This window comes from Phaseolus vulgaris, chromosome 3 (assembly GCF_000499845.2).
Source record: "Phaseolus vulgaris cultivar G19833 chromosome 3, P. vulgaris v2.0, whole genome shotgun sequence".
In the NCBI taxonomy this organism is placed as follows: Eukaryota; Viridiplantae; Streptophyta; class Magnoliopsida; order Fabales; family Fabaceae; genus Phaseolus; species Phaseolus vulgaris.
Window position 1 is genome coordinate 29,752,661 of NC_023757.2, and position 71,727 is coordinate 29,824,387.

At 35.9% G+C, this 71,727-nt stretch overlaps 9 protein-coding genes across 9 annotated transcripts; 4 read left to right on the top strand and 5 right to left on the bottom strand.

Moving 5' to 3' along the window:
- The first annotated feature begins 10,468 nt into the window (after positions 1-10,468).
- On the top strand, positions 10,469-15,482 carry LOC137805525 (uncharacterized). The gene is made up of 5 exons (XM_068605467.1): positions 10,469-13,650; positions 13,818-13,995; positions 14,081-14,287; positions 14,357-14,617; positions 14,718-15,482. The coding sequence occupies exons 1-5, from the start codon at positions 10,469-10,471 to the stop codon at positions 15,480-15,482; spliced, it is 4,593 nt and encodes a 1,530-aa protein (XP_068461568.1).
- On the top strand, positions 14,651-16,706 carry LOC137805861 (uncharacterized). The gene is made up of 5 exons (XM_068605761.1): positions 14,651-15,721; positions 15,794-15,961; positions 16,038-16,142; positions 16,226-16,301; positions 16,377-16,706. The coding sequence occupies exons 1-5, from the start codon at positions 15,651-15,653 to the stop codon at positions 16,506-16,508; spliced, it is 552 nt and encodes a 183-aa protein (XP_068461862.1). The 5' UTR covers positions 14,651-15,650; the 3' UTR covers positions 16,509-16,706.
- Positions 16,707-23,697: 6,991 nt separating this feature from the next.
- LOC137807033 (uncharacterized) lies at positions 23,698-26,806 on the top strand. Its single transcript, XM_068607450.1, has 4 exons — positions 23,698-24,049; positions 24,235-24,936; positions 26,110-26,254; positions 26,364-26,806. The coding sequence occupies exons 2-4, from the start codon at positions 24,417-24,419 to the stop codon at positions 26,425-26,427; spliced, it is 729 nt and encodes a 242-aa protein (XP_068463551.1). The 5' UTR covers positions 23,698-24,049; positions 24,235-24,416; the 3' UTR covers positions 26,428-26,806.
- Positions 26,807-28,085: 1,279 nt separating this feature from the next.
- On the bottom strand, positions 28,086-28,900 carry LOC137807034 (cell wall / vacuolar inhibitor of fructosidase 1-like). Its single transcript, XM_068607451.1, has one exon. It carries the CDS (start codon positions 28,821-28,823, stop codon positions 28,257-28,259), a length of 567 nt encoding a protein of 188 aa, XP_068463552.1. The 5' UTR covers positions 28,824-28,900; the 3' UTR covers positions 28,086-28,256.
- Positions 28,901-32,979: 4,079 nt separating this feature from the next.
- Positions 32,980-34,640, top strand: LOC137807035 (peroxidase 40). The gene is made up of 4 exons (XM_068607452.1): positions 32,980-33,349; positions 33,433-33,624; positions 33,806-33,971; positions 34,081-34,640. Exons 1-4 carry the CDS (start codon positions 33,116-33,118, stop codon positions 34,464-34,466), a joined length of 978 nt encoding a protein of 325 aa, XP_068463553.1. The 5' UTR covers positions 32,980-33,115; the 3' UTR covers positions 34,467-34,640.
- Positions 34,641-34,900: 260 nt separating this feature from the next.
- Positions 34,901-36,121, bottom strand: LOC137807037 (cell wall / vacuolar inhibitor of fructosidase 1-like). Its single transcript, XM_068607454.1, has one exon. The coding sequence runs from the start codon at positions 35,655-35,657 to the stop codon at positions 35,124-35,126; it is 534 nt and encodes a 177-aa protein (XP_068463555.1). The 5' UTR covers positions 35,658-36,121; the 3' UTR covers positions 34,901-35,123.
- Positions 36,122-36,942: 821 nt separating this feature from the next.
- On the bottom strand, positions 36,943-37,702 carry LOC137807036 (cell wall / vacuolar inhibitor of fructosidase 1-like). The gene has a single exon (XM_068607453.1). The coding sequence runs from the start codon at positions 37,679-37,681 to the stop codon at positions 37,088-37,090; it is 594 nt and encodes a 197-aa protein (XP_068463554.1). The 5' UTR covers positions 37,682-37,702; the 3' UTR covers positions 36,943-37,087.
- Positions 37,703-47,966: 10,264 nt separating this feature from the next.
- On the bottom strand, positions 47,967-48,673 carry LOC137805862 (cell wall / vacuolar inhibitor of fructosidase 1-like). Its single transcript, XM_068605762.1, has one exon. It carries the CDS (start codon positions 48,631-48,633, stop codon positions 48,091-48,093), a length of 543 nt encoding a protein of 180 aa, XP_068461863.1. The 5' UTR covers positions 48,634-48,673; the 3' UTR covers positions 47,967-48,090.
- Positions 48,674-68,231: 19,558 nt separating this feature from the next.
- LOC137807038 (cell wall / vacuolar inhibitor of fructosidase 1-like) lies at positions 68,232-69,020 on the bottom strand. The gene has a single exon (XM_068607455.1). The coding sequence runs from the start codon at positions 68,976-68,978 to the stop codon at positions 68,436-68,438; it is 543 nt and encodes a 180-aa protein (XP_068463556.1). The 5' UTR covers positions 68,979-69,020; the 3' UTR covers positions 68,232-68,435.
- Positions 69,021-71,727: the final 2,707 nt, after the last annotated feature.

Below are 71,727 nucleotides of genomic sequence, written 5' to 3' on the forward strand. Positions count from 1 at the left end.
GACTCTAATAAAGAAAGGTATGGCAACAAGAAAACTAGTGATTTTAATGCTAACAATTATACTTGTTATGGTTGTGGAGAGCAGGGGCACATAAAGGCTGAATGCCCAAATAAAGAGAAGAAGTCAAGCAAGAAGGAAAAGAAAGCAAAATTAAAAAGAGCCTACATTGTTTGGGATGAAAATGATGTCTCTTCATCTAGCTCCTCATCAAGTGAAGATGAAGAAGCTAATCTGTGTTTGATGGCCAAGGAAGAGGATGATGCAAGTAGTGTAAGTTCTTGTACTTCTTTAAATGCTGAAAATTATAGTCAACTTCTTCAAGCTTTTAAAGAAACACATGAGGAAGCTAATCGTTTGACACTCTTAAACAACCGATTGAAAGGGTTGAATATCTGGCTTGAAAACAGAGTCAAGGCACTCGAAAAAGAGTTGGAGAATTCAAAAACTGATTTTGAAAATCTAGAAATGCTTTACAAGAACTCTTCTTACAAGTGTGACTCTCTTGTTTGTGAAAATTGTGAATCTCTTGAAAAGAAGGTTCACTATCTTGTGAAAATTGTGTATAGGCTTTCAAAGGGTAAATCCAACTTTGAGAATTTCTTGGCATCTCAAAATTGTGTTTTTGGAAAAGCAGGTTTAGGTTTTAATCCACAGAGCAAGAAAAATGAGTTTTCAAAGTCTTTTTCAAAACTGCCAAAAAAAACAACCGATTGAAAAATCGAAACAACCGGTTGTTACATGCTTTTATTGCATGAAGAGAGGCTACTCTGTTAGATTCTGCAATATTAGGAAATATTCTGTTCCTAAAGGTGTTATGAGATGGTTTCCCAAGAATTCTGAGGTTCCTCGTGATAAAGTTAATGTCAAAGGACCCACATTCATAAGGGGACCAAATCTTGTTTCTTGAATTTCTCTTTTGTAGGTGAGCTTGATGGAAAACATGGAGATGTGGTACCTGGACAGTGGTTGTTACAAACACATGACTGGAGATAAATCTAAGTTTGTGAACATCAATTTCAAGCAAGAAGGTCATGTGACTTATGGAGACAACAATAAAGGAAAGATTCTTGGAAGAGGAACCATTGGAGACAAGAATAACTTATTGGTTCATGATGTCCTTTATGTGGAAGGTCTCAAGCACAGTCTTCTTAGCATTAGCCAACTATGTGACAAGGGTTATCAAGTAACCTTCAAGCCAAACTCTTGTGAGATATGCCTACCCAATTCAAAGGAAGTAGTGTTGATTGGTAAAAGGATCAACAATGTTTATCTTTTATATATCTCTTCTCCTACATCTATTGGTTATGTTCTTTCCAAACATGATGAATTATGGCTATGACATAGAAGAATAGCTCATATTCACATGCATCATTTGAATAAATTGATATCTAAAGATCTTTTAATAGGGTTACCCAAACTCAAGTTTGAGAAAGACCACTTATGTGAAGCATGCCAAAAGGGGAAACAAATCAAGCATTCTTTCAAATTGAAAAATGTTGTTTCCACTTCAAAACCCCTTGAGCTGCTGCACATGGATCTATTTGGTTCTTCAAGAACCATGAGTCTCGGTGGAAACTACTATGCACTTGTTGTTGTTGTTGTTGATGACTTTTCTAGGTATACGTGGACGTTGTTCTTGGAGATAAAGAGTGAGGCGTTCTCCACATTCAAGAAGCTTGCCAAAAGATTGCAAAACTCTTGTTGCAGCAACATCATTGCAATTAGAAGTGATCATGGAGGGGAGTTCCAAAATGAAAAATTCAGCACCTTTTGTGAAAAGCTAGGAATTTTTCACAACTTTTCTGCACCTAGAACTCCTCAACAGAATGGGGTAGAGGAGAGGAAGAACATGTCTCTTGAAGAAATAGCAAGAATCATGCTAACTGAATCTTCCTTACCCAAGTATTTTTGGGTTGATGCAATGAACACTATTTGTTATGTGATGAATTGAGTGCTTATAAGGCCAATCTTGAAGAAAACCCCATATGAGCTTTTCAATGGAAGGAAGCCAAACATTAGTCACCTAAAAGTGTTTGGATGCAGATGTTTCATTCTGAATAATGGGAAAGAAAATTTGGGCAAGTTTGATGAAAAAGCTGACAATGACATCTTCATTGGTTATTCTTCAACTAGCCATGCCTATAGAGTCTACAACAAGAGACTCATGATTGTGGAGGAGTCTGTTCATGTGGTGTTCGATGAAATCATTCATAATGATCAGAGTTCTACAAAGGATTATGCAAAAGAAGATAAGCAAAACATCATTACGCATAAGCTGGAATCCTGCCCAGAAAAACAACCAATTGATTCTGCGAAACAACCGTTTGAAATTCTGCAACAGGAAGAGCTGCCAAAAGAGTGGAGAATTCCAAGGGATCTTTTAATGGAGAACATCATTGGCCAAATCCAGAAGGGTGTTTCTACACGTAGTGTTGTCTCTAACTACTGCAAACATATGACTTTTGTCTCCCAAGTTGAACATAAGTCAATTGAAGAAGCTCAAAAGGATGATAAATGGGTTGCTGCCATGCATGAGGAACTGCATCAATTCACAAGAAATGATTTTTGGTTTTTTGTTCCAAGGTTTGACCAGATGAACATCATTGGATGCAAATTGGTTTTCAGAAACAAGCTGGATGAATCTGGAGTAATTACTAGGAATGAGGCAAGGCTTGTGGCTAAAGGTTATAATCAAGAAGAAGGCATAGATTATGGTGAAACCTTTGCTCCAGTTGCAAGATTAGAAGCTGTAAGGTTGTTGTTGGCCTTTGCTTGTACGAGTGGATTTAAACTGTTTCAAATGGATATTAAGAGTGCTTTCCTCAATGGAATCATCAATGAGGAAGTCTATGTTGAACAACCACCGGACTTTGAAGATCATCAACATCCTAACCATGTATACAAGTTGAAAAAGGCTTTGTATGGGCTTAAGCAAGCTCCAAGGCAGTGGTATGAAAGGCTTAAGAACTTTCTTTTATCCAATGGCTATGAGAGAGGGATGATTGACAAGACTCTCTTTATCAAGAAGTCAAATTCTGAAATTATCTTGGTCCAAATCTATGTTGATGACATCATTTTTGGTACTACCAAAGATAATTTATGTGAAGAGTTTGTGGTTGCCATGCAAGGTGAGATTGAAATGTCAATGATGGTGGAGCTTTCATTCTTTCTTGGGCTGCAGGTCAAGCAATCCAAAGATGGAATTTTCCTAAGTCAATCAAAGTATTGCAAAGAAATTCTCAAGAAGTTTGAAATGGAAAGTTGCAAAGAAGTTAGCACACCTATGCCATCAAGTTGTTATATGGATGCTGATGTGGCTGGAAAAGAGGTAGATCAAACCAAATATGGAGAGTTGATTGGTTCCTTACTCTATCTCACAGCAAGTAGATTGGATATCATGTTTACCGTGTGTCTTTCTACAAGATTCCAAGCAAATCCAAAAAATCTCATCTCAAGGCTACAAAACGAATTCTCACATATCTCAATGGGACAACCAATGTTGGTCTGTGGTATCCTTCTCACTCTCCTATACACTTAATTGGATATTCTGATTCTGATTTTGCAAGGTGTAAGCTGGACCGGAAAAGCACAAGTGGCACTTGTCATCTTCTTGGATCAAGTCTTATTTCTTGGCATAGCAAGAAACAAGCTTGTGTGGCTCTTTCCACTGTAGAGGCTGAATACATTGTTCTTGGAAGTTTTTGTGCACAAATTCTTTGGCTCAAACAAAAAATAGAAGATTTTGGCATAAAGATTAACAAGGTGCCTTTGCTTTTTGACAACACAAGTGCTATAAATCTCACAAAAAATCAGATTGAGCACTCAAGAACAAAGCACATTGAGATCCGTCATCACTAAATAAGGGATCATGTGAACAATGGAGATTGTGAGATGAAATTCATTGAGACAAGATTGCAGCTTGCTAATATATTCAAAAAACCTTTGCCAAAGGACAAATTTTTCTTTTTAAAAAATGAGTTAGGTATTCTTAATTCACAAACTCTTTCTTAAATCTGTTTTTATCCCTTTCTTCATTCTATTTGTGAAGAAAAATAAGGGTAGAAGGTGTTGGTTTATGTGTTGTGTATGTTGCTACTACAAACTCTGATTTGAAGTTTTTATTTTGCTACATTGTTGTTGCTACACTCATTGTTTTTGGCACTTTTTAGACTGGTTTTTCTACTGTTTTGATTATGCAGAAAACTAGTGAGTGTGCCTTGATAACCTGCTACTATATATGCTCTGTGTTTGTATAGTTTCTGTTTTGCAGGTACTGGTTCAGATTCAAACAGATCAACACAAGCAACCAAGGATTTGTCTTCCTCAAATAGGGGGAGATTGTTGAACAAGGATGATCTTGAAGCTTTGATGACTCCAAATCCATGGTGTTTGATGGAAAGCTGGAGTTGTTGTGTGGGTGGGTGGGTTTTGGGTAGAATGATGTGTAATCCACTCTTGTTTGAATCTAAAACAGTTTGGAATCAAAACCTTTTTGAAAAATATTGTTTTATGAAGAAGTGGAAAGACAAAAATCAATCGGTTGTTTATCACTTAGAGTTTTTTTGAAAAGGGTTTGAAGCTGTTTGACTTGGTTGACTTTGCTGTCAAACCAATTCAATCAGTTGTTTCAAGAATTCAACCGATTGTTTGTTGAAAATCCATAACAGAATTTATGTTATGTTTGCTAACTGAATAGGCTTTTGCTTTAAATGTTTTTAACAACTTTTGGAGTATTTAAAAGAGGTTGTTATACTCTCTTAAAGTTTGATAACATTTTGAGACATTTGTGAAAGTGTGAAAACAAATTTGAGTTTTCAAGATTTGCATTCAAGCTTTTGGGTTTTCTCAAAGAAGTGGAATAGGATTGTTGTAATCTTTTGATTTGATCTTCATCAGGTGTAATCCTTTTTGAATTTATTGTGTTTATAAATACTGGTATGTAAGTGCAGAATCAGAGGGTGTTCTGATTTTTGTGGTGTTTGTGTGCCAAAGAAAGTGTGTGTCTTGAGGTGTTCAAGGTCACTTCTTTGGTGGTGTGTTTGTAATCTAGATTTTGATTGCATAGTAGATACCCAGTGGTTTCTGGGGACTGGATGTAGCTCTTGGGATAAGAGTGAACCAGTATAAATTGCTTGTGTGCTTTTCTCTTACTTTGAACTCATTTAAATTCTGATTTTAAGTTGTTTTCAATTTTGCTGATATAAACAATCGGTTGAATCGAAAAAACAACCGGTTGATTTTCTATTAATCAACTTAAACAGTTTTAATTGATTGCTTTATGGATTTCTATATCTGTGATTTTGCTTTGAACTTCATTATACCTTTAAAGTTTGCGGAAATATTTCATAAACAATTCACGTCTCCTCTTGTTTAAGACCATATATTCTAACAAAGAGAAGGTAGAATATACTTGTGAACGGTAAAGATCATCTCTCCCAAAACAACAAGAAAGTCAGGAAAAGTCAGTTTATCACTGAGATTTTTCTAATTTTACTTTTTTTACAAGTAATTATTATATAAATTTAACTAACAATTTTTTTTTAATAAAATAAAATAATAATTAATTAATTAAATTAATAATAAGATAACATTTTAACACAAAAATACTTATTTATAATAAAGAAATTATATAATAATTATTATTATAAATATAATAATATTATTTTCATTTAATTGCTGATAAAGTTTTCTCACAATAATACTGTCACAAATATCACATCACTCATAAATTTCAATAAAGTTTTCTCACAATAATACTCTCACAAATATCACATCACTCATAAATTTTAATAAAATTTTCTCACGAATCCACTCTAACTACCCAATCCAAACAAATTTATTTTTTTTCACATTTTCCTCTCAAATCTTGTCAGACTCACTCTCTCCCTTCCTCACATTTTTTTTTCTAAAAACAATCTAACGTAATGTTGATTTGCAATGAGAGAAAAGCAAGTGAATGGATGAAAACATTCCTCATACATTACATTAAGATGGATGGATTTCTTTTATTACATTTTTATAGCTATTCTATATCAGTATAAAAAATGTCCAAATATATAATATAATATAAATAAAATAATATTAAATATTAAATAAATTTATATTATTAAATATTTAATAATAGGATTAATATAAATAATTAATAATTAATAAAAAATAAATTTATATAAGAATATTATTATTTAATAAAAATATAAATATAAATAATATTATTTTTTATATCTATATATATTATGAATTAATTTTGTTTTAATATATTAAAACTGTTTTCTAACTTTTAATGATTATGAATATTACAACTTTTTTATTTGAATAGAAAAATTAACTAAAATCTACACAAAATTATATCTTGTTTCATTTTTAATTATTCAGATAAAAATAAATTTATAAATTCATATTTTTAACATTTAAATTTTTTTTAATCTATCATATCATTCACAAACTACATTTTAGAATGAATTTTTTTTATAAATCCACTTTATATACTTAATCCAAATAATTTTATTTTCTTTACATTTTTTAAAAATAATGTAATATTAATGAATCATAATTAAATTTATAAAAAAATTTAATATAAGATAATATATTTAAGGTAATTTCTCTTTATATACTCGTTTCTTTATCTATATTCACTTAATATGTGAATCAAACATACAGTTAACTCTACTTGGAGTGGCTTCACAGCACCGCAAAATCCACGTGCCAACGTGATTCCTTCGGAGAATAACAATCTTGACAACAGAAAACGCGTTGAATATTTTGCGGTCTCCATAAAGGACTTACCTCGCCGCATTCCTTCTTCATTTTTTCAATTCTATACTCATAGAACAATCACGTTATAAAATAATATTCTCAAATCCAATTATTTATTTCCAAAAATTAATATTATATAACGTCCTCAAATGCTAAACAATAATTTCAAATTTAAGATATTATTATTATTATTATGGCATCAGAAACAGATAAGCCTGACAAATCTTGAAATATCAGAACCCACGTGCTCTTGTACCTTACTTATTGGACGTGGGTTCAAACTCCACGTGCTTCTGCAAAAGCACTTATCACAACTTATTCAATCCATCTTTAACTATACACGTCAAAACTATTGATTCTCTCAATAAAATATCCCAAAAATATCTTCGCCATACATTTTTTCATGTTTCTATGTTCAGGTGAAATTTCTCACTCACTTCTTCATTTCTTATTATTTTTCCATTCATTTTTAAATTTAATCAGTGATCTTAAGTTTATATTTTTTTTTTCTTCACATGGTTCTCTCATCTTATTATATTTTTTTATTTGAATTTTATTTATGCATGGGGCACGTACTAATTAATGTTCAAAGGTCCACTCACTTATTAAAGAGATCCTAAACTCACTCACTATTATTTATGGTTGCTTTTAGCTTTTTTGAAAATTGCTACAAATCCACCAATCATTCTTCATTCTTACCACTGCTTTTAGAAGAAAACAGTGCCAATCTATAAAAGTTTCTATTTTCTGTTGAGTTGGAAAATTTCTGAATTTGGTGATGACGGTGCCTCAATAAAAAAACTAAAATAAGCCTGCAATTTAAAATATACATGTACTTTTATTTTTATAATCATAAATTTATCAGTACTTTTTTTATTTTGTCTGTTTTCTCACTAGCAACTTAATAATTTCAATTCCTTTTATCCTATCTTAAAAATAAATATTATTTTACTAAAAAATCATAAAATAAAAACTAATTTTAGAAAAAAAAAAAATTAGTTACTATAATAATTAAATTAAAAACTATTTTAAATATTAAAAAAGTTTTTAATTTCTAAATTAGTTTTTATAATTGTTAAATGGTTTTTAAATTAGTATCTAATTAACAACCAAAGTTTTTGCTATCAAATTTAGAATTTAGAATCTAAATAATTGGTAGTTAAAACCTTGGTAACTAAGACATCAATTTAAAAATCAATTAACAATAATACAAACTAATTTAGAAACCAATTTTTTTTGTTAGTTTCTAAAATAATCTTTAATTTAGTCACTATTTCAACTATTTTTTTTTTCTAAAATTGATTTCTATTTCATAATTTTCTTGTAATATTTATTAACTCTATTAAAAATTTTGTTACACTCCTTATCAAGTATTAACGAATTATGATTATAATTTCTTAAATTAACCTTATTTTAAGAAAGAATGAATGAAGTTAAAAGTTAAAACTAAACAAAACCAGCATAAAAAGTATAGATTAAAGTGAAAATAAAAGTGTATAATTAAACTAACGAGAGTTTGAAAATAAGAAAAGACTTGTCTTTTTTTATAAATTAAACAAAAGAAATTAATCCTAAAATATGTATTCAAAATTAGTAAATAAAAACAATTTCAATTCAATTTGCTGTGTTAGCTACATAGAAAAACGAAACCATTCTTCTATTCGTGTCTTCTTCTTTCAACAACACTATTAAAAAAATATTTTTTATTTATTTATGCCTTTTTCTTTGAACGTCTTCTTTCATCATGTTCATCATCATCTTTCCCTAAGTTGATAAGATTTTTTTTAGCTTAATTAAGAGTGGATGACGAAAAATGAATGACAAACTATATGAAAAAAATTCACCTTTGATTTTTTTGCTCTCTCAATCTTCACAATATTAGTGGTTTATTGAATTTCAGTTTTATTTTTTATGCATATAATTTACCAATATTCTTAGATTTTGCTTCACTAATATGTTGTTATATTAGGAGAACAATAAATTTTATCTGTTTAGGATTTAAGGTTTAATTAAAACATTGTTTAAAGATAATTAAGTATGTTTTATGAATGTAAATCCTTCAAGAAAAATGGATGTTTTGACTCTTTTTTTCATCAGATTTACACAGTGAGAGAACATACAAAATAATCAACTTTTTTTCCTTTTATGTATCTACGAAAGAGACATATAACTCCTTTCAGGTGTTACCATTTGGGTTTTTTTTTTCCTTGTAGAGGCACGTGGTTTCATTCTGATTTAAATATATTTTTATCTAAAAGAATAAGTAAATTTTAATTTTAGTCATTACAAACTTTGCCTTTGTTTTTGTTTCTTTAAAAATTGAAAAATATCGCTTTCGATTGTTGGTATTATATGATCTTTATTAATTACTAATGCGTTCAAAGAAAATACTAAATGATAATTTCAAGTGACTTATTCTACTGTAGTATTATAATGTTCATATACATCACATAAAAAGAACTCTTAAAACATGTAAGATAAATACTATTCATTCTCTTAAAAGAAATATTAGGGACTAACAATGACTAAATTTTTTGAAGGATGAAAATTAAATAAAATTTAGAGACTAAAACCAAAATTTTCAATTTTAAAGGAAAAAAAATCACTAGTACAAAAAACTTCATTAATGACTCCCTTTAAAGACGGTTAGAAAAGAACCATCGTAATAAGCGAGGCGGTGGCAGTTTCGTAAATATATTGAATTTTGTTTGGCTTTTTAACGACGGTTATAGCTTGAACCGTCGTTAAATGTGGATGAGGAGGTTTTAACGACGGTTCCCTACTGAACCGTCGTTAAAAGTGAGTTGTTTTTTTAATTTTTCCCTTACCAGCGCGCCTTCCCTCTCTTCATTTTCACATTCCAGTTTCCCTCTTTCTCTCATTCTCACCCGCACCCAGTACCTTCACGCCACCGCCAGTGTCGCCGCTCCACCGCCCGCGCGACCTAGCTCTCCACCCTAGACCTCGCGCTCACACCGACAACCACCGCGCCGCCCCTGCTACTCGCGCGCCCCTACTACTCGCGCGCCCCTGTGCGCTCGGTGCCGGCCCAGCTCCCCGCGCCGCCCCAGCTCCCCGCGCCGCCCCAGCTCCCCGCGCCGCCCTAGACTCGCGTGCGCCCTAGACTCGCGTGCGCCCTAGCCTCGCGCGTGCCCTGCCGCGATTAGCACTCACCCGCGCCGCCTAGCCTCGCACGCGCCTTGCTTTGCCGCGACTAGAGCTCACCCGCGGCCCCCTGTGACCAGCGTGGCCTCACGCTGCCACAACCCTGCAACCAGCGCCGCCCCGCTCCACACCAGCGCCATCTTGCTCTACCCCTGCGACCAGTGTTTATATTTTGAGGTTAGTATATGTTTATTTATTATTTAATTATGTATTAAATTTTGATTTATTATATTTTGAGAGTGTTTGTTCTGATTTAGATATTGATTTTATATATTGAATGTACTAAGTCTGAGTCCGAGGGTGTCCGACCTTCGGCAATCTGAATTTAGTTTTTCATGATTAGATATTGATTGCATATATTGAACGAATTTATTCTGAGTCCAGAGGTGTCCGACCTTCGGCAGTTTTGATTTAATTTTCAATGATTATATATTGTTTTGACATATTGAACGCATTGGTTCTGAGTCCGGAGGTGTCCGACCTTCGGCATTTTTGTTTTATTTTTTCATGATTACATATTGAAAGTATTGGTTCTTAGTTTAACAGTTCTATGGATCGGAGTTGGATTAATACATCACGAATAAGTGATACTTACGAAAAAGGGGTGGAAGAGTTCATACAATTCGCAGAACATAATGCCGTTAGTTATAATAATGGAGTAAGGATAAGGTGCCCTTGTATCAATTGTTTAAATGGAAGGATATTGACTGTTTCTGAAATTAGAGAACATCTTTTGTGTGATGGATTTTTGAAAAGTTATACGACATGGACGTGGCATGGTGAATTGTTAGACTTGCCAAGTGTGCACGGAGGTTCGGAGGAAGTTCATTTCTCAATGGATGATAGATTAGAAGACATGATTCGTGACGTGGGAGCAGAATCATTTGCTAATGTAGTTTTTGAAAATATGTCTAATGATGCAGAGACTCCTTTGTATCCTGGTTCAACTAACTTCACACGATTATCAGCAGTGTTAAGGTTGATGAATTTGAAGGCAATGAATGGATGGACCGACAAAAGTTTTACAGAATTGCTTCAATTGCTTAAGGACATGCTTCCAGAAGGAAATACCTTGCCCAATCGAAATTATGAGGCGAAAAAAATACTTTGTCCAATGGGTATGGAGTATAGAAAAATACATTCATGTCCTAACGATTGTATTTTATACAGAAATGAGTATGAAGATTTAAGAAGATGTCCCAGGTGTGGTTTGTCACGCTATAAGGTTAAGGTTGGTCAGAATGATGAAATTGATGAATTGACAAAGGAAGGTCCTCCTGCTAAGGTTGTTTGGTATCTTCCGATAATTCCAAGGCTTAAGCGTTTGTTTGCAAATGCAGATGACGCTAAAAACCTTAGGTGGCATGCAGATAATAGAAAATGTGATGGATTACTTCGTCATCCTGCTGATTCTTTGCAGTGGAAGAATATTGATAAAGAATTTCCTGAATTTGGAAAAGAATCAAGAAACTTAAGACTTGGATTGGCAACTGATGGAATGAATCCCTTTGGAAATTTAAGTAGTAATCATAGTTCATGGCCCGTTTTGTTAGTGATTTACAACTTACCTCCTGCGTTGTGTATGAAGCGCAAATACATGATGTTATCTATGATGATCTCTGGTCCAAAACAACCTGGAAATGACATAGATGTTTATCTTAATCCATTGATTGAAGATTTGAAATTATTGTGGAATGAAGGGGTTGATGTGTTTGACGCGTTTAAAAATGAATCTTTCCGATTGCATGCGATGTTGTTTTGTACTATCAATGACTTCCCTGCATATGGGAACTTGTCAGGTTATAGTGTGAAAGGCCATAGAGCATGTCCAATATGTCAAGACAAGACATCTTATGAGCAGTTGAAACATGGAAGAAAAACCGTGTATCTTGGGCATCGTAGATTTCTAAAGAAATATCATCCGTATCGTCGATTGAAAAAAGCTTTTAACGGATACCAAGAACATGACATTTTTCCCACTCCCTTAAGTGGTGTTGAAATTTATGAAAAAATCAAAAATGTTAATGTGACTTTTGGAAAAATGAAGAAGAAGCAAACGGTGAGTGAAATATGGAAGAAGAGATCAATCTTTTTTGATCTTCCGTATTGGTGTAAGTTGGATGTTAGACACTGTCTAGATGTAATGCACGTAGAGAAGAATGTGTGTGACAGTCTAATAGGAACACTTCTGAACATTAAAGGCAAAACAAAGGATGGTGTGAATGCACGTCTGGATTTGATTGAAATGAATATACGAGAGGAATTGGCACCGAGAGAAGTTGGTAAACGTACATACTTGCCTGCAGCGTGTTACACTTTGTCAAAGAAAGAGAAAACAAGTTTTTGTGAATGTCTTAAAGGTGTTAAGGTACCACAAGGCTACTCTTCAAATGTGAAGAGTCTTGTATCTATGAATGATTTGAAACTAATTGGCTTAAAGTCACATGATTGTCACGTTCTGATGCAACAATTATTACCAGTGGCTATTCGTGGAATCTTGCCCAAAAATGTTAGGCATACAATCACTCGACTATGTTCATTTTTCAATTCCATATGTAGTAAAGAGATTGACTCTCAGAAGTTGGATGAACTTGAAGAAGAAATAATTGTTATCTTGTGTCAACTCGAGATGTTTTTTCCTCCATCTTTTTTTGATATTATGGTACACTTGGTTGTTCATCTTGTAAGAGAAATCAGATTGTGTGGGCCAGTTTATATGCGATGGATGTATCCAGTTGAACGATACATGAAGATTTTGAAGGGATATGTGAAGAATCAATGTCGTCCAGAAGCTTCCATTATTGAAAGATACATTTCAGAAGAATCTATTGAGTTTTGTTCCGAGTACATGTCAAAAGCCAAATGTATAGGAGTTCCTGAAAAAGCTTGGCACTCTCGTAGATTCATAAGTAAATCTTCAAGAGGTGTACATGTCATAAGCAAATCTAGAGAAGAGGTTCTGCAAGCACACTTGTATATCTTGAATAACACTGATGAGGTGTTACCATACTTAGATACACACAAAGACATTGTCAAATATAAAAATCCAAGACAATCAGAAAAATGGGTGTTAATTGAGCATAACAAAACTTTCATGTCATGGTTTAAGCAACAAATAATGAATGATCCATCAGCATCTGAAACATTAACATGGCTTGCAAACGGTCTCAAATTTGATGTTTTATGTTGTTCTGGCTATGAAGTAAATGGTTGTTTGTTTTACACAAAGTCTCGAGATGATAGGAGTACAGTGCAAAATAGCGGAGTCACCTTGGAGGCAGAGTCTATGCAGTTTTCAACTGCAAAGGATCAAAATCCTGTTGTGGGATCAATGCCTTATTATGGTGTCATAGTAGAGATTTGGGAAGTTAATTATACCAAGTTTACTGTACCTGTTTTCAAATGCAAGTGGGTTGACAATAAGACTGGTGTCAAAGTTGATGAATCAGGAATGACTTTGGTTGACTTTCGAAAGATAGGTTATCATGACGAACCATTTATAATGGCACATCAAGCTTCCCAAGTTTTCTATATCCAAGATCCTACGTCTGACCACTGGTCTGTTGTGCTACATGGAAAAAAACAACATAATGACCCAGAAGATACAAACAATGACATTTGTGAGATTGAATCACTTACAAGAACGACCATCAATAAAGAGTACGAGGATGTTGCTGATGTTGTACATGCAACTCGAAATGATCATGATGAAGGAATATATATTTGTATGTACATGTGATTCATGTTTAGTTTTACAATATATTTCATTTTTATTATATTTCATATTCTTGATGCTTATTATATTTTTTTGATAACAGGAACATGGCAGATGATAAAGTTTCCCATTCAAAAACTGGTAGAGGACCTACAAGATTGAAGAATATGTTTAAGAAGATTAGTAAAGATGACAAAATACCTTTGTCTATTGATATCCACACTGGTGTGCCCACTGGGCAACATGCAAAGAAATATAGGAGTTATCTCGGAGTACTTTCTCGTGAAAGGATCTCTATCTTAACTCAGTCTTGGGATCACGTGACTGACCACGAGAAAAACATGATTTGGCAAGATATTCTGGTATGTAACTGTTTTTACTTTGCTAAATCTAAAGTTCTTTTATACTTTGTTTTTGTTTATGAACTAATTCTTTCAAACAATGTAGACACATTACAACATCCCGAATGTGGAAACCTTGAAAGCGAAGGTTCTTTCAGATGTGGGTGTCAAGTTTCGTCAGTTTAAATCAAAATTGACAACAGATTATATATATGGGAAAAGGAAAGAAGAAAATCCTTGTGCAAAATATGCATCCATTGATGAAGAAACTTGGCAGCAGTTTGTCAATATTCGACAAACTGAAAAATGGCAGGTTAGTATCACTTTTATATTTGAATATAGTTTATATTAACGTATTACTAAATTTTGAGTGTTATGATAGGAGGTTCGAAACAAAGCAAAAGCCAATCAGGCACATAATGATACCCCACACCTATTGTCTCGTGGTGGTTATAAGTTGCTAGAGCAGAGGATGCTTGAAGAAAAGATTAAAGCACGTTCTACTTCCATTGAGGAAATGAATAGTGTAGATTCTTTAAGACCTCCATCCCCACCACTCCGACATGAGATGTGGAAGGGTGCCCGTATAAACACATTAGGGACATGGAGTTCTAAGTCTACAGAAGAAACAATTGAACGCATTGTAAGTTTGACAATTTCTTTTCAATGTGTTATTTTAAATTCTATGTGTTATTTTAAATTCAATGTGTTGAAGTTTGTCAATTTCTTTTCATTTGTTTTAGGATTCTCTTAATGAGCAATCAACACAGGGGACTTTTAAACCATGTGGTCGCAATGATATTCTTAATGTTGCTCTCGGACGACCTGAACACCCTGGACGTGTTCGTGTAGCTGGATATGGGGTTGGGATTCGGTCATACTTTGGACCTCCATCACACAGCAAGGAACAATTGTCCAATGAACCTAGCCAAGAGTATTTACTACAACTACGTGAGCAGTTAAAGGCTGAGGTAACTCAAGAGCTTAAAGAAAGCTTCATGGAGGAGTTTAGTGCGCGAATGGAAATGGAGTTCAAAAAGCGGTTGGAGGGTTTAGGACACTCACAGCAACCACCTACTATGGTAGAAGATGAACCACCTCCGCCTCCTATTAAGAAAGTCAGCACTAAAGGGAGTTGTTCGGCAGTTGATCTATCAGGGGATGACTTTGGCTCAACTAGCCAATGCGAATTATATGTTGAGTGTAATTCCTCAACCCGATTCGTTGCCTTGGGTAAGTGTTATGAAGGGGTCACAATGTTACACAATGTGCCTCTTTCTTCTAATTTGATGAAGGTCACGGTGGAGAAGGTCCTTTATGGTGATCTTGCAGTTCCTGTGCCGACATCAGAGGTGACAATTGTGGCAGAGGCATTACATACTTTCGTTGCCTGGCCTAGACATCTCGTCAGACCTATAGACTCTATGGTATATATTTGCACTAATACTAATACAATTATGATATATTACATTCTAACTAATTTAAGTATTTTTTGTTTTGATGAGTAGCAGGAACCTAAGACAAATTTGCCTCTGGGAAAGAAGAAAATAGTCTCCATTGATGATCCTCTGGCGGCATTGGTGGAAGTTGCTACAGCTTTAGATACAACCGTCTTAGAGGTTCCATGGGATGCCAATGTTTTTGGAAGGCATAGTAATCTACCGTTGTACGTTCACATGTCTGATTTGTTGGACCTTGCATCCGGAGATCAAGAGATTAACATAACAGTTCTGCAATTATGGATGATGTAAGTTCAAATTTTAAATTCTTTATACTTTTGATTTATTAAATATACTAGTACTAACTTATTGAAATTTAGGTATCTTTCTGGATTATGCTTTGATGAGGGGAAACATAATATATATGGGTTTTTAGACCCTCAAATCACTCAATCAATTGGAAACAAGAAGTCGGAAACACAAACATACATCACCACTGCCTTAAAGAATGGTGGAAAACACATTTATTTTGCTCCGTACATCCATGAGTAAGTTCTTATTTATTAAATAAGTTTTAATAAATTATTGAAATAAGAGAAACTAATTAACTGATTTGTTATACAGGCGTCATTGGCAACTATTGATCATATCTGTTCAAGATCATACCGCTGCATGGTTTTGCTCCTTGCATAAAAAACCTCCTGCCTATTTTAAAAACATTATAGATAGGTACGACAGTTTCATTTAACATTTATTATTACTTATATATTATATAATGTTATGTATTCTAACATGAAATCTTATTATTTTAGTGCTTACTCTGGATATAATATGTTGTGTGGGAGGAGAACTTCAAACGCACAAAAACTCACTTGGATGTACCTTAAGGTATTTAAAGTATATTTGTTCACTTAATTTAATGTGTTTCACTCATTCATTTAATACATTTATTTTCACATGCAGTCCAACAGGCAACCTCAAAATTATGAGTGCGGTTATTATGTTATGCAGTGGATGTTGACTATTTTGCAAGCTGAAATTATGAAAGGTTGGGATAAGGTAATACCTCAATACAATAAACACTTTAAAATTTGAGATTTATTAATCATGCACTAATTCAAAATATTTCAAATGTCACAGTTGTTCAACGACCAACACCCGCTAAATTTAGAAGCATTGGAGTATGTGAGAACAACATGGTCAAAGTATTTTGTAACCATGTATAACACTCTAGTATAGATAAATCATTACAATGACAAATTTTTTCATATATTACCAAACTTTTTTGTATTATGTTATAATTTGTTGTATGTAATTTTTATATTTAAATTATGATTTGAAATGTTTTTATTTTCTGGAATTGAAAACTTTATGCAGGTTATTTGAGATTTTTTAAAAAATAAAATTTTTTATTTTTTTTTAAACAGTACATATAACGACGGTTCCACTTGGAACCGTCTTTAAAAGGGACACTTATAACGACGGTTCCTAGAGGAACCGTCTTTGAAAGTCACGTAATTTTTTTTTTGAAAAAATAGAAACCACTTTTAACTACGGTTTTCACAACCGTCGTTATAAGTCCATACCTTTTAACGACGGTTCCCAGAACCGTCGTTAAAAATCATATCTTTTAACGACGCCTGTAATAACGACGGTTCTGGAACCGTCTTTAAATGTCGATTTTAACCGTCGTTAATTTACCTTTTTGTACTAGTGAATAGTGATTTCAGATTTTATAGAATGAAAAATAAATAAAAAAAACTATAAGAAGCAAAATCAATTCACTTTTTACGTGAAGTAAAAGCATATTTAAACAAGAAATCATTGATAAAAATGTAAAAATGTAAATTGTAATGTCAAAAGAGAAAGACGTGTCACATTAGTCGTAAAAGTATATAAAACTTATATACAAAAACCAGGAACACGAAGTCCCTCCTTAAAAGAATATAATATGCTTATGTTGTTATGTGTAATATGATATTTTCATGTAATAAATATGATCATAACATAATTATATTATATATAGTATATGAGGATGACAAACATTAAAAAAATCCATCTAATAAAAATTAATTAGAGACAAAAAAATAATTAATTGTTATATTGGTTAAATTAGATATTATAAAAATTATTGATATCTAAATTAGTTTCTGTTATTGATAAATAGTTTTTAAATTGATATTTAATAACTATTAAGATTTAACTACCAATTATTTAAATTCTAAAATTGATAGCTAAAAAACATCTTACTAGTTAATTCGATTTGGAAACTATTTATCAATTATAAAAAATAATTTAGATACTAATAATTTTTTTTAGTCTTAATTTAGCTAACATGACAATTAATTATTTTTTGTCTCTAAAATTGATTTCTATTTAATAATTTTCTTGTAGTTAAATTATTTATAAACAACCACAAAACATGATATATAATGTAACATATACAAATATTATAGTCAGATGCACATTCTTATTTATATAAAATATCATAATAAATTACACATTAATCACTTTTATCAAATAATACAGGAATTTTCAACTACATAATGTAAAATAACTTGTTGCACTAAACACATTTTTAAATGTTCATATTATACAAGTCATACCAGATACTAATATCTTAACCGATATTAAAAACTCTTCATTGTGTGATGAGGGATACCTATAATTGTATTATGGTCTCAAAGGTCATAATATTAAATATGAAACTCATCATAACTTTTTATGTCAAGATAAATTGTTGCATATACTCTATAATAATCAAATACACATACCTCATTTCACTTCTCATTTTAATTTTTCTGACTTATATCATCAATGAAGTTGAAATATTTCATTTTTGTATAATGAGTTTCATATTTAATACTATGACCTTTGAGATCATAATACAATTATAGGTATTCCTCATCACACCCATAACTAGTCATAATAACACTAAGTATCACATACACAATCATATTAGGTCATAACATCTTCATATACCTATTTATTATTGATATATTGTATCATTATATATATTTCATCATTTTCATATATATATATATATATATATATATTCAATAACATTACATTTCATGTCTTTATTTTAGTTTATTTTTAAACATAAACTAAATTATACTATTAGAACTCTCAAAGTTAAAATTCTTACATTAACAACATTTTCCTTTCATTTGAGTCAAAGAAAAGGAGAAAAAAAAGAGTTGAATCATCTATTATATACTATTATCATTAATCTCTTTAAACTAGCTTGATACACTAATTAATACTTCCTTATTATCAACAACTCATTTATCAAGTCTTATTTTTTTTATAGAAAATTTAGAGAATAAAAATTTCAAATAAAGTAAAAATAAATATTATATTTATTTATAAGAATAAGTTTTTTTATTCATTATAAAATTATATTTTTAATTTTTTTTTTAGACAAGTACATGGTTCAAATAAAAAAGAGAGTAAATGTAACGTTTTTTTTATCAACAAATGTAATGTGATTACTATCTTTGCTAATAAGTCATCTTTTTTTTTTGGTTTATGTAAGGTCTCTTGAAGAATTTAGGGACTATGTATTGAGTGGTTGATGATTTCTTCAGTATTATATTGTGATTCACAAATGCACTTTAAAATGTTTAAACCTATAAGTTTGAAACATGTTATTGCTAGGTGCTGGGGTATTTAAGTAGGTGTTATAGGTGAAATTTGGAATCATAGAAATAGAGTGGTTTTTAAGAACGAGTGTGTTGATCTAGTTGAGGTTTTTACTATGGTACAAAATAAAATTTGGTCTTGGATTACGGTAAAGAAAATATTGGTTGATTTCTCTTACTCGGATTTGTGTTTGAAACCCCTTTGTTGTATGAAATATTTGAGAGGTTGATGTTTGGTAATTTATGTTTAACGTTTTGTCTAGGTTTGGAAGTTGTGATGTATTTTGTGCAGGTTTTCTTAGCTTTTGTTTCTTCCTGGTAGGGTCAGTTTGATGATTTTGGTATTGGGTTACGGTAAAGGAAAGATTGGTTGATTTATTCTACTTAGATTGGTGTTTTGAACCTTTATGTTATATGAGATATTTGAGAGACTGATATTTGGTGATTTTTGTTTAACGATTTGTCCAAATTTGGAATACATGGTGTGTTTTGTGCAGGTTTTTTTGGCTTTTATATTCTCATCGCAGAGTCAATTTGATGGATTTGGTGCTTAAGTGTTTGATTTATTTCTGTTTGTTGGCAAATACTGAGTTTAGTTGTTGGACGTTTGTGTCTTGTCTTGAGAATGTGTTCATTTGAAGGGTTGATGTAATTGTATATTGATGTGCTCTTGTATCTTGTTATGATATCTTAATATGATGTGTTGTAATGTCTGTTGGATCTCCAGTTAGTTGGTTGATCTTGTGTTAAGATTATTTATATAAGGGTTGAGACACTCCTAAAATGTCTCATTTTATTACCTTTGTTTTTTTTTATATTTTAGATAAATTCATTTTTTTTCAGAAAATATACTTCGATAGAATTATGTTCAACACATGATCAAATACTTAATACCATGTTATGAAAGGATTCGACATGAATTATTTGATTATTTGTATTTTACATCATGAACCCTTGATATTTAATATAAAGCTCTCCTTTAGTCAACGCCATTCTTGGTCTTTAGGTTATCATAACAAAGCACTTTTTTTTTTCAGTTCTTCTCTCTTTCCTTTTTTTGAGATACCAAACATTAACATGTCTCTCACTTATTTTGGTGCACTGCTCCTACCCACATCCCATTTCTTCATGCCGTTTTTGGTTCTGGATTCAGCTGAACCCAATTTCTTCACAATGAAAATTATAGAAAAAAATAATTGGGTACACATTATTCAAATTTTAAACTATTTTACTAAACAGATCATCTTCATCATCCACGGAAATAGTTTTCAACTGTTCATATTCATATTGAAATGAGAAAGACAAGGTTTCACGTTTCAAGTTAAAACTACGGATGAATTATGGTAATTAGGTCATTCATGAATAAATATTTATTTCGTTTCTGATAATAATTTTATTTTAATTATGGAATAAATTATGCTACAAGATAGAGTACTTATGCATATGCTAATTAATAATTATTTTTCATAATAAATAATATAACATATCGCTGTTTTATTTATATTTGTATTATTTTTTTAATAAAATTACATATTTTATTATGTATTATACATATATGTATATAAAATTAGAGTATTGGTATCTTCACACTAAAAATAATAACTGCGAAATATTTTAAAAATAATTTTCAAATTTATATTATAAAATATGAAGCAAAATATGTTTTTTTTTTATAATTATTTAAATATAAATATATGCAAAATGAATTTGCTATTAGTTGATTCCTTATTAAAAAATTTAACACAATACTAATATATAATTAACCAAACACAGAAAAATGTCTCTTCAAAATGTAAATTTTATTCATCAAGAATGTTATCATGATCATTACAATTATCATCAACAATAAAAATAAAAGAAAATTCTAAAACACTTCCACGGATTCTCCTTAGTTTAATGCGTGTGTTGATCGCAGCAATAACTGTATGCATGTGTTAGCTGCTGCAGCAACAGAAACAATATGCGTTAAAAATAAAAATAAGAACAATAGCAGTAGGATGTGCCTTAAAAAAACAAGTAGAATTAGAGACACCATTAATGGTGTGCATTAACAACAGTAATGGTGTGTTTTAATAACACTATTTGTATACATTAAGAATATAGACACACACATTAAAAAGAATAATTTATTTTTTACTATATCCAAGCTATATAATAATCTTATTTAAGATATCACATGATTTCCTTTTAAAATAAAATCCTAATACACTCAAATGTATCTATAATAATTTACTATATCAAAATAAAAAAATAAGGTATATTTCATACCTAGTAAAATAAAATTCTAGTGCACTCAAATATATCTATAATGATTTACTATATAAAAACAAAAAATAAGATTTCACATTATAGTAAAATAAAATCCTAAGACACTCAACATATCGTATTTATAATTTACTATATCAAAGTTGAAATATGTTTATTTTATTCAAGGACAACCATATAAACATATTGTCAAAATATCTCTTCTACTTAAAAAAAATTAACAATATTTTATTTTCTCTAAATCAAACCATAATTATGATTAAAATTAATGATGATGATAAAAGATATTCTCTTATATTTCACATCAATAAAAAAAAGACTCATCACATGCTTTCAAATTATTTTTCTCCTTCAAAGAGTTTTTTTATTCTTTTTCTCTCATTCTAATAACAATATAAAGTAATTATAATAAAAATAATAAATAAGAGAAAGGATTTTTATTCTCCTCCATATATATATTTTAATAATATTTTTTTTAATGTGATGACAAATTATTATTGTTATTTAAGGTGTTAGCTAGATGTGAAGTTGGATATTGATACCTAAACATCTAAACATGAAAGTTTTTATAAGAAAAAAAAATTCTATTCAACCTGCTGTTAAGAAAACTACAGTTTTATTAATATTTTTTTTTCTTAATCATTATTAATGAGTAATCATGATAATTTAAATTCTTTTTCAATTTACATTAGTAAAGCAAAACTGCTCATCTATCAACTTTATTCTTAGATCTATATTTTTTCTAATATATATTTACTTTTCATTTTTTAACTAAAAGTAACTTACTAATTAAAACAAAGGTTACAGAGAAATAATAAACTATATATTTATATAAATTTAATTTACATAATTATACGTTTTATAAATAATGTATTCCTCAATCAAGATTAATTATTTTTACTATTTCATAAAGTTGCATTCCTGATAACGCGATATGTAATCAAACATTTAAAATTTAAATACATGTAGTTTAAATATTAGTTGATATTATAAACTAAAAAGTTTCAAAACCATATAATAATTTTTCTGTGTAGAAGTTTATTACTTACTTTTTCCAGATAAAATTTAAGTGTATCACCTTAAATTCTTTCGACATTATTTAATTAAAATTATATTATTACCTTAAATACAACTCCAATTTAAATCATGAAATTTTAAAAATTCACGAAGCAATCTTTTTCCAAATGAAAACCTTCCCATTTTAAAATTAAGTGAATATATCAAATATAGAAGGTTTATTATTGTCAGTGTTTTTTCTACACATTGAAGTTTATTATGGCCTACTTTTGACATTATTCAATTAAAAATTAAAGTGTCACATGAAATATCTTGCTACAGAACAGATTTTCTTTTTATTGTACTTATTCTCGGTTTGTTTTTCTTTTTTTATTTTCTCATATCTTCGATTTTTTGGATATAGGTATTTTTAATTATACTTTCATCCTTAAGTTAGTTTGAATTCGAATAAAAAGTATAAATTTAAATCAGAATTTTATTACATTTTCATCTAAAAATATTCACTTATTTATAATGATTGTGTTGGAATAATGCTATATTTATGATGTTTGGTAATAATATTTTTAAGTCTTTTACGCAGTTTAGGAAGACGACACGATACGGAATACGGTCTTGGTTTTCGAATTTTGACAGTGAAAAATACAACTCATTTTTTAATTAAGAAAATTTTAAAAATAATAAATTTATTTATTTTCAAATGAAAACTTTTCCATTTTAAAATTAAACTCGTAATCAAATAAGGAAGGTTTATTATTGTGAGTGCGTTTTCTACACAAAATCTAACTGTCACTAATAAATTTAATATTTTTTAAGAATTTAGATCAATAAATAAATAAATAACCTAAAAGAAGTGTCGGTGAAGAATATCCACAAAACCGAGTACAACTGTGTCTAAAGTAGCATTAGGTAACAAAAACGTGTAAAAAGACATATCCACAGAACAACGTTTGAAGAGAAAATAAAAATTACGGTACTAATTCATATTTTATTATTCTAATTTCTTTATATGTACGCGTCACTTTTTCTTATTTTTTTTGTTTCTATCTTCTTTGCTCGCGTGTCGTCATCATCATTATCATCTTTTTTACCCATGTTTAAGAAGTGTGGAACAACTAACATATTAAAAATAAAATCTATTTAAAATTTCATTAAAACTAACGCGCTTGAGATGAAGTATGAAAATTCTTATTATTCTAGAAGTTAGAAAAAGTAAAAACGGAATTTTCCATAAAATTTCTTTAACAAAATAAAATAAAACAAAACATTTTGACACGATCATATTAACTCAAACTGGGTTCTGTCAACAGTAACACAACAGACACTTATTTTAAAAGCACGTTTTGGAGACAAAGTTTGATGAAAACGAAATCCGTTTGAAAAAGGTTTAGAAAAGGGATTAGATAATAATAAAAACAAGAAAAGAAAAATGTGAGGAAGAGGGTGAAACACAGAGTTGCCAACTGTCGGCGCGGTTCTGCGTTGGTCCTTCCTTCCTAGTATTTTCGCTCTGTACTATAAATGTGCAGTTTTTTTGAAGGCATCACATGGAAATGGCTCTGGCAATGAAAAGAAAGAGAAAGATTTTAAATTTTAATTGAAATCTTTAAATTGTAGTGAGTGAGGTTGTTTCCCTGTAATGTTGTGAACTCCATTTCTCATGCTTTTTGTCCCTCATTGGATCTCGTCTTCTTTCTCTTTCCCTCAAGCAAGGTATTCCCTTTTCCACAAAGCTTGCCTTCTACTTTCAAAAGCTTAACTTTATGTCTTTCTCCAGTTTTCCTTCCTTTGGGTCCCCAGTTATATTCTTTTCTTCATTTTTCTTTGGCTTACTGCTTAGAACTATTTTTTTTTTTTTGTTTTTAACTGATTGAATTATTTTTCTTGTTATGATGCAGGGTTAGTCCATTCCTGGGTTTACTTTTGTTTTATCCTTTTGGTGATATTTTATGTTATGAGGTGATTTTGTGTTGTGGATTGAGTTAGGGGAAACAGTTCAGCGGACATTTGTCCTAATTTTGTAGGGTAGGGTATCAGGCAGGGAGAAGAGTCAGATTAGTTTTGTGATTTTGGGTTTGGGATGGATCATAAGAGTGTCAAGGATGATTATGCTGAAATTGATCTTGAAAGTGGGTTGGCAGTGGTTGAAGATGACTCAAAGAATGGTTCTTCTCCAGGTAGCACAAAACAAGGAAAGATTTTGTTTACTAAGATTTCTTGTATAAAAGGTGAGGATAGGTATAGCGGATTCTGCAATGAGTCAAAGTTAACAGTAGTTTCAATGGACATGGTGAAAGTGACTAGCAAGTTGTACTCAGTAGAATGTGTGGAGAATGATACCCCAGAAAAGGAGAAACGTAAAAAGTCCAGTAATAAGAAGGCTCCCAAACCTCCAAGAGCTCCACGGGCTCCATCAATGGATGCAGCTGACCATAAGCTAATCAGGGAGATCACTGAACTTGCCATGTTAAAGCGCGCGAGGATTGAGCGAATGAAAGCTTTGAAGAAGATGAAGGCTGCTAAGGCATCATCATCTTCCAGTAGCAGCATGTTTGCTATGGTTTTCACTGTTATCTTCTGTATTGTGATATTACTCCAAGGTAATGGTTCTAACCGAAGTAGTTCTTACCTTGCATATCACATTTTTTCCCTACTATTCTGCACTATAACATGATTGGGGTTTAAGTTTAACTTTGAGTTATCACTTAGCAAATTATCAATGATTAAAGTGTTGCTAACTGTTGAATTGGGTATTGTTTTGCCTTTTTCTGTTACCTTTGGATTCTGCCATTTCAATACCACCTCTGTCTATTGGTTTTATTTTCTAAGTTTGACCATTTCAAATTCGTGATTATTGTTACTTCAGTATTATATTTGGAGAATTCATGAAAAACCGTTTTGCAAAACTCTAACGCTGAATGGAATTCTGTTCAGCATTTATAAAGGGGAGATAATTGAAGTTAATATTTGTTGAGTATTCTCCTATGAAATACCCACCTAGTTTATTTTTTCATTATCTGTTTGAATGTCCAGCTATGGGATAATTTTACTATTAATAGGAAAAAGGAAAGAAGGAAAACAGATATGATTTTATTTTAAAACACATTCCTGTCAAACAATGAGCTTAGTCATGTACACTCACACAGATGGTTTGATTCAATACTTAATATTTGAAGTAATGGTCCCAACTAATTCTATTGAGACATGTTAATCAAAGTTTTCAAGATTTTTTGGTTTCTTTCCTTTATTATGACTGTTCACTCAGTTGTGGTGATGTGTAATCATACTAAATATTTTCCCTTTACGAGTTTGACTCCTCGAGGTTCAACCGGGTTATGCAGATCTAAATAAATAAATAAATAAATTATTTTTCTCCAACTAGAAACTAAGAACCTTTTTCCATTCCCTGTATGCATTTGCTCCCCATTTGTCAGATATGTGTTCAGAGTACTTTGCAAAGGGCTTGTAGTTTGTAAAACTATTTGCAGTTGGAACAGTAATAAATCACCCAATTTTTTAGTATAAACTTTGGTAGCATATACAGACTTGAAATGCTGAGAGGGCTGGAATTGCTGTCATATGATTGTGTTTGATATGTATTTGAGAATACTGCAATTGTCTTTTATTTGTACTCTTCAAGTTTCCCTTATATTATTAACAAATCATCAAATGTTTTTGGTATGGAGTTAACTTCAGTGTAAGATGAGAATCAAATTCATGAGAAAACAATGTTCTCTCTGAGGTCTTAGTTTTTCATATGTTCTCTTTTACAGGCATGTCGTCTGGAAAAAGTTCAGTTGCAACATTCCAGGGATCTCCGGTACCCGCAGGAGTAACAGAGGGTGGTCTTATTGATGTTCAACACCAACTCAATCCATCTTCAAGTGATCCAAATGCACCTGGTTTTCAGTACCACAAGTAAGTTGAGATGCACACTTTTTTTTCTTTCCTGACTTCATTCATAAAGAATGCAACACCGGTGAGGCAACCTTGTAATATAATCATGTTACTTGATTGTTCCTTGCAGAATTGTACAGCAGTTCACTGGTTCAGATTTGCCTGCCAAAACATTGAGAAGAGATGCTGGTTAATTAATGCCAGTGTAGGGACACCAAGAACGTCATTGTCATATGGTATATTGTACCCATGTGCTTCTCACCAAAGATTTTTTTTTTCTTGTCTTTTCAAAATGTATTTGACAACTATCATGAGACTGAATGTGATGGGCAATTTTTCCCTGTATGTATAGTATCAGTGAATGGGTAGTGGGGTGAGTGAAATTGCTTAATGGTGTTGCTGGATGTTACCTCCTCAGCAACTGCTTGTTGCATGCACGTTCAAATTCAGAGTTGGAGGAGATTTTGCTTTTCAAGCTTCACGCCATATGCAATCATATCCTGTCTTTTCATCATTTTCCAATTGTTATGTGAGGGAGAAAGTGAAGCCTTTCATATGGTTTTGTTGAGTTTAGTTGCTCTCTTACTCTTGCAGATTTTTAGCTAACTCACTAATCAAATCATCCAAACAAAGATCAGAGTATGGTAATACCTTGCAGTTTGAAAGATAGCTGGTTGCAAAAACACCAAACTCCGACGTAAAATTCAGAAACCCAAGTAAAATAAATACCAAGATTCAGAAACAACACGTAAAAAGTTATTATTCTTTATTTGTTTTGTTACTCCTCCAAACATACTGAATGTAAACTTTGATATCACATTGAATAACATGGTGTAGGGTAAATGAAGCTGGCAAGAAAGTGGTGATAGAAAAGGAAAAGAAACAGTGCAATGGAAAAATAATTTTCAGAGATGCAAGTGTACTATAGGCAAATTAATATATATATATAAGGAATTTTTTAATAAATTATTATGTTTTAACTATTAAGAAAAGTAGTGCAATTTTTAATTATTTTGTGTGGGGAAAATGTTTTTGAATTATAAAAATAAAATACTTTATGCATTTACTGTTTTTTTACAGTATCATCTAATCATAAATTTGATGACTTCTACAACAAATAGTTTGTTGGCTCCATCTCTTTCAACCATGAAAAAACAATGCATAAATTTACACTTCAAGATAGTTGGCTCTTGCAAGCTTGAGTTGAGATTGAAGCCATTATCATGCCAGTTTGTACTCTGCCTACTATTGTGCATGTTGAGGAGTAACTAGGCATGTGATTTCACATGTCACTGCTTCTCTCTATCTTGATTGATCCCACAAACAAATTTAAGAAAAAGTTGACAAAACAATCTTCATCATAAAGGAAGTGGACACCTGCAACAGTTTCCATTCCATAACTAAAGAGAGTTTGCATGAGTGAAACAATTCAATAGTATTTGCTGGTCCTAACTGAATTTCCTACCAAATGGTATGGTACCAACACCATGATAATTGATAAAAGGCTACCTGGCACTGAAGAAAACCAAAACTACTACCACTATTACTTAGTCTATGGTAAAATCCAAGACAACATATTCCCAGTCCTAGGTGCTCTAGGTTGTCTAATTTAACTCAATGGGAGTTAGTAAGAAGTAACCATTCACTTTATTTGATTTGTTGCAGGTTTTTTTAACCCTGTTTAGAGGTTGTGGTGAAATAGCTTATGTGCATGTTTGGTAAGAAGTATCTTTAAAAATCTAATAATATTTTAAATTGCTTTTTCAAAAGGTGGATTAAAAACGTATATATTACAATGTAATAATCAATTATGATTTAAAGGGACCAGGCTACTAAAAGTGAGACCAGCAAGTTGTAAGAAAAGTAAGATTTATAAAGAACATATTTTGAGTGCACAGAATAACATTATACCACTTTGTACAAACTCCAGCATCTAAAGCATTTATTCATGGAATAAGAATAAAAGCCCTAATAATTACTAAAGGCTACAAGAGATGAGGGTGGAAAGGAGAGAAGAAAAAAATCAACCATTTAATAGTAGTTTAACTATGGCCGAGGCCACATCCACTAGCTTCTGCATAATGTCATTTCTATCACTTAATGGTGACTGAGATGAGGCAGAAAATTTCTTGTCGCAAGCATTTACTTCCTTCTGAGCATCAACTATGCAGTAACTGGCAAACCCAAATCGACCTTGGCTTATGGCATCAGCTGCTTGTGGGAGAATGTACTTGACAACTGGGATGTATGACTCTGCGCAGAAAGCCAGTTGTTGCTCCAATTGTTCATCTGAGGTTTGCTTGATCAACTCTTCAATGTAACTGAGTGTGTCAGTGGCATTTGCCTGAATGTCATTCACCATTATGAGGGCCATACCCTTTGGATCAGTTTTGGGGGCTAAGGGATTTGAGTGTAAGATGGAGCTGCAGAGGTCATAAAAGGGAGTCTTTCGGCATATTTGGTCCACCAAATCACCATCACCATCACCGTCACCCTCCCCATCCGAGGAATGACTTGGTGTGAGAAGAATACAGGATAGAAGAAGAATATGGAGCAGAAAAAAAGACACAGAGAGTGAGCTCCTCCTCATTTTCTTTGGTAGGGGAATAAATCACCAACCTTTTTTTTTGGCTGCTATTTAAAGTTAGGCTGCTCCTTGGCAAGTTAAAAAATTGAGATTTGTTTGCATCCAATTGAAAAAAAAGAAAACAATTATTTTATGCGACTTGAGTATCCCATGAAAGTAATTAGTCATTTCCGACATGACAGATTAAAAAACGAATCTTTTCTAACAAAAATTCAGAAAATACATTTGTTCTTCTTTCAGATTCATGGTCCACATCTGCTTATGAACACCTACGTTATTAGTCAGACAATTAAATCAGTAATAAAAAAGCTATGGGGTCAGTATCAACCATCAACATTCATACAGGTAAAAACACACCCCAAATACACACAAGTTAAGGAAAAAAACACCAACATTTAATAGTAAATAGTATTTTAAACATGATTGTCTGTGTGAAAGAGAATTTACAAAAGAAACCAATAAAGCAAAATTGATGAGTCTTTTTCACATATACAATAATTGGTCACAGGTGTGTTGTTTGCTTTTTGTAACCATGGGCTAGCAGTGCTCTTGCAATTGCGTCTACACCATGATTTTAAGGATAAATCCTTCCTTGTATCACGGATATCTTGTTTTCAGCTGGCTTTTGGTGCCAACAGGTCCACAGCTTCTTCTGCTGTGTTCACGCTCTTCTGTAGGCTGTAAAAGATGACAAATTAGAGATCTTTCGAGATGATGTCGGCTTCAATTCAATAAACCTTTTCCTGGGAATTATAGAACCAGGGGTCAAGGACATTACTGAGATTTCCTTCATTAAAGACAACATCTTGATGATTGCATGTGTTTGAGCTTTCTTTGTTTTTTTATCAATCATCCCTTCAAAAAAACACACACTAACTAACACCAAACATTTAGCTTCAGTTTAAGGAGTCATACTAATCCACTTTTGTCTTGTTAGTAATGACAAGCATAGCAATTATAGTTTAACAACACCCTCTATTTCCATTCAACAATTTTCAATTGCTTTCAATTGCTTCAACATTTTCTCAATTTAGTAAAGGACTTCTAGGAATTCTTTATGAGTATCTAGTACATTTTAAATCCCAAAACCATTATTTATATGAATTATTCAATATTATAGTGTAGTTTGTTTTTTTTTACTTCACATTCTGGCTTTCAGAGCCAATCAATTTTGCAACAGGTGTTCACTTCTTGTGGTGGGGATCACAAGAGGACAAAATAGGAATGGTTCTTGAGGTTTCAAACCAAGGAAGGTATCCAGAGGGTACCCTACATGGAAATTGAACCAAACATCTCTAAACTGAATGAGGTCACACCACCCTAAATCTATGTTGAGCCACACAGAGAAAATGACCAACCTATATGTTAATTTATTTTTTTACCCAACCTTATCATTTCTAGCAGTTTCTGCAGACAAAAAAAAAAAAAAAATCAATAAATGAATATTATGTTAGTAAAAATAAAAGTTATAACGTGATGATGGTGGATACTTTTTTTTTTTAACCTTGTATTTATACATTGTACTCGCTCTCTTGTATTGAGATGTCACATTCATGAGACAATGGAATTATCTATATGTGATCATTTTTCTCCCTACAATCCTTGTTGGTGATTTATTGATAGGTAGAAGATTGAACTGCTTTTGGTGTTTTTTTTTTCTTTTCATAACAAATATTGAAATATCCCCTCCTGATCTATTTTTGGTTTAGATACTCCTAAATATTAAATACGTGGACATATATAAAGAACATTTTAATCTAAATTTACTTGTTACATGCATGAAGGATTACCACTCTTGACTTAACCCAACTCTTAAATTGTATGATTTAACTTTAAGAGTTTAATACATTGTTAATGTTAATATTTTTAAATCATCAATTAATTTAAATTTTTTCTTAAATATAACAGTTAGAGTGGTTATTATAGAGTTAAATAGCTTTCTTCCCATGTTTGCTTGCTTTCGTTTGGACAATTGAAGTTTGAGGAAATATGAAGGAATTTGAGTTATGAGTCGTAACTATTTTGGAGTAGATGAGTGGAAGAATCCTAGTGAAAGGTTATGTCAATTCACTAGTAAAGGTTATAGAGAAGGATAAGAAAAAGACAAATCTAGAGAGTTTAGGCAAACATTTTGTCTACAATTTGGCACCATAATATTTATATATTTCCAAATTAAAAAATTACAAGAGAGGTGCACTCCTATTTATAGAAAGTTTGTCTTAAAAACTCTTCAATGACAAGGTGACAAGTGTCATCACATTCCATGCTCATGATCCTCTCAAATGAGATGTTGACAAGTGTCTTCATCTCATTTGAGAGGTTGACAAATGCCACCTCTTAATTGGTGTGAATCCTCTCCATTGAGGAAGAATCATGTGAACCTTCATCATTCTCATGTCACACTCATGTTTCTCATGCCAAGTGACGAGTCACTTTACAATACACACTCACTCTATTACTATACACACTCATTCTTATATTAGCCCAAATACAATACTCAAAATTAAACTAAGGTCCAATACATGGTCCAAATAAAATGTCTTACTCTACTTTTTTACAAATTATTTAAATTAAAGTCTACCATAAAAAGATGTTTGACTTAGTCTTAGTGATGCTAGCTGAGTCTCAATCTTCTGATAATCCTATGATCAAGACTCTAATATTCTTTCATTGTGCAGAGGTATCTTGATTTGCTCTTTACATTCATTCCTCCTATATTTGTTCTTTTTATTGGACATACAAAAGATATACAAAAGTCTAATTAAGTTCATTTATGCTAATAAGTCTCTGAACAAAACTCTAAGAATTTATCCTCATTCTTACGTGGTTGCGGCTAGAGGATTTTCATCAAACAATATCTATAATTAAAAGTACACTTCTATACTATTATTAAATTTAAATTAATTCTAAACTTAATCAGTACTTCAACATTGTTTATTTACCTATCTTCATATAAAGTCTAATAATTTTTTAAAATTATATTTAAGGGACCACACATTTATATATTTTTTATATTAAAGACAAATTAATGTCACAAATATCACAAAAATTAAAAAGAAAGAAAATCAAGTTAACAAAATGAGATTTGTTTGCCACCAATTGAAATAAAAAGAAAAAAAAAATTGTTGGACTCTTATAATTGGATGCATTTTAATTCATTTTATGCAGACTTGTGAGTATCACATGAAAGTGATTAGCCATGTCAGATTAAAAATTGAATCTTTTCTTAGAAAAAATGTCAGGAAATAGATCTCTCTTTTTTCAGATAGATTTGTTCTCTATACCTCCTTCAACCTGGTTACTCGATTATTAAACAGACAATTAAGCCAATAATCAATAGTCATGATTGACATGAACATATCAAATTCAAATAGATAAAAAACTTGTTAAAATAGTATAAATAAGTGGTAAAATTTATCTTGCTCCTTCAAGGAAAAAACATCTCAGACATAAAAAAAGATACAGATATACACAAGATAAGAAAAAACACTAACATTTAATGCTAAATAGTATTTGAAACATGATTGTGTATGTGAGAGAGAATTCAGTCTTTTTCATATATACAATAATTGGTGAGAGGTGTGTTGTTTGCTTTTTGTAAGCATGGGCTAGCAGTGCTTTCCAATCAATCAATTTGGAGAAAAAAAATCATCTTTCATATACTTCTCTCCCCCCTGCTTTCATGCATTTCTCATATTAAAATGTCCACAACTTCATTCAGGATTAGAGAGCTCTTTCAAATAAGGACATGATAAACAAGGTATAACATATATTTATAACGTGATCAATATCATATTATATTAAACAAGCATAGCCTTGTTGTCATTGGTGAGTGTTGATTTGATATCCTAGAGAAGATGATCTTGCAAGAGGTGGCCAAAACAGATGCATCATCAGCGATCTTGGGTCCCCTTTCTGCAGAGCTGCAACTGCTTCTACCACATCAGCTTCAACAATTTCTCTGTATCTATCAGCAGCACACGAACCCTCAATGCTTCCTTTTGACAAGGTCCAAGGACTTCGGAAGTAGTTGATGGATTTTGTCCAGGCATTCATTACTTTCTTTGGTTTTGATTACGTTGATACACTACTGACTCGATTAACCACTTCTTATGCTTGACTTAGTCTTTAACAACTCCCTCTTAACACCTTCCCTTAAACTTTCTTTTTATCACTTTACATTCTGCTAGTAAGTTCCTATATATAGAAGAGCAGTGGTAGGCATTTATATCGAATCAAACTTCTATTGAGCATATAGTAACGTTTAGAATAATTACCATCCTTAAAATATAACCATGCAATTAGTACTATTATGTCTAGTGATGCTTAAGCTCACTCCAGCCTTTGCAACCACCCTGAATGATGCCTATGGTGGTGATCCTGGTTGTTCATTAGGGTCTGGCATATACCGCTACACTTGCCCAGAGGCTGAGGCCATCATCTTCTATTGGGTGGAACAGGCAGTGGCTGAAGACTCAAGAATGGCAGCCTCACTGCTTAGGCTACATTTTCATGATTGCTTTGTCAATGCAAGAAATTTTTTTGCCTTCACACATTGAGTTTTGAAGATTCTAAACCTCATTTACAGTGTAATATTTTGTTGACATTTCAGGGTTGTGATGCTTCAGTCTTGCTGGATGACACACAGGACTTTGTTGGTGAGAAAACTGCAGGTCCAAATTTGAATTCTCTCAGAGGATTTGAAGTGATCGACAAAATCAAATCTGAGCTGGAACTAATCTGTCCACACACTGTCTCTTGTGCTGACATACTGGCAACTGCTGCAAGAGATTCGGTTCTTCTGGTTCGTCATTGCTGCATGCCCTCTTGTCCCCACCTCATGCCTTCTTGTTTAAATTACTCTTTTAATCTTATAGGCAACAAAAAATAAAAAGTTTTATAATTACATAATCAAATAAGTAATTTTTTTTCATGCTCAATTATTCAATTTTTGAGCATATTGAAGTTGAACTACTACGTTACAGTCAGGAGGTCCAATTTGGGAGATGCAAATGGGAAGGAAAGATAGCATTACTGGTAGCAAGGATGCAGCAAATAATAACATCCCAGGCCCAAACTCCACTGTTGATGTGCTGCTAGCCAAGTTCGAGAATGTAGGCCTTACACTTAAAGACATGGTTGCACTTTCAGGTTAATCAGCTTACAATATGCTATATTCACATGCTGTGACAATTCTTCTCTATCAATCACTGATAAATAAGCAAGATTACCATTATTTTCCCCATTTTCCACTTTTCAGGTGCGCACACAATTGGGAAAGCCCGCTGTACAACATTCAGCTCTCGATTACAGAGTAGTAGCGACTCAGAAAACATTGACTTCATCTCATCACTACAACAGTTGTGCTCGGGAGCAGATAATGGTAACATAGTTGCACATCTTGACTTGGCTACACCTGCTACCTTTGATAACCAATACTTCGTTAATCTTCTCTCTGGGGAGGGATTGCTCCCATCAGACCAGACTCTTGTGAATGGAAATGATCAGACACGAGAGATTGTGGAAAACTATGTGGAGAACCCATTAGCTTTCTTTGAGGACTTCAAGCATTCAATGTTGAAAATGGGAAGCTTGGGATCACCAAGTAATGGCCAGATTCGTAGGGACTGCCGAACTGTTAACTAGTCTTGGCCTTTCTTTTTAACCAAAAATAATAATTCTAGTTCTAAAGATGATATTGCCCTATGTAAAAGCAATATGGTTGTTGCATACTAATTGATCATTAGAAGGGACGAACTATGTTACTGGTATGGGAGTAAATATTAATGATTACTTCCAAGCACTGTTTAAAGCCATTAATTGCTTCAGCTTCACATTTTGTCAGTTTTGTCACAGATATTAGCATGTGACAGAAAATATTTCAAATTAAAACAAAAGTAACAAAGCTTTTTTCCAATAACTGCATGATTTTACTGGGAAACTATCACCCCTACCACCTAAGATATAAACAGTAAACTTAAATAGCAAGTTTGAAAAATAGGATATAAATAATAAAAAGAAAAGTTAAGGGTGTGAATAGGTGAATTAAAATGTCAGTTACTTCACTCAGGATAAAACTGTTTTTATCAAAATATCAAGGATCTGATTACCAAACAGTTGTTGAAAAGACTGAATAGCTTATACATTAGAAGAAAGAAGTACAAGAAAGAGAGACATATCAGGTATCAATGGTACACCTTTAAGCTCGGTCAATTATTTCCTAATAATTGATCAATGCAAATGAAAATCAGAAACAGAGAAAGCAGAGATAGTGAGAAACTATAGCTCCTGTTGAGTAGGTAACTAGAGCAATTGTCTAACTATAGCTCCTGTTGTGGCTGCAACATCATGCATGACATTGTTCTCATTAGTGAGTGGCGATTTCCCAGAGAAACCGCTCTCACAAGAGGTGGCTTCAATAGCAGCATCATTCGCACCATCTTCTGCGAACTTGGGGTCTCCTTTCTGCAGAGCAGCAATGGCTTGAGCCACGTCAGCTTCCAGAATTGCCTTGTATCTATCAGCACACGAAATCAGTGCTTCCTTTTGAGCTGGTTCAGGGCTTCCCTGAAGAAGTTGGTGGATCTTGTCCAAGGCATTATTTGCTTTGGTTTTGATTACGTTGACCATGATTAGAGCTAGCCCTGCGATATCTGCATCGGCGCTGCGAGGGTCAGATGAGAGGTATTGGATGCAAAGGTTGTGATGGGGTGTCTGCTTGCACGTTTCTTCTATCAGATTGCCCTTGTTTAGCAGAATCACTCTGCAGTTAGTCGCTGCTGGCACTGAAATTGTTGCCATAACCACAGTGTAAAAAATAAAAGATAGTGGCTTCATGGCTTAGAAAAGGAGAAGAAAAATTATGTTGGGATGGAACAATGTCTTCTCTTTTTGTAGTTATGAGGCTGTGCCGTGCACGGAAGTGATCACCGTTGTGGGTCGTCTTTGTCTTGCTTTAGGAACAGAGAACATGAAATTATTATAGTTATTCCTACCATTTTCTAGAAAAAAAATAGCACTTTCTAAAGTTGTGATTAAGGAGTAAATGATCTTAAGATTTGAGTAATTTGTAGATCGTTACGTGGCAGGCATTAGAATAGGAAGGAAGGTGGTGAGCGATTGTGGTAGCAACAAGAAGGCCTAAGTGAAAGGTTGATGAGGCGTGTTGTCTCTATAGAGTGACCAAATGTGATCCCTCCCTCCAATACATGCTATAATGAAGAGCCGTGTTTGGATGTTGGGTTTGATCATAATCTCCAACCACCCTTAAACAGCAACAATCACCACAAAAGGACAAGCCACCCCCACAGATTAATCTCCTTCACTCATCCTTATCACTTCTTCCTACCCCACCATTGCTAAAGAAGAATAAGACACGTATTAGTTAGGAGGGAAGGAAAAAAAGCATAGACAAGAATAATATACCACTTTTGCCTATCCTCAATTCCCAGTTATTCTAAAATCATCTACCTAGGCCTCTCTCTTTTTGTTAACATTCAAAGGAGAATATATTTCTTGCAGAAAAACGCAACTTTGTGTCATTCAGTAATAATGTTAAGGGATTGTACATCTCTTCGACTATAAGTAAAGATATATAATTGAATATAAATATGATCTTATAAATCAATTTTATAAAATTAAATTAAGCTTAAAATCTATTCTTAATATTTAGAATCTATTCTTAATATGTTATCCCAGTAATAGTAATTCTAAGGCCTATTCTAACCGCAGAGTGTTCTAAGGTTTTACAAACGAAAACAGCTAAACAAATGTGAAACTAACTCATTTTGTATCAGATTAGTTTTCCCATAAAGTACTAATTATATTTCATGTTTACTGTATTTTAAGGAGCTTTGTCTTTGCAACTGTGCAACGATTTATTTACAGTCTCATCATAATTCTTGGTATTTCTGAAAAAACGCAAATTTTTATCATTTCTATAACTTGCAGAAAAACTCTATTTTTTGTCTCTCCATACGTTACTTAGCTGTAACTATGGTAGCAAACCCTTTTCTTCAAACCATTAGCAAAAGCAGATGAAAATATCCAAATCTTGACATGAAAATGAGAGAGAAAAAGAGGAATGATACTAGTCAGAATGCAAAACAAGTGCTTGGGAAACTTGTGAGAATCAGGAGAGACTTGGATTTTATTACATATGACTTATTATAAGGGCTTTAAAATAGATAGCAGCATTACATAACAGGTAAGACCAAGGTTCCAAGACATCTCTAACAATTGGTCAAAGGTTTCAGGAAGTGGATAATCTAGAGCAGCAATCTAACAATAGCAGCTGTAACAGCAGCAACATCGTGCATAGCATTGTTCTGGTTGGTGAGTGGAGAATTCCCAGAGAAGTCACTCTCACAATAGGTAGCCTCATTGGCAGCATCATTAGCCCCATTTTCAGCAAACTTGGGGTCCCCTTTCTGCAGAGCCTCAGTGGCTTGTGCAACATCAGCTACCAACACTGTGTGGTATCTACTAGCACAAGAACTGAGGACTTCTTGCTGCTTAGCTCCTCCTCCCTTCTTTTGCAAGTCATGGATTATTTTCAAGGTATCATATGCTTTGGCTTTGATCACGTTTACCATGATAAGAGCCAGCCCTCTGACATCAGCAGTGGAGCTTCCAGGGCTTGCCTTGAGATATTGAAGGCAAAGATTGTAGTTGGGAGTCTTCTTGCAAGTGCTCTCTATCAGACTTTCATCGTTTGGATGGAAGCTTCTGCACTCGCTTCCTGGTATTGTATTCATAACAACAATGGCTTGGAGAAACAAACATAGAATCACTGCTTTCAAGTTTGCCATTGTGATTTTTTCAAAGAGATTGCTCACAACAGTAGCTTGGTTCCTCCTCATGGATTGCTGCTACCCCTTTTTATAGTCAGGAGTTCATGTTCTGGACCTGCCTCTCACTTTATTTTTTCCACCAAGATAGTTTTTATTATTTAAAATTCAAATATTCTTAGTCAGTGAAAGTTATTGATGATTTTAATTTTTAATAAATTTAATCAATAATATATATTAATTTAGGAGAGGATAATATAAAAGAAATTTAATAATTATATTAATGACAAACTGATTATAATTAAAGATAATCAGTATCAATTATAATTATGTAATTATATCATATGAACAGCTTTTAAAGTAACATTTCTTTTAATATATCTAATACCTATACATTTTTTCAACGTACGTTATGGCTTTTCAAACCTACTTCCTGCATTAATACTAATTTTACAACTTTGAATAAAAAAATGTGGAACTGTCATCTTTTAAAATTGTTTATAATCATTACTTTCTGTATTAATTAATACTATTTTTTCAACTTTGAATGAAAAAAAAAATTGTTTATCATCGTGATTCAAATTTGCTTTCTGTGATTAAACATCCACCGTTGTATGTTGGCTCGATAATTTTTTTTTTATTGGCTTTCAAATTCAATCCTAAGTTACGAACAAAATCCTTAGAATTATTAATTGAAAATTATTTTTAATCACTTAAAATTGATATATTATGTGTATTTTTTTTTCAAATTTTAATTAACGATTTTGACACTATTTGTACTGGTCGGGATCGAGTAAGTCAGATCACTCGATCTTGATTTACCAACCGACCGAATAATCAACCACATTAAAGAGCAAATTGATAATGAATGATAACTAAGGAAACATTCATATAAATTTGAGTCACACCCTACCAAATTCGGGTGACACCCCGAAAAATCAGTTAACATTGATTTACTAAAGATATGCTCCAAGTATACCTTCCTAGAAATTTGGATGACATTCCGAGAAATCAGCTAACACTGATTTATTGAAGATATGCGTACGATATGACCCATCAAGCAAATAACTCATTACCAAACACTATAAACAATTCTTCTACAATGGAGTGAGGTGCGCTCTTATCAGTTTTGATATCCTGCACTTTCAATTAAGAGTACTTACTTGATCGTCAGAGAACCTTCTGCAGGTTTACTCCCGATCGAGCGCTCAAGAGTTAAGAAGTGTAAGTGTTGAAGTCTGAAGGTGTGAAAGAACTGAAGAACTGGAATACAAGGGAGCACGACCGAACGATCGACACCAACAACAATAGAGACAAACAATTTTAGGTACTATCTATGCCCACTTTGTCTATATAAGTACAATTGGTGTCCCCGCTTGTCACCATTCGAAGTTGGCACCAAATCATTTATAGGGACGAGCCACCCCAACCATTTCTAGTGACCTCTTATGTCTCTTCACCGCCTGACAGTGCAGTTAATTCAATACATTGGTTGCACCAGGGTCAATTTGAGCCATAATTTTTGCAAGTTAACAGAAAATTAAACACGCAATCAACAAATTGAATAAAAGCACCAACAAGTTAAACACTTAGTATCGGCAAAGTCTACCCATTATGGGTTGATTCGTATACGACTAGTATTTTTTTAGTAGGGAGCCTATTGAAAGCAGGTCGAATACCCAAAATACATCCTTATCTTAAGGGGTCATGGATGATCTCGACCATGATTTGTAATGAGTGGGCGACCAAGTCCAATGAAAAGAAAATTTATGATTCCCATTAGAATCATAAAGTAGGGATTGTCGTCAGGTTTGATGAAGATTTTGAAATACCTCTTCTTGAAATTCTTATAGGATGAGGTATAGGGAGCAAAAAGAATGTTGCCTGAAGGAATTGAGAAAGAAAGTCAACCCAAGATGGGAGAATTATAATAAAACAAAAAAAGATTGTGGGGACAACCTCAACCGAAAGGCATCACTAATTCGCCTAAAGGCCTGGAGGACCGCCCACGAATTTGGATGTAACTAGGTATGAACAACGTTGAGGATTTCAAGGACTCCCATTTCAAATTCATCAAACGGAAGAGTTGTGTAAATCGTTAAAAAGGCATGTGTATGCAAAGAAAAAGTCCTAAGGACCATTTTCCTAACGTGATAGACCCAATCGGTGTGATTACAACTATCGGCTACAACCACGTCCGATGTGGAGTTCGATTTTAACATAGAAACTTTAGAAAGAAACCCATCTAAAGTAAAGGAACCCATAAAACAGGTAGGTATATCAAGGGCGCGTGGGTCAACCCACTCATAACTAGGATAGTGAGGCAGGCGGCTAGCAAGGTTGATCGCCTGGTTAGAACAACCCACATCCCTCACCTCGTTAGGATTAGAATGTGTTTGTTTTGATGAAGAAGAATAAAAAGGAATGCTAGAATACCCAGAAGAAGAATCTATTATTAACCTCTTGAAGAACAAATGCAAAGAACAAAGGTGAAGAGTAACTTTGAAGCACTCAAACAAAGAAGGTCAGTACTCGGACAACTTTGAAGGCTCGAATTCAGAGCAAGAAGATGGACACGTAGCAAAGTTCGAAAAGGACTCCTATTTATAGATTTTTGAAAATGAAATAACGAAATGTTGTCTCCTTTAAAACGTTAGATTCGTTTCAATCCAAGGGTGTACAACGTTCGAACTCGAAATGACACAATTTGATAGACTATTAGATCTCTTCGATCAAAAGGTGCAAAACTCGAAGTATCCAACAATCACATCTAGACTCTTCTGAAATAAGCTTCATCAACCCTGTGGGACAAGTGTATCAATCGGGGCCGAGTGAGCCACATCACTCGGCCTTGATTGACCGACCGACCAGGTAATCAACCACTTTAAAGAACAAATTGACAACAAATGAAAACTAAGGAAAAATCCTATAAATCCAGGCCACATCCCTCCAAATCCGGATGACACCCTGAGAAATCAGCTAACACTGATTTACTGAAAAATATGCTCCAAATATACCTTTCTACAAATCCGGATGACACTCTGAAAAATAAGCTAACATTGATTCATTGAAGATGCATAACCCATCAACCAAATAGCCCATTACCAAACACTATAAATAAGCCTTCTAGTTTTACACTCTCAATATAAAGTACTTACTTGATCATCGAAAAACTTTCTATAAGTTTATTTCTGACCGAACAATCAGAAAAGTCAAATTCTTCCACTAACTATTACTATATGCACAAAAGAATGTGTGCTACCGGATGGCCGAAGAGCCGACTAGCCGACACGTGCTACAGCCAAACACGTAATTAGACGTGAATAAACCAGATTAAGCGCAAAGCATGGTTAAGGTGCAATTGGGCCTTCAATTGGACTTAAAAGCAGGCCCATAACAGCCAGAGCCCATCCAGAGCAGTATAAATAGCAAGAGAGGTACAACACCCAAGGTAATTCACTCCCTACTCCTCTGGTACCTAACTCTCGAACTGACTTGATCGTTGGAGTGTCTTCGCAGGCACACTCCCCATCGTGTTCAAATAAAAGGAAGCCAACCGAGAGACTGGAAAAACGAGAAGATTACAACAAGAAGAAGTGTTCTGCAGGGTTCTAGCTTGTAGGAACATTTTGGCGCCCACCGTGGGGAAGAAAGGAAACTCCACGAAATATCCGCATGGTAACTACAAGGAACATGAGACAGGAATGCGCAGGAAGAAACTAGTCACCCAGATCCTATGGCACTTATCTTGAAAATACAAAAAGAGATGGAGATGTTGAAAAATAAAAGCAAGGAAGAGATAAAAGGAATAAAACGAAGGGGGGAGGAGGAGATGGAAGCTTTGAGAAAGGAGAATGCTCGAATGAAACAAAGGCTCGTTGAGAGATCGGACATCCCAGAAACAGTGGGTGACATCCCCCCGAACAAAAACACGGATACAGATATACACAAGGTCGGGAGTTCATATCAAGAAAATACCAGACCGGCCTCAGCTAATGCTTTTGGCACGGCTCCTCGAAGAACCCCTTTTGTTGAAGCCATCCTGGAGGTGCCTTTGCCGGGAACTTGGAATAATCCAACATTGGATACGTATGATGGAACCACAGACCCGGATGAACATGTGAATGTGTACCTGACGCAAGTTAGCCTGCACACAGCAGAAGACGCGCTATGGTGTCGAATATTTCCCACCTATCTTAAAGGAGCAGCCTTAAGTTGGTTTACTCAACTACCGGCTCAATCCATAAACTGTTTTGACACGCTCGCAATGAGGTTCGGAGCTCAATTCACTACCAGTCGACCACACCACCTCACTTCGATCGCCCTAGTGAATATTCGTCAAGAAAAGGCTGAGTCCTTGAGAGCCTTTATAGACAAATTCGGCAAGACAACTTTGGACATACGAAACCTAAGTCCCGAAGTGGCGATGCACCATATGGTGACCGCACTAAAGCCGAGACTGTTTTCAGATAGTTTATGCATGCAGTCAGCCACGACATTGGATGAGTTGCGCTAAAAGGCCATCAAATACCTGCAGCTGGAGGAATTGAAAGAATTCTGAAACAAGGCTCGAACACCTGATGAACCCGAAAGGAGGGGTGATAGAGGCAGACCAACACAATTCGGGAAGCCTAGAGACTTTCCTAAAGGTCTGTGTTTTACCCATTACACCCCCTGAAGGCTGAAAGGTCGAGAGTCATGGAAGAAGCCCTCAATGCCGATCTTCTTAGAGCACCGAGCAGAACTCCTACACTGCAGAATGCAGATCAGACCAAGCATTGTTGGTACCATCGCAACTTTAGGCACACGAAGGAAGATTGTTGGGCCTTGAAAGACAAGACTGAAGAACTCATACAAGCAAGCCATTTGCGACGTTTCGTCCAAACAAATCAATTCATTTAAAAAATATTAAATTAATTCACATTTATTTATTATTTTAATATTTATTTAAAAAATCAAGTTAATTATATTATAAAAAACTAATTTATTAAAAAAAATTCAAACTTTTTTTTCACAATTTTAAATAGAAAGTATGAACCTTATTTTTTCTCGATTAATATATTTATTCTTTTTTGTTGAATTTCAACAGACCATAAATATTTATTAAATTATATATGTTTCAATAGTTACCTTGAAAAATGTCCACTTTAAGGAGTTGTATGAAAACAACAATGTCTTGCGATTATCTAATTAGTTTAAATGTGTTTAATTTATCAACAAAAAGGTTCAAACAAATTACATTATATGGATACCCATTTATAATAAAGTTGTTATCTATCAATCTTTATAAACATTTATATTTGTTTTTTCATGTGACTTGTCTCCAAATCTAATAGCCCTAAACACACCCGTCACATGTGATGATGATCATTCATAAATTCACAAGTTCATAAATATGTTTCATTCTATTAAAAAAAAATACCTACTAAGTAACTCTATCAAACCCATCACCAACAATACGAAGAATAGTCAAAAAGTTATTTACATTTCTATTTACTAAATTACGTTAATAGTATCTTATCGTAAATTGATAATTGATTTTATAAATGTAACAAATGTTTATAATAAAGTTTTTCTATTCAACCAATCTAAAAATTGAAATAAATTTTACCACCATATTGGTCGAAGCCAAATGAGCCATATCACTCGACATCATTGACCGTCCACTGAATGATTAACTATATTAAAAATTAAATCAAAGATAATTGACAAGTATGATAACATCCTACAAATCGGGATAACCTTTCTATAAATCTGGGTTGGACCTCGCTAAATCTGGGAGCTATGAGATAAATCAGCTAATACTAATTTATTGAAGATACGATACGACTCATGAATAAAATATTCCACTATCAAACACTATAAATAGGCCTTCTTCGTAAGAGAATAAAGTACGCTTTTATCAACTTACATCATACACTCAATACAAAGTACTTACTTGATCGTTGAAGAATCTTCTATAGGTTAACTCCCGATCAAGCATTAGGATTTGAAGAGTTAAAGCTCTAAGGAGCACAAGAGGAGCGAAAGAAAAACGATCATGACAAGGGAGTGCATACGGGATGAGTGACTGACACCAACAACAGTTGTTACTGCCAGTTCCAAATACTATCTAGGCTCCCTTACTCTATACAATTACAAGAACTAAGCAAAATCAATGACTAAAATGATGCAGAAATTTTTCTTCAAGCCATTAGCAAAAGCAAATGAAAATATCCAAATCTTGACATGAAAATGAGATAGAAAATGAGGAATGCTACTAGTCAAAACGCAATGTTAGAAAATTATGTAAATTAATTTATAATGTGACTCATATGAAATAGATTTTGGACTTTGGTTCTGAATATTATTTAATAAAATAAAAGACCAATTGTTTAATGTGAGAAGTTTTATATATATATATATATATATATATTATGATACCTAATGAAAACCTAATCTGATGGAGATTGAGAAAGAATAGAAACGGGTTTTGTCTCTGCAAAGTAAGTTTTTCACGGTTAACCATCAAGAAAGAACGTGAAAAGAAAGGAATTGCAATAGATATATTGAGAAATGGAGATAAAAAGAAACTGTTCACATAGGGACTCTCATGGATCAAGGTAAGTGTCTATCTCTATTATAATCCAATGTATAGAATGTGAGAATTATAGTTGTAAGATCCTTATGATGATATGCATTATTGTTCATTAGTGTACGCTTTGATTTTACATGTGGTATCAAAGCATGCTTGCTCAAATTTATGATTCTACATGAATGATGTTTTACCCAATTTTATGAACCTAATTTTAAAATTATGAATATTGTAAAGAAAATAATATCATTTGAGGATAATTTTCATGGTTTAATTTATCCTTTTATTTCTGTTGCATTATGAATTGATTTGAAATTAAATTAATCAAATCTCAAGTTTTTCGTTGCATCGTAAATCATGATTTTTTTTTGTTTTTATTTGAATTCAAGAGGGAAAGATTACGATAAATAAAAAGGAATAACATAAATATATATTTGTATATTTTGTTGATGAATTTTATTTCAATTAATATATTATTTTTTGATTTATTTGTATGATAGATTAGTAATCACTAAAGTGATCAAATCTTTATGTTTTATTTAATTTCAAATGACTGATGAATTTTATTTCAATTAATATTATTTCTGGACATATTTGTATGATAGATTTGTAATCACCAAAGTGATCAAAGCTTTTTGTTTTATTTAATTCCAAATTAGTGATGAATTTTGTTTCAATTATTTATAGAATGGATGCTAAATTATTTATTTATGGGTTAATTAAAATTCATTATTATAAGGCATTTGTGGATCACCCAAAGGTTGATTAGTTGTTATTATAATTAATGGATATGATTGTTGGTACTGAGTATGTGTTATATTATAGGGCTTGGAAAAGGTCAAGCAAACTAATCATGATGTTTATATGAATGAGCATAACAAGTAATATTAAGTTTGTTCTTCACAAAATTGAAAGTGCAAAAGAATTCACGAGATTTGTGGAAGAGCGCTCCCAAAATACTGATAAGTCTCCTGCCAGGACATTAAAGAGTACCTTAACTACCATGAAATTTGATAGTTTTCGTACTAAGCATGAACATGTCATTGAGATGACAAATATTGTAGCAAGACTTAAATATATTGGAATGACAGTGGATAAAGTTTTTCTTGTGCAGTTCATCTTGAACTCATTACTGTATGAGTATGGTCTTTTCCAAATGAACTATAATATCATGAAAGACAAATGGAATGGTCATGAATTGTACATTATGTTAGTTAGGAAGAGAGCAAACTTAAGAACCAAGGAAACCACTCCCTTAATCATGTGAACAATCAGGGAGCTGGAAAGAAAGTTTACAAGAAACATGGAAAGGCTAAATGACCGTTAAAGATAAATGAGTCCTCTACTAAACTCCAGAAGAAAAATGACAAATGTCATTTATATGGGAAATCTGGATATTTCCAAAATGATTGTCTGAAACGTAAAGCTTGGTTCGAAAAGAAAGGAAAACATAATGCATATTATGTATGTTTTGAATCAAACTTAACAAATGTTTCACATAATTCTTGGTGGATTGATTCTGGATGCACAACTCATGTTTATAATATGATGCAGGGATTCCTTTCAACCCGAACCATAAAACAAAATGAAAAGTTTGTCTTTATGGGGAATAGAGTGAAGGTTTTAGTGGAAGTTGTCGGGACTTATCGTTTAATCCTTGACATTGGATTTTATTTAGAATTAATGGATACTTTTTATGTACCTAGTATCTTTAGAAATTTGATTTCTTTGTCTAAACTTGATGTTGTTGGATGCTCTTTTAAATTTGGGAATGGTTGTTTCAGTTGGTATAGGCGTACTTATTTAATTGGATCTAGTACTCTTAATGATGGTTTATATAAATTGAATCTTGATAATTTATATGTTGAAATTGTTATGACATTGTAGCATAATGTTGGCACTAAACGTAGTTTAGTGAATGAATGTTCTGCTTTCTTGTGGCATAAACGTTTGGGACATATTTCTAAAGAAAGGATGGAAAGATTAGTAAAGAATGAAATACTTCCAAATTTAGATTTTACTGATCTGAATGTATGTGTCGATTGTATTAAAGGCAAACAAACAAAGCACACAAAGAAGGGAGCCACGAGAAGCACTCAACTTCTTGAAATTATACACACTGATAGATGTGGACCTTTACATGTAAATTTTTTCAATAAAGAAAGGTATTTTATCACCTTTATTGATGATTTTTCATGTTATGGTTATGTCTATTTACTGTATAAAAAATCTCAATCAATGAATGCCTTGGAAGTTTATATAAATGAGGTGGAAAGGCAATTACACAGAAAGGTGAAAATTGTTAGGTAAATTACAGGTGGTGAATATTATGGAAAATATGATGAAAGTGGAGAACACCCTGTTTTTTTTAAGTTCTTTGAGAAACGTGGTATTTGTACTCAATACACAATGTCAGATACACCACAACAAAATGGTGTGTCAAAAAGGCATAATCGAACCTTAATAGATATGGTTAGGAGTATATTAAGTAATTCATCTTTACCTGTATCATTATAGATGTATGCTTTTAAAACTACCATGCATCTGTTGAACATGGTTCCTAGCATGACAGTTCAAAAGATACCTTTTGAATTATGGACAAGTACGAAACACAATTTGAGACACCTGTATGTTTGGGGATGTCAAGCAAAAATTAGAATATATAATCTGCAAGAAAAAAAAAATTGGATGCAAGAACAATAAGTGGATATTTCATATGTTTTACTATCCTACCCATAGTACAAAAATTGTTGAAACTGGAAAATGCACGATTCATTGAAAATGTTCAAACTAGTGGGAGTGAAGCTTCACAAAATGTGGAGATTAAAGAAGTTAGAGTACAAGTTCCTTTAACTAGTACCTCTACTTCAAGTATTGGTGTTCCTAATCTAGTTAAACCACTCAATGGTAAAGAAGAACAACAAATTAATGATAATGAGGTTAACAATGAACCTGTAGTAGAACAATCATAAGAAATAATATTAAGAAGATCTCAAAGAGAAAGAAAGTGTGCTATTTCGAATGATTATGTGGTTTATCTACAAGAGTCCGAAAATGACTTACAATGGTGATAATTCTAATAAGTGGTTAGATGCCATGAAATATGAGCTTAAATCATTGACATACAATGATGTACGGGACATTATGGAATTGCCAAAATGATATAAAAGAGTTGAGTGTAAATGGGTCTTTAAGTCTAAGCGTGACTCTCATGACAATATCGAACATTGACATGTAACTGTCATGACTCTTATTAGTTTTGTATCCTTGATTTTGAGGATGATAGAACCAATTTACGCAAGGCCTTTCAATGCCAATTATGATTTATATAATTATTAAATCATGAAAGTATTATAGCTCATATGAGTAAAGTGGAAGAATGTTATAAAATTAATTTTATAATGTGATTCATATGGAATAGATTTTGGACTTTGGGCCTGAATATGATTTAATCAAATAAAAGACTCATTGGTTAATGTGAGAATATATATATATATATATATATATATAAATAAATATTACGATACCTAATGAAAACCTAACCTGATGGAGATTGAAAAAAAATATAAACGAGTTTTGTTTTTGCAAATGAAGTTGCACACGCTTAAAAGAACGTAAAAAGAAATGAGAGATAGATTGACAAATGAATATAAAAAGAAACTGCTTACATGAGAACTCTCATAGATTGTTTATCTCTATTATAATCTGATATGTGGAATGTGAGAATAATAGTTTGTAAGATCCTTATGATGATGTGGATTATTGTGAGTATCAGGAGAGACTTGGATGTTATTACATATTACTTATTATGAGAGCTTTAAAATAGATAGCAGCATTACATAACAGGTAAGACCAAGGTTCCAAGACATCTGTAACAATTGGTCAAAGGTTTCAGGAAGTGGATAATCTAGAGCAGCAATCTAACAATAGCAGCAGTAACAACAGCAACATCGTGCATAGCATTGTTCTGTTTGGTGAGTGGAGAATTCCCAGAGAAACCATTCTCACAATAGGTAGCCTCATTAGCAGCATCATTAGCCCCATCTTCAGCAAACTTGGGGTCCCCTGCCTGCAGAGCATAAGTGGCTTTTGGAACATCACCTACCAACACTGCATTGTAATTACTAGCACAAGAACTGAGGGCTCCTTGCTGCTTAGGTCCTCCTCCCTTCTTTTGCAAGTCATGGATTATTTTCAAGGCATCATTTGCTTTGGCTTTGATCACGTTTACCATGATAAGAGCCAGTCCTGAGACATCAGCAGTAGAGCTTCCAGGGCTTGCCTTGAGATATTGAAGGCAAAGATTGTAGTTGGGGGTCTTCTTGCAAGTGCTCTCTATCAGACTTTCATCGTTTGGAAGGAAGCTTCTGCACTCGCTTCCTGGTATTGTATTCATAACAACAATGGCTTCGAGAAACAAACAGAGAATCACTGGCTTCAAGTTTGCCATTGTGAATTTTTCAAAGAGATTGCTCACAACAGTAGTTTGGTTCCTCTTTATAGAATGATGTAGGTTTTTTTTTATAAGTGTTGAGACAATTTCTAAAATATCCTTATTATTTAATTCTTAAAATATCCTTATAAAGAAAAAAATAATTCTGAACTTACGTCTCACTTTACTTTTTCCACCAAGACAGTTTTTATTATTTAAAATTCAAATATTCTTAGTCAATCAAAGTTATTTATGATTTTAATTAAAGATAATCAGTATCAGATTATAATTATGTAATTATATCATATGAACAGCTTTTAAAGTAACATTTTTTTAATATATCTAATACATATACACTTTTTCAACGTACGTTATGGCTTTTCAAACCTACTTCCTGCATTAATACTAATTTTACAACTTTGAATAAAAAAATGTGGAACTGTCATCTTTTAAAATTGTTTATTATCATTACTTTCTGTATTAATTAATACTGTTTTTTCAACTTTAAATGAAAAAAAATTGTTTATCATCGTGATTCAAAGTTGCTTTCTGTGATTAAACATCCACCGTTGTATGTTCGCTCCATAAATTTTTATTTATTGGCTTTCAAATTCAATCCTAATCCTAAGTTACGAACAAAGATCCTTAGAATTATTAATTGAAAATTATTTCTAATCACTTAAAATTGATATATTATGTGTATTTTTTTTTTTGCAAATTTTAATTAATGGTTATGACACTATTTGTACCGGTGGGGATCGAGTAAGCCACATCACTCGGTCTCGATTTATCACCAAGTAATTAACCACATTAAAGAGCAAATTGATAATGAATGACAACTAAGGAAACATTCATATAAATTCGAGTCACACCCTGCCAATTTCGGGTGACACCCCGAAAAATCATCTAACATTGATTTACTAAAGATATGCTCAAAGTATACCTTCCTAGAAATCTGGATGGCATTCCGAGAAATCAGCTAACATTGATTTATTGAAGATATGAGTAAGATATGACCCGTCAAGCAAATAGCTCATTACCAAACACTATAAACAAGTCTTCTACGATGGATTGATGTGCGCTTTTATCAGTTTTGATATCCTACACTTTCAATAGATAGTATTTACCTGATTGTCAGAGAACCTTCTATAGGTTTACTCCCAACCGAGCGCTCAGGAGATAAGAAGTGGAAATGTTGAAGTCTGAAGGAGTGAAAGAACTGAGCAACTGGAAAACAAGGGAGCACGACCGAATGATCGACACCGACAACAATAATTTCAGGTACTATCTAGGCTCACTTTGTCTATACAAGTAGAATTGGTGTCCCCGCTCGTCACCACCTGAAGGTGGCACCAAATCATTCATGGGGGCGGACGAGCCCCCCCCCCCCATCCATTTCTAGCGACTTCTTTTGTCTCTTCATCGTGTGACAGCAATTAATTCAATACATTGGCAGCACCAAGGTCAGTTTGAGCCATAGTTCCTGCAAGTTAACATAAAATTAAACACACAGTCAACAAATTGAATAAAAACACCAACAGCTTAAACACTATGTATCGCCAAAGTCCACCCAACAGTGGGTCGATTTGTATACCGCCAGTATATTTCGAGTAGGTTGCCTATTCTGAAGTTGGTTGAGTACGTAGAATACCTCCTTGTCTTGAGGGGTCATGGATGATCTTGGCCATGATTTGTAACAAGTGAGCGACCGAGTCCAATCAAATGGAAATTTATGCTTCCCATCAAAATCATAAAAGTAGGGTTTATCGTTCGATTCGATGAATATTTTGAAATACCTCTGCTTGAAATTCTTATAGCCTAGGATGGGAGAATTATAATAAAACAAAAAAGATTGTGGGGACGACCTCAATCGAAGGGCATCACTAATTCGCCTAAATGCTTGGAGGACCGCCACGAGTTTGGATGTAACTTGGTATGAGCAACGTTGAGAATACCAAGGACTCCCATTTCAAATTCATCAAACAGATGAGTTACGTGTAAATCGTTAAAAAGGCAAGTGTATGCAAAGAAAAAGTCTCGAGAACCATTTTCCCGATGTGAGACCTGATCAGTGTGATTACAATTATTGGAGTTCGATTTTAACATAGAAACTTTAGAAAGAAATCCATCTAAAGCAAAGGAACCCCTAAAACAGGTAGGTATATCAAGGACGCATGGGTCAACCCACTCAGAATTAGGACAGTGAGGCAGGCGGCTAGCAAGGTCGATCGCCTGGTTAGAACGACCCACATCCTTCACCTCGTTAGGATTAGAATGTGTTTGTTTTGATGAAGAAGAATAAGAAGGAATGCTAGAAGACCCAGAAGAAGAATCTATTACTAACCTCTTGAAGAACAAATGCAATGAACAAAGGTGAAGAGTAACTTTGGAGCACTCGAACAAAGAATGTCGGTACTCAGACAACTTTGAAGGCTTGGATTCAAAGCAAGAAGATGGACACGTAGCAAAGTTACAAAAGGACTCTTATTTATAGATTTTTGAAAACGAAAGAACGAAAGGTTGCCTCCTTTAAAACCGTTAGATTTGTTTCAATCCAAGGGTTAGATTTGATAAAACCGTTAGATTTATAATAGTACCAAAATCTGAATAAAATATTAAAAAGTATGTGCTTCAAAATACACATATAACACCGGTTGTGGCTCCCAATCGGTATTATATAACACCAAGATGTTCAACATATAACAATTACCCAATGTAAAACATAATACATTATATTCCAAATACAATATAATAAAACTGATTATCTATATAAATAATTGTAAACCATATAATAATTAAAAATAAAAATCTAACCTAGAGCGTGAACGGAGTTGTAGCGGTAATGGAGGCAATGTGGAGGCAACAGAGGTGACAAGAGCAACGAAAAGAGTGACAACAAAAAAGCAGAGACGCGTGAACGGAAGAATCTCATTCGGTGTGAATGCTCTCACGACGAAGAGAACAAAATAAGAGAGAATCGACGAGCGGAGCAGTGGGAGGAGCGATGGAGGCAAGAGAGGGAGCGGTGGAGGCAACGGCTGGCAGTGACAATGGCAGAAGCAAAATGAACTCTTGAGTAAGAAAACTTTGAAGAATAACACGAATGGAGAGTGGGGACACGAACCAAGAAAATATGATAAAAACATATATTACATCGGTTATGAGTAATAACCAATATAATATATATTTTTTATAATTCTAGTTATTTTAGAAAGGAAAGTGCTAAATCACAAATGCATGCTAAATTAATAAATCACTTCCTTTAAATAAAACATCAATCTACTAAATATATTATTCGACTTAATCACATTTTTAATACTTTTTACAATGATTTAAATTACTTGATTTTAAATATCATTTTCAGGCAATTAATATAAATTTACGAGTTCACCTAGTTTCAACTACTAATGTATTGTTTTGATATATAAAATTGAGGGAGTGCATTTGAATATATTTGAAGAAAAATATGGAAGAAAGTGAGATTGGTTGGATTAAGATAAATAAATTATAATTCTTTTTAATTGATAAAGAATAGTATAAAAGATATTTTAAAAAATGTAAATAAAATTAAAATAATTTTAAATTAAAATAAATAAATAAATATAAACTGTAATATATAAAAATTTATATTTTAAAATAATAATAAATTAATTTAAATTTAATATCAAATAAAATATTGTTTTTAATATGTTATTAAAATAAAATATTCACATTTATTTATTATTTTAATATTTTTTAAATTATTTATTTAAAAAATCAAGTAAATTATATTATAAACTAATTTATTAAAAATAATTTTTTCAAACTTTTTTCACAATTTTAAATAGAAAGTATGAACCTTATTTTTTTCTCGATTAATATTTTTATTCATTTTGAATTTCAACAGACCATAAATATTTATTAAATTACATATGTTTCAATAGTTACCTTGAAAAATGTTCACTTTAGCGAGTTGTATTAAAACAACAATGTCTTGCGATTAACTAATTAGTTTAAATGTGTTTCATTCATCAATAAAAGGTTCAAAACAAATTACATTATATGGATACACATTTATAATAAAAATGTTATCTATCAATCATTATAAACATTTATAATTGTTTTTTTCTTGTGACTTGTCTCCAAATCTAATAGCCCTAAACAGACCCATCACATATGTGATGCTCATCATTCATAAATTCACAAGTTCATAAATATGTTTCATTCTATTAAAAAAATATATACCTACTAAGTAACTCTATCAAACCCATCACCAACAATACGAAGAATGGTCAAAATGTTATTTACATAAATTACGTCAATGTTATCTTACGGTGATAATTGATTTTATAAATGTAGCAAATGTTTATAATATATATATATATATATATATATATATATATAAAGTTTTCTATTTAATTAATCTAAAAATTGAAATAAATTTTACAATTGTATTGGTCGAAGTCGAATGAGCCACATCACTTGGCATCATTGACCGCCCACCTAATGACTAACTACATTAAAAAAACAAATCAAAGATAAATGATAAGTATGATAAGATCCTACAAATTAGGGTAACTTTTCTATAAATTTAGGCTGGACCTCGCTAAATCTGGGAGTTATGAGATGAATTGGCTAAAACTAATTTATTGAAGATACGATACGACTCATGAATAAAATATTCCACTACCAAACACTATAAATAAGCCTTCTACGTAAGAGACTAAGTTACGGTTTTATCAATTTACATCAAACACTTTCAATACAGAGTACTTACTTGATGGTCAGAGAACCTTCTATAGGTTAACTCCCGATCGAGCACCAATGAGTTGAAGAGTTAAAGCTCCAAGGAGAACAAGAGGAGCGAAAAAAAGAACGATCATGACAAGGGAACGAATACGAGAAGAGTGACTGACACCAACAACAGTTGTTACTGCCAGTTCCAGATACTATCTAGGCTCCCTTACTCTATACAATTACAAGAACTAAACAAAATCAATGACTAAAATGATGCAGAAATTTTTCTTCAAATCATTACCAAAAAGCAAATGAAAATATCCAAATCTTGACATGAAAATGAGATAGAAAAAGAGGAATGATACTAGTCAGAACACAATGTTAGAAAATTATGTAAATTAATTTATAATGTTACTCATATGAAATAGTTTTTGGACTTTGGGTCTGAATATGATTTAATAAAATAAAAGATCAATTGGTTAATGTAAGAATTTATATATATATATATATATATATATATATATTATGATACCTAATGAAAACCTAATCTGATGGAGATTTGGAAATAATATAAACGGGTTTTGTCTCTGCAAAGGAAGTTGTTCACGGTTAACCATAAAAAAAGAACATGAAAAGAAAGGAATTGCAAGTAATATTAAGTTTGTTCTTACAAAACTGAAAGTACAAAAGAATTCATTAGATTTGTGGAAGAGCTCCCAAAATATTGATAAGTCTCTTTGCCGGGGACATTAAAGAGTACCTTAACTCCCATGAAATTTGATAGTTCTCGTACTAAGCATGAATATGTCATTGAGATGAAAAATATTGCAGCAAGACTTAAATATATAGGAATGACACTGGATAAAGTATTTCTTGTGCACTTCCTCTTGAACTCATTACTGTATAAGTATGGTCCTTTCCAAATGAACTATAATACCAAGAAAGACAAATGGAATGCTCATGAATTGTACATTACGTTAGTTCAGGAAGAGAGCAGACTTAAGAACCAAGGAAACCACTCCATTAATTATGTGAACAATCAGGGAAAGAAAAATGAGTTCTCTACTAAAGAAATAGGGAAAGGCTAAAGGATCGTTAAAGATAAATGAGTTCTCTACTAAACTCCAGAACAAAAATGAAAAATTTCATTTTTGTGGGAAATTTGGACATTTCCAAAAGGATTGTCTGAAACGTAAGGCTTGGTTCAAAAAGAAAGGAAAACATAATGAATATTATGTATGTTTTGAATCAAACTTAACAAAAGTTCCACATAATTCTTGGTGGATTGATTCTGGATGCACAACTCATGTTTCTAATATGATGCAGGGATTCCTTTCAACCCGAACCATAAAACCAAATGAAAAGTTTGTCTTTATGGGGAATGGAGTGAAGGTTTTAGTGGAAGTTGTCGGGACTTATCGTTTAATCCTTGACACTGGATTTTATTTAGGATTGATAGATACTATTTATGTACCTAGTATCACTAGTATCTTTAGGAATTTGATTTCTTTGTCTAAACTTGATGTTGCTGGATACTCTTTTAAATTTGAGAATGGTTGTTTCAGTTTGTATAAGTGTACTTATTTGATTGGATCTGATACTCTTTACGATGGTTTATATAAATTCAATCTTGATAATTTATATTGTACCGGTACTGGGCGAGACTGGGACCCACCTGGCTGCCCGATGCCCAGTCAACCTGGCCGAGGGACCGAAAGGCCGAGACCCCTTGAAGACTTGGCCGAGAGACCGAAAGGCCGAGACCTTTTGGAGACTTGGCCGAGAGATCGAGACCGTTGAAGACTCAACTGAGACGGCCGAAGGCCACGGGTATTTGGCCGACGGCCGGCCCTCATCACGAGAATTTGGCCGATGGTCGAACCCCATTACAATTAACACTCAAACCGAGATCAGTGAAGCTAATCCATCATCAAGAATTAGGTAATGCAACCCTAAGCGGTATCCACCTCGATAAACGGGCCCAACAAGGTAGGCCCACTAGAATAATATAAATAGCACGCATTTCAAGGAGTAAGGTATGTCATTATTACTGTTCACCTACCTGAGAGCTAACCACCCGCTTTACTGACTTAAGCGTCGGAGTGCCTTCGCAGCTACCCCCACCATCCGGTGTTCACCCGACGACCGAGTCCTGAGTGCCGAAGGATAAGCAGGAGGACGAGAAGAATCCCAGTTCATCACCCAGCCACCTGCCCGACCGAAGGAAGGAGAGGAAGACTTCAATAGTTCTCTAGGTCCCATCTCCCTGGTAGGAACAATTGGCGCCCACCGTGGGGCCGAGGGAAACTAGCTGAAGGAAAAAAGTAGATGGTTTCAACAAGAAGCATGGAAAGAATGACTGAAGCCGACCAAACGATGTTGCTGCTGTCTCTCAAGAGGGAGATGGCCGAGATGCGAAGAAAGGCCGAGGAGGCCGCTCAGAAAAATGAGCAAGAGCTACAAGTTCTCCGCAGGGAGAACGAGGATATGAGAAAGAAGCTGGGGGAGGGAGGACCCTCTGTCATACCGACAAACGTGGTCGGCAAGTCCTACACCTCTCCCCCCAACTCGGATGTGGCCGAGGGGACGAGAGGCCGACCCCCTCCCCGCGAGACTGAGATGGGCGACGAGTCGTGCCTAATCAGGTCCACCCGGACGACCCTGACGGCTGACCCGAACCGCCGACATCCCTTCACAAACAACATCATCGAAGTCCCGCTTCCTAAGAAGTGGAAGGGTTTCAACCGAGACCGATACGACGGGTCGACCGACCCGGACGAGCATATGGACGCCTACACCACCCATATGAGTCTCTACACCCCGGACGACGCCGTCTTGTGCCGAGTGTTCCCCACATCCTTGAAGGGTGCAGCCCTTAGTTGGTTCACCAAGCTCTCACCCAACTTCATCGACAGCTTTGCCACGCTTGTCGCAAAGTTCGAAACGCAGTTCGCGACCAGCCGGCCGCACCATCTAACCTCCATCGCTCTGGTAGGCATCCGCCAGGAGAAGGGAGAGTCGCTGAGAACCTTCGTGGATAGGTTCAGTAAAGTGGCGATGAGCATCCGGAATCTGAGTCCGGACGTCGCCATGCACCACATGCTGACAGCCCTGCGCCCGGGGCCCTTTGCCGACAACCTGTGCATGCAGCCGGCCGACAGCCTAGACGAGCTGAGAAAGAGAGCTGCTAAGTACATGCAGCTAGAAGAGCTAAGAGAATTCCGTAACCAGGCCCGTGCCGAGGCCGGTGGGGAGAAAAACAAGGAAGAGAAGGATTGCCAGGGGCGGCCGAGTCAAAGGAACGACCGACGCCGGGAAAACCGAGACCGACCGATCCGGTTCTCAAGATACACACCGCTGACGACCGAGAGGGGGAGAATTTTGGACGAGGCCCTCAATGCCGAATTGATCCCTCCCCCAAGGAAGGTGGCCAGCCCAAATAATGGCGACCGGAGGAAGCAGTGTCGGTACCACCAAAAACAGGACACTCAACCGACGAGTGTCAGGCCCTTAAGGATAAGATCGAGGAACTTATCTAGGCTGGGCTTCTCCGACGTTTCGTCAGGAATGTCCAAGACCCACCCGGCCGGGCGGATCCACCCAGGCAGACGAGGTCACCTCAGCGAGGCCGAGAAAACCAAAATAACAGGGGCGACCGGCAACCCGCAAGGGTCGATCCCCCTCGAAGAGACGATTCCCCCAGGGACGCCGATAGGAGAGGTAACCGAGAGGTTATCAACACTATAGCCGGCGGCTTCGCCGGGGGAGGAAGCACAAACAACGCCCGAAAGAAGCACCTCCGGGCGGTACACCAGGTAAACGCTGTGGCGTTTCGACCGAGAATGCCACCCATCACGTTCACGGACGAGGACTTCAAAGGCGTAGACTACCGCCAGCAGGACGACCCGATGGTGATAGCGGTCGACATAGATCGATTCACCATAAGGAAGACCCTCGTGGACCAAGGAAGTTCGGTAGATATCCTCTACTGGAAAACTTTCAAGGCCATGAGAATGACCGAGGCCGAGATGATGCCATACGACGACCACGTGGTAGGATTCTCGGGCGAAAGGGTGGGTACCAAGGGGTATATCGACTTGTACACCACCTTCGGAGAGGGGAAGAACACCAGGACCATCAAAATTCGGTACCTGGTCATCGACGCCAACACCTCCTACAACATCCTCCTCGGCCGACCGTCCATCAACCGGCTGATGGCCATAGTATCAACCCCTCACCTCGCAATGAAGTTCCCTTCAAAAACAAGGGACATTCTCACGGTCCACGTAGACCAAAAAGAAGCACGAGAGTGCTACGCCGAGAGCCTCCGGGTGGAACCTTTAAGGGCCGACACCTCTCCCCTCAGAATAAGGAAGTCCTCCCGAAAAGACCGCTCCCCCAGGATGGACCGACCGAGGGAAATCAAGCCAACCGTGGCGTTGGTGGACCTCGACCCCCGGGCGACCGAAGACAGACTGGAGGTGAGAGAAGAGCTAAGGAGAGTCCCCCTCCTCGACGAAGAACACAGCACGGCTGTAGGAACAGCCTTGGCAGCGGCCGAGGCTGAGATCATGCATGCTGCGCTAAAAAAGAATATCGACATGTTTGCATGGACGCCGACCGACATGCCGGGGGTGAGCCCGGATGTCATCACCCATCGACTGTCAATATTCAAGGAAGCCCGACCGATCTCCCAAAAAAAGAGAGACTTGGGCAACGAGAAGCGACTCGCGGCGAAGGAGGAGGCCGAGAAGCTCCTGTCGGCCGGGTTCATAAGGGAGGCCCGATACATGACATGGCTGGCCAACGTCGTCATGGTCACCAAGCCGAACGGTAACTGGAGAATGTGCGTCGACTATAGAAACATCAACAGCGCATGCCCGAAGGACACCTACCCCCTCCCGAACATTGACCGACTGGTGGATGGTGCGGCCGGCCACAAAATTATGAGTTTCTTAGACGCTTACTCTGGCTATAACCAGATAAGAATGCACCCAAGAGACAAGGAAAAGACGGCCTTCATGACGGCCGACTCCAACTACTATTACGAGGTCATGCCATTCGGCCTCAAGAACGCAGGGGCGACCTACCAGCGCCTGATGGACAAAGTCTTCAAAGGACTAATCGGTCGGGCGGTAGAGGTGTACGTGGACGACATAGTCGTGAAGTCCGACTCGTTTGATCAACATCTGAAAGACCTGGACGAGGTCTTCAAGGCCTTAAGGGGAGTCAATATGAAGCTCAACCCCGAAAAATGTACCTTCGGGGTCGAGGGAGGGAAGTTCCTAGGCTTCATGCTCACCCACCGGGGGATAGAGGCCAATCCCGACAAGTGTCAAGCAATACTCAACATGAGAAGCCCGAACAGCGTGAAGGAGGTACAGCAACTCCTAGGGCGGCTGACCGCCCTCTCCTGATTCGTCCCCCGCCTGGCCGAGAGGACGAGGCCGATGGTACAGCTCCTCCGGAAGGGCAAAAAGTTCGCTTGGGACGACCAATGCGAGGAAATTTTCAAGCAGTTCAAGGAGTTCCTCACATCCCCGGCCGTCATCCAGAAGCCGAGGGCCGACCACCCAATCCTAGTGTATCTGGCAGTCTCTGAAGAGGCAGTTAGCGCTGCCCTGGTACAAGAGACCGAGGGCGAGGAACTTCCTGTGTACTTCGTCAGCCGAACCCTCCACTCGGCCGAGACCCGATACCAGATGATCGAAAAGGTGGCTCTCGCACTGGTCCTCACGGCAAGATTGATGCGCCCATACTTCCAAAATCACTCCATAACTGTAAGAACCGACTACCCTATTTTCAAAATTTTATCTAAACCGGACCTTGCAGGGAGGATGATAGGATGGTCAGACGAACTCTCCGAGTTCGACATACGCTATGAACCGAGGGGTGCTATCAGGTCTCAATGCTTGGCCGACTTCTCGGCCGAACTGACACCACTACCCTCCCTCTCGGGCAGGTGGACTCTCTATGTGGACGGCTCCTCAAATAAAACAGCCTGTGGAGCGGGAGTCGTCCTGGAGGGGCCGGGCGACCTCTTCTTGGAACAAGCCCTCCAATTCGAATTCCGGGCGACCAACAACTAGGCCAAGTACGAGGCCTTGCTGGCCGGGCTGAACCTAGCCTACGACATGGGAGCGCGCGAGGTTACATGCAAAAGCGACTCCCAGGTGATGGTCGGCCAAGTCAATGGAGATTTCGAGGTTAAAGAGCCTTTGCTGCAGCGGTACTACCACGCGGCCAAAAACAGCATCGCCCGCTTCAACAAAGCACCCTTGCAACACATACCGCGGGAGGACAACAAAAGGGCCGACATCCTGTCAAAGCTCTCGGTCACAAAAAAGAAGAGCCACCAGAGATCGGTCATACAAATATGGCTGAGACACCCGAGTGTGACGGAGGCCGAGGCCGAGTGCCTGGCTGTAGAAGAAGAAGAGGCTGAGGCCGACAATTGGATGACTCCCGTCATCCAATACCTGACGGACGGCACGTGCACGGCCGACCAAGAGAGGGCGATGAAGCAACAATGCGCCCGGTACACCATGATCAACGAAGATTTGTATCGGAGAGGCTACTCAACCCCCCTGCTAAAATGCATAACCAGCAAAAGGGCCGAGTACATCCTGGCCGAGATCCATGAAGGAGTCTGCGGAAATCACGCCGGGGCGAGAACTATGGCCGCCAAGGTCTTGAGAGCCGGCTACTACTGGCCGACCATAAAGGGCGAATGTTCCGAATACGTAAAGAAATGTGCCAAGTGCCAAGAATTCGGCCCCCTCCTCCACACCAGGCCGGAAGAACTGCACAGCATCATCTCCCCGTGGCCGTTCGCCATGTGGGGGATGGACATTATCGGTCCATTCTCCCCAGGGAAGGGGCAGACCAAATTCCTCCTGGTGGGAGTCGACTACTTCACAAAATGGATCGAGGCCGAGCCCCTCGCCTCCATCTCGGCGAAGAATGTACAAAACTTCGTATGCAGGAGCATTGTCTGCCGATTCGGCGTCCCACACACACAATAGTAACTGACAATGGCCGATAGTTCATCGACCGAGGCCTACAGTCCTTCTATGACGACCTGGGCATCAAGTCCATCACGGCCTCGGTAGAACACCCACAAACCAATGGGCAGGCCGAGGCCGCCAACAAGGTCATACTCAACGAGCTGAAGAAGCGACTGGGCAAAGCAAAGGGCCGATGGACCGAGGAGCTGATCGAGGTACTTTGGGCGTATAGGTGCACCCCCCAAACTACCACACAGGAAACACCCTACAGTCTGACGTACGGAACCGAGGCCATGATCCCGGTAGAGGTGGCCGAGCCCACCATACGACGACAGATGTTCGATCTCACCCTGAACGAGGAAAGCCTAGCGGTCAACCTCGACCTGGTAAGTGAGCTTCGTGACAAAAGCAAGATTCGGGAGGCTGCCTGCAAAGCCTGGGCGTCCAGACGGTACAACACCAAAGTCCGGCCGAGAGGTTTCCAGAAGGGCGATCTCGTCTGGAGAATGCGCAGCGACGCAAGAAAAAACGAAGGGAAGTTCTCATCCAACTGGGAGGGGCCTTTCCGAGTCCGAGAAGTCGCACAAGGAGGAGCCTATCATCTAGAATGGCTTTCAGGAAAAATTGTACCGAGGACGTGGAATGCCACGCACCTCAAATTCTATTACAGCTAAAATCAATAAAATCACGCATTCTTTCCTCACCCAACCAGGGAGGTTTTAACGAGGCGTTTTCATCAAAAGTGTTGGAAATATTCTACTGAAAGTATTGGCCGACCGCCAACTTGCTCGATTAACATCGCAAGTGCCGGCCTGCCGACCGCCCGCTTGCTCGATTAACATCGCAAGTGCCGGACTGCCGAACGCCCACTTGCTCGATTAACATCGCAAGTGCCTTGCTCGATTAACATCGCAAGTGCCTTGCTCGATTAACATCGCAAGTGCCTTGCTCGATTAACATCGCAAGTGCCGGCCTACCGAACGCTCACCAAGCTTGCTCGAATTTAACGTTCGCAACCTAATGGCCGATCGCCCATGTTTTACTTGCTAGAATTTAACATTCGCAATTTATGGCCGATCGCCCATATTTTACTTGCTCGAATTTAACGTTCGCAACCTAATGGCCGATCGCCCATGTTTTACTTGCTAGAATTTAACATTCGCAATTTATAGCCGATCGCCCATATTTTACTTGCTAGAATTTAACATTCGCAATTTATGGCCGATCGCCCATATTTTACTTGCTCGAATTTAACGTTCGCAACCTAATGGCCGATCGCCCGAATCAATGGCAGACCGATTGTTTAACTTGTTAAATTTCATGCCAAACTGATAAAAGGAAAGATGGACAATATATTGATAAACAAGAAGCACCGGACGATACATCAAAACACAAAATAAAAAGGCCACGCCCCGACCTCGGAGGATACTAAAAAAGGAAAAGGCCACAACCCGGCCAAAGATGAACCTAATCCTGGATATTAATGCAGTCACCCTCCTCAGCCTCGACCTCCTTACCCCGAACCTCGGCCTCCCCCTCCTCGGTCCCGGCCGGTTCAGTTTCCTGAGCAGTTAAGGCGGCCACTTCAGCACTTGGCATTAATCGACCCTGGTAGACCTCACAATCAAGGTCAAACTCACCAGTGGCCGGCGGCCCGCCATATAGCACATGCGCTTGACGGACGGCTCGTTCAAAACATTGCTTCAGCAGCTCCTCAGCCTCCTCATAATTCTCATCCAGTTCGGCCTCGGCTTGCTCCTTTGAGAGTTGAAGGGCGGCCATCTCAGTGGCCGAGGCAGAGAGCTGCTCACTCTTCTCTTCAACCAACTTCTTCAGATTGGCGATCTCGGCAGCCGCCCTCAACTTCTCAGCCTCCAGCTGACGCATTGCCTCGGCCGCCTCCCTCTGCGTTAGCTCCTTCTCGGCCGCCTCTGTAGCAACCAAGGCCGACAGATTGGTGTTCACGGAGAGGGACTGCTCCAAGGCCTCGGTAGCCTCAGAGAGTTTATGCTCCAAGGATGACACGACCTCGGCCTGACGATCCCGACCTTGAAGCCCGCTCTGGACAAGGACAACCGAGCGGCACATCAATTTGAAGCCGCTCCTGAGGAGTTCCGAGGGAGAGACGTCGCGTAGGGGGTCCCGAGCCTCATCTGGAAGCGCAACGCGAACCCTCCGGGAGAACCGATACCCAGCCCCCAAGATATCAAAGGGCGTGGCCGCCCGGGCATCAGCCACAGATGGACCGGCCCCCGTTTGCACCATGGCCCCAGGAGAGCCCGACACCGTCTCAGCTGGCACCCGTCGGGAAGGAGGAGGCGTCGGCATGGACCCAGGTGACCGGGTGGTGGTGGCAATGTTGCTAGCGCCCCTCGGACGTTTCTTGGACTTGTGGGTGGGGTCAGCCGACCCCTTAGACTTGCGAGATGGGCTGGCCGCCCCCTCGTCACTCGGTGACGGTATCACTTCCAAGCACCGACGTCCCCTACGCTCGGCCGCCTTCTGCCGATGCTTGTCGAGTACGCTAACGGCGCTCGGTCGTTCGCTAACCATGATCTCTGCAAAACAAAACAGAGTTAAAAATAAGGCAAAACAAATAGACCGGCCGACAGACCAACTAAGGCAAACCAGGACACATACCCCTCACGGCCGCCCAGCGCGCAGACTTGGCATACGCACCAATCAACCCCCGGCACGGAAGCCTCCTCGGGAGGGCGTCAAAAAGGGCAAGGACACCCAGCTCGTCCTCACCCTCCGTCGGCCTCAGCCACTCCTTAAAATCGCAAGGCTCCTGGGTCCAATAAAGGGGGAATCTCGACCGCCCGGTCGAGTCAAAAAAGAGAGAAGTCGCCTCAGGCCGGATCACGACCTTCACAAATCTCTCTTTAAAACGTTTATAAGAAAGGGCGAAGAGATCAAAAAGAACACTACCAGGCCGGCCGGCCAGCGAATGCCAGGCAGCCTTTTTCGCAGGATGGGAGTTATAGTAAGAAAGAAAACATGAGGGCGTGGGGTGAAGACGCATGACGTCACACAACAAGCGGAAGGCTTGAAGGGACGCCCAGGTATTTGGGTGAACCTGGGTGGGAGCAACGTTGAGCGTCCGAAGGACGCCCATCGTAAACTCATCAAAAGGAAGGGAAACAAAAAGGTCGACAAAAAAGCAAGTATACATATAAAAGAAAGGGGGGCCGGAACCGGGCCGCCCCATACACACTCTCTTGTCCACCCCACAAGGTAGAATGCTAAAGTGGGAAGAATACTCCTCTGCCTTTAAAACCGGTTGCCTGCGCAAAAATTTCGCCACAGACTCCTCGGTCCCATAGGTAGACGACATCTCCATCACCCTAGGATCCACCCAGCTAAAATCCCCTAAGGGAACGGCCATGGGGGGAGAGCCCGATCGGTCAACAGCGTTGGCCGGGGCATCCTCCCTCACGACCTCCACCGAGGGTAGAGCATCGGCCACCCCAACCGAAACAGGGTCGGTGGTGAATGACGAAGAGGAAGGAGAAGAAGAGGATGACGACTCAGAAGACTCCCTCACAGAGGAATAACCGACGGGAGAGGCCGGGTCACCCGAGGGAGGGGGGGAAGAACTAGGCTCACAACACATAACTAACCTTAGCTGACAGAATAAGCTGGGCGAGGGAAGACAGCTGAACGGTCACTCAACTCTCAGCAGTGGATGAAAGATTACTCGACTTCCAGAAAAACTTACAAGAACACAAAGTAGAGGGACCTCGTCACTAGTAGACCTCTATTTATAAGGCCCATGGGCCTCGGAATTCGAAACGACGAATCAACCTGAACCGTTAGATCTCTTAGATCCAACGGTTCACAACATTTCCCGCCCGAAAAACCCCTCATTAATGCCAATCACGTCACGCCGCCTAAGTCAAGTCACACCTCGAAAAACGAAACGACCGCACGTCCAAGGGAGGCCAACCGACTCCCATTATCAAAAGACTCATCGGACATATCTGACACATCTGCCCTTGAGCCTGGGGGGCAAGTGTACCGGTACTGGGCGAGACTGGGACCCACCTGGCTGCCCGATGCCCAGTCAACCTGGCCGAGGGACCGAAAGGCCGAGACCCCTTGAAGACTTGGCCGAGAGACCGAGAGGCCGAGACCTTTTGGAGACTTGGCCGAGAGACCGAGACCGTTGAAGACTCAACTGAGACGGCCGAAGGCCACGGGTATTTGGCCGATGGCCGGCCCTCATCATGAGAATTTGGCCGATGGCCGAACCCCATTACAATTAACGCTCAAACCGAGATCAGTGAAGCTAATCCATCATCAAGAATTAGGTAATGCAACCCTAAGCGGTATCCACCTCGATAAATGGGCCCAACAAGGTAGGCCCACTAGAATAATATAAATAGCACGCATTTCAAGGAGTAAGGTATGTCATTATTACTGTTCACCTACCTGAGAGCTAACCACCCGCTTTACTGACTTGAGGGTCGGAGTGCCTTCGCAGGTACCCCCACCATCCGGTGTTCACCCGACGACCGAGTCCCGAGTGCCGAAGGATAAGCAGGAGGACGAGAAGAATCCCAGTTCATCACCCAGCCACCTGCCCGACCGAAGGAAGGAGAGGAAGACTTCAATAGTTCTCTAGGTCCCATCTCCCTAGTAGGAACATATATGTTGAAACTCTTCTGACCTCGCATCATAATGTTGGCACTAAACGTAGTTTAATGAATGAATGTTCTACTTTCTTGTGGCATAAACGTTTGAGACATATGTCCAAATAAAGGATGAAAAGATTAGTAAAGAATAAAATATTTCCAAATTTAGATTTTACGGATCTGAATGTATGTGTAGATTGTATTAAAGGCAAACAAACAAAACATAAAGAAGGGAGCCACAAGAAGCACTCAACTTCTTGAAATTATAGACATTGATATATGTGGACCTTTTGATGTAAATTCTTTCAATAAAGAAAGGTATTTTATCACCTTTATTGATGATTTTTCACGCTATGGTTATGTTTATTTACAACATATAAAATCTAAAGCAATGAATGTCTTGGAAGTTTATATAAATGAAGTGGAAAGACAATTATAAAGAAAGGTGAAAATTGTTAGGTAAATTAGAGGTGGTGAATATTATAGAAAATATGATGAAAATAGACAACACCCTGGTCCATTTGCTAAGTTCCTTGAGAAACGTGGTATTTGTGCTCAATAAACAATGCTAGGTATACCTCAACAAAATGGTGTGTCAAAAAGGCATAATCGAACCTTAATGAATAAGGTTAGGAGCATATTAAATAATTCATCTTTACCTATATCATTATAGATGTATGCTTTAAAAACTGCCATGTATCTGTTGAACAAGATTCCTAGTAAGGTCGTTCAAAAGACACATTTTGAATTGTGGACAAGTACGAAACACAATTTAAGACACCTGCATGTTTAGGTATGTCAAGTAGAAATTAGAATATATATTCCGCGAGAAAAGAAATTGGATGCAAGAAAAACTAGTGGATATTTCATTGGTTATCCAACAAAATCAAAAGGGTATATGTTTTACTATCCTACCCATAGTACAAGAATTGTTGAAACTGGAAATGCACGGTTCATTGAAAATTGTGAAACTAGTGGGAGTGAAGCTTCACAAAATGTGGAGATTAAGGAAGTTAGAGTACAAGTTCCTTTAACTAGTACCTCTACTTCAAGTATTGTTGTTCCTAATCTTGTTGAACCACTCAATGATGAAGAAGAACAAGAAATTAATGATCACGAGGTTAACAACGAACCTGTAGTAGAACAACCACAAGGAATAGTATTAAGAAGATCTCAATGAGAAAGAAAGTCTGCTATTTCGAATGATTATGTGGTTTATCTACAAGAGTCAGAAAAAGACTTAGACATTGATAATGAGCCAGTTTCATTTTCAGAAGCAAACAATGGTGATAATTCTAATAAGTGGTTGGATGCCATGAAAGATGAGCTTAAATCATTGGCACATAATGATGTATGGGACTTTATGGAATTGCTAGAAGGATGTAAGAGAGTTGGGTCTAAATGAGGTTTTAAGACTAAACGTGACTCTCATTGCAATATCGAATGTTATAAGGCCTGACTTGTTGCCAAAGGTTTTACTCAAAAGGATGACATTAATTATAAGGAAACATTTTCACCTGTTTCTAAGAAAGATTCCTTTACAGTTATCATGACATTAGTAACTCATTATGATCTTAAGTTACATCAGATGAATGTTAAAACTGCCTTTTTGAATGAGAATTTAGAAGAGGATGTTTATATGGACCAAGCAGTGGGGATTATTGAAGAAGGAAAGGAACACATGGTGTGTAAACTTAAGAAATCAATATATGGGCTTAAACAAGATTCTAGACAATGGTATCTTAAGTTCAATGATATTATTATGTGCTTTGAATATAAGGAAAACATTGTTGATCAGTGTATATATCTGAAGGTCAATGGGAGCAAGTTTATAATTTTGATTCTATATGTTGATGATATCTTGCTTGCAACTAATGATCTTGGTCTATTAAGCGAGACTAAGAAGTTTCTCTCTAAAATGAAATATATGGGCGAGACATACTATGTGATAGGAATAGAAATATTATGTGATAGATCACAGGGACTCTTAGGCTTGTCTCGGAAAGAATATATGAATATATCACAAGGGACAAAAAAATCACATGCTTAAGTATAGGAAATCTGATCATCTTGAGGTGATTGGATATACAAATTCAGATTTTGCTGGTTGTATGGATACAAGAAAGTCCACATTTGCTTGTGAGTATTTTTTTGTCGGAGGAGCGATTTCATGCAAGAGTTTGAAGCAGTCAGTCATTGATGCACCCACCATGGAGGCTAAATTTGTGGCATGCTTTAAGGCCATAGTTCAGGGTAATTGGTGTCGGATTTTTATTTCATGACTTGGAATTGTTGACAGTATTGTCAAGCCGGTGAGAATTGATTGTGATAATTTCACAGTTGTCTTCGTTTCTAAAAACAACAAGTATTCAAAAGGTGCTAAGCATATTGAATTGAAATACTTTGTCGTTAAAGAGGAAGTTCAGAAACATAGATTGTCGGACATACTAGCACTGATCTCATGATTGTTGACCCATTAACAAAAAGGGTTACCGCCCAAAAAATTTACTAGTGATGTCGAGAATATGGGCATTATGTCTACTAATGAATGATGAATGTTGTTATTAATTCTTATTTGAAACTCTAAGCTCATTGATGTATAAAAGTTTCTGAAATCTATGTTTTCTACTTTATGTATATGCATGTAAATTATAGTTTGGAAAACAAATTATGTTATTGTTGATGAGGATGACGTTATGTTTATAAAGTCATATTAGAAAGTAATGATGATATAATAGTACATGGAAGGAAATGTGTTGATTAAATGACATGTAACCGTCATGACTATTATTAGTTTTGTATTCTTGATTTTGATTGGATGATAGAACAAATTTACGTAAGGTCTTTCAATGCCCATTATGGTTTATGTAATTATTAAATCATGAAAGTATTATAGCTCATATGAGTGGAAGAATGTTAGAAAATTGTGTAAATTAATTTTATAATATGACTCATATGAAATAGATTTTGGACTTTAGGACTGAATATGATTTAAAAAAATAAAAGACCCATTAGTTAATGTGAAAAGTTATATATAATATTATGATACCTAATGAAAACCTAATCGGATGGAGATTGAAAAAGAATAGAAACAAGTTTTGTTTCTGCAAAGGAAGTTGTACACGCTTAACCATAAAAAGAAAGGAGAGATAGATTGAGAAATGAAGATAAAAAGAAACTGCTCCCAGGCTTCTCATAGATCAATGTAAGTGTTTATCTCTATTATAATCTGATGTGTGGAATGTGAGAATAATTGTTTGTAAGATAATTATGATAATGTATTTGATTATTATACACTTCAAGTGTTTGGGAAACTTGTGAGAATCTGGAGAGACTTGGATGTTATTACATATGAGTTATTATGAGGGCTTTAAAATAGATAGCAGCATTACATAACAGGTAAGACCAAGGTTCCAAGACATCTCTAACAATTGGTCAAAGGTTTCAGGAAGTGGATAATCTAGAGCAGCAATCTAACAATGGCAGCTGTAACAGCAGCAACATCGTGCATAGCATTGTTCTGTTTTGTGAGTGGAGAATTCCCAGAGAAGTCACTCTCACAATAGGTAGCCTCATTGGCAGCATCATTAGCCCCATTTTCAGCAAACTTGGGGTTCCCTTTCAGCAGAGCCTCAGTGGCTTGTGCAACATCAGCTACCAACACTGTGTTGTATTTACTAGCACAAGAACTGAGGGCTTCTTGCTGCTTAGGTCCTCCTCCCTTCTTTTGCAAGTCATGGATTATTTTCAAGGTATCATATGCTTTGGCTTTGATCACGTTTACCATGATAAGAGCCAGCCCTCTGACATCAGCAGTGGAGCTTCCAGGGCTTGCCTTGAGATATTGAAGGCAAAGATTGTAGTTGGGGGTCTTCTTGCAAGTGCTCTCTATCAGACTTTCATCGTTTGGATGGAAGCTTCTGCACTCGTTTCCTGGTATTGTATTCATAACAACGATGGCTTCGAGAAACAAACATAGAATCACTGCTTTCAAGTTTGCCATTGTGATTTTTTCAAAGGAGATTTCTCACAACAGTAGCTTGATTCCTCCTTATGGATTGCTGCTACCCCTTTTTATAGTCAGGAGTTCATGTTCTGGACCTGCCTCTCAACTTTACTTTTACCACAAAGATAGTTTTTATTATTTAAAATTCAAATATTCTTAGTCAGTGAAAGTTATTTATGATTTTAATGATATACATAGGAGAGCATATTGTAAAATAAATTTAATAATTATATTAATGCAAACTGATTATAATTAAATATAATCAGTATCAGATTATAATTATGTAATTATATCATATGAACAGCTTTTAAAGTAACATTTTTTTAATATATCTAATATATATATACACTTTTTCAACGTACGTTATGGCTGTTCAAACCTACTTCCTGCATTAATACTAATTTTACAACTTTGAATAAAAAAAATGTGGAACTGTCATCTTTTAAAATTGTTTATCCATTACTTTCTGTATTAAATAATACTAATTTTTTCAACTTTGAATGAAAAAAAAATGTGCAACTGTCATCTTTTAAAATTGTTTATCATCGTGATTCAAATTTGCTTTCTGTGATTAAACATCCACCGTTGTATGTTGGCTCGATAAATTTTTTATTTATTGGCTTTCAAATTCAATCCTTAAGTTATGAACAAAGATCCTTAGAATTATTTTTTTTTTTAGCAAAAAATTAAATAAATTAAAGGATACTTCAGGTTCAGGGTATACTTAAAGGGATCCTTAGAATTATTAATTGAAAATTATTTTTAAAGACTTAAAATTTATATATTATGTGTATTTTTTTTTACAAATTTTAATTAACGGTTATGACACTATTTGTACTAGTCGGGATCGAGTAGGTCATGTCATTCGATTTCGATTTTTCGACCGAGCAATCAACCACATTAAAGAGCAAATTGATTATAAATGACAAGTAAGGAAACATCCATATAAATTCAAGTGGCACCCCGCCAACTTCGGGTGACACTCCGAAAAATCAGTTAACATTGATTTACTAAGGATATGCTTCAAGTATACCTTCCTAGAAATTCAGATGACATTCCGAGAAATCAGCTAACAGTGATTTATTGAAGATATGCGTTAGATATGACCCCTCAAGAAAATAGTTCATTACCAATTACTATAAACAAGTCTTCTACAATGGAGTAAGGTGCGCTCTTATCAGTTTTGATATCCTACACTTTCAATAGAGAATACTTACTTGATCGTCGAAGAACCTTTTACAAATTTACTCCCAACCGAGCACTCAAGAGCTAAGAAGTAGAAGTGTTGAAGTTTGAAGGAGTGAAAGAACTAGAATACAATGGAACACGACCGAACGACCGACACCGACAACAATAGTGACAGACAATTTCAGGTACTATTTAGGCCCACTTTGTGTATACAAGTACAATTGGTGTCTCCACTCGTCACCACTTGAAGGTGGCCCGATCAGTTTGAGCCATAATTCCTACAAGTTAACCAAAAACTGAACACATAATCAACAAATTGAATAAAAGCACCTACAACTTAAACATTTAGTATCAACAAAGTCTACCAACTGTAGGTTGATTTGTATACCACCAATATTTTTTGAGTGGGGAGCCTATTGAAATCAGGTTGAATACCCAAAATACCTCCTTTTCTTGAGGGGTCATGGATGATCTCGATCATGATTTGTAACGAGTGGGTGACTGAGTCCAATGAAAAGGAAATTTATGATTCCCATCAGAACCAAAATACCTCTCTTTGAAATTCTTATAGGATGAAGTATAGGGAGCAAAAAAGAATGTTGTTCGGACAACTCGACAAAGAAAGTCAACCCACGGGATGGGTTAACCAAGAATTATAATAAAACAATAAAGATTGTGGGGACGACCTCAACCGAAAGACATCACAAATTAGCCTAAAGGGCCACCCACGAATTTGGATGTAACTGGGTAGAAGCAACGTTGAGGATCCTAAAGACTCCATTGTAAATTCATCAAAAGAAAGAGTTACATGTAAATCGTTAAAAAGGAAAGTGCATGCAAAGAAAAAGTCTTGAGGATCATTTTCCCGATTGTGACAGACTCGATCAGTGTAATTACAAGTATCGATTGCAACCACGTCTGATGGGCAGTCCGAAATTAACATAGAAACATTATAAAGAAACTCATCTAAAGTAGACAAACCGTTAAAATAGGTACGTATATGAAGGATGCGTGGGTCAACCCACTCATAACTAGGATAGTGAAGGGGTCAGCTAGCAAGGTCAACCGCCTGGCTAGAACAACCCACATCCTTCACCTCGTTAGGATTAGAATGTGTTCGTTCTGGTGAAGAAGAACAAGAAGGAATGTGAAAAGACCCAAAAGAAAAAGCCATTACTAACCTATTGAGGAACAAATGCAAAGAACAAAGGTGAAGAGTAACCTGAAGCATTCGAACAAAAAAGGTTGGCACTAAGACAACTTTTTAAAGCTCATATTCAGAGCAAGAAGATGCAAACATAGCAAAGTTCGAAAAGGACTCCTATTTATAAACTTTTGAAAAGGAAGGAACGAAACAGTGTCTCCTTTGACATTGTTAGATTTCTTTCAATCCAAGGGTTTACAACATTCAAACTCAAAACGACACAGTCTGATAGACCGTTAGATCTCTTCGATCAAAAAGTGAAAAACTCGAACAATGCGTTGACTGACCTACGTCCTATCTCTACACATCATTTAATACGTCAAAGTCACTTCATACCTCGAAGTACCCAATAGT

Bases quoted from the DNA above. Each gene is read 5' to 3' on its own strand.
- LOC137805525 (XM_068605467.1), top strand. From the start codon at position 10,469: ATGGATCGGAGTTGGATTAATACATCACGAATAAGTGATACTTACGAA. The intron at 13,996-14,080 runs GTATGTAACTGT...CAAACAATGTAG, and splicing joins TGATTTGGCAAGATATTCTG to ACACATTACAACATCCCGAA. The intron at 14,618-14,717 runs GTAAGTTTGACA...CATTTGTTTTAG, and splicing joins AAGAAACAATTGAACGCATT to GATTCTCTTAATGAGCAATC.
- LOC137805861 (XM_068605761.1), top strand. From the start codon at position 15,651: ATGTCTGATTTGTTGGACCTTGCATCCGGAGATCAAGAGATTAACATA. The intron at 15,962-16,037 runs GTAAGTTCTTAT...TTTGTTATACAG, and splicing joins TTTGCTCCGTACATCCATGA to GCGTCATTGGCAACTATTGA. The intron at 16,302-16,376 runs GTATTTAAAGTA...TTTCACATGCAG, and splicing joins TCACTTGGATGTACCTTAAG to TCCAACAGGCAACCTCAAAA.
- LOC137807033 (XM_068607450.1), top strand. From the start codon at position 24,417: ATGGATCATAAGAGTGTCAAGGATGATTATGCTGAAATTGATCTTGAA. The intron at 24,937-26,109 runs GTAATGGTTCTA...TCTCTTTTACAG, and splicing joins TATTGTGATATTACTCCAAG to GCATGTCGTCTGGAAAAAGT. The intron at 26,255-26,363 runs GTAAGTTGAGAT...TGTTCCTTGCAG, and splicing joins CCTGGTTTTCAGTACCACAA to AATTGTACAGCAGTTCACTG.
- LOC137807034 (XM_068607451.1), bottom strand. From the start codon at position 28,823: ATGAGGAGGAGCTCACTCTCTGTGTCTTTTTTTCTGCTCCATATTCTT.
- LOC137807035 (XM_068607452.1), top strand. From the start codon at position 33,116: ATGCAATTAGTACTATTATGTCTAGTGATGCTTAAGCTCACTCCAGCC. The intron at 33,350-33,432 runs GCAAGAAATTTT...TTGACATTTCAG, and splicing joins TTCATGATTGCTTTGTCAAT to GGTTGTGATGCTTCAGTCTT. The intron at 33,972-34,080 runs GTTAATCAGCTT...TCCACTTTTCAG, and splicing joins AGACATGGTTGCACTTTCAG to GTGCGCACACAATTGGGAAA.
- LOC137807037 (XM_068607454.1), bottom strand. From the start codon at position 35,657: ATGAAGCCACTATCTTTTATTTTTTACACTGTGGTTATGGCAACAATT.
- LOC137807036 (XM_068607453.1), bottom strand. From the start codon at position 37,681: ATGAGGAGGAACCAAGCTACTGTTGTGAGCAATCTCTTTGAAAAAATC.
- LOC137805862 (XM_068605762.1), bottom strand. From the start codon at position 48,633: ATGGCAAACTTGAAGCCAGTGATTCTCTGTTTGTTTCTCGAAGCCATT.
- LOC137807038 (XM_068607455.1), bottom strand. From the start codon at position 68,978: ATGGCAAACTTGAAAGCAGTGATTCTATGTTTGTTTCTCGAAGCCATC.